At 36.8% G+C, this 72,089-nt stretch overlaps 2 protein-coding genes across 3 annotated transcripts; both read right to left on the bottom strand.

Moving 5' to 3' along the window:
* Nucleotides 1-24,793: 24,793 nt before the first annotated feature.
* On the bottom strand, nucleotides 24,794-34,165 carry LOC107828897 (ureide permease 1-like). Of its 2 annotated transcripts, XM_016656285.2 has the most exons (9): nucleotides 33,909-34,165; nucleotides 33,681-33,813; nucleotides 33,300-33,593; nucleotides 32,171-32,309; nucleotides 31,879-32,053; nucleotides 31,143-31,186; nucleotides 30,938-31,038; nucleotides 25,295-25,669; nucleotides 24,794-25,173 (listed from the first exon to the last, which is right to left on the bottom strand). In XM_016656285.2, the coding sequence occupies exons 2-9, from the start codon at nucleotides 33,687-33,689 to the stop codon at nucleotides 25,021-25,023; spliced, it is 1,290 nt and encodes a 429-aa protein (XP_016511771.1). In that variant the 5' UTR covers nucleotides 33,690-33,813; nucleotides 33,909-34,165; the 3' UTR covers nucleotides 24,794-25,020. The 2 variants fall into 2 exon arrangements, with proteins under 2 accessions (XP_016511771.1, XP_075089399.1); XM_075233298.1 differs by having other exon boundaries at nucleotides 33,681-34,165.
* An 8,852-nt stretch (nucleotides 34,166-43,017) lies between these two features.
* LOC107828896 (PLASMODESMATA CALLOSE-BINDING PROTEIN 2-like) lies at nucleotides 43,018-45,192 on the bottom strand. The gene is made up of 4 exons (XM_016656284.2): nucleotides 44,996-45,192; nucleotides 44,597-44,839; nucleotides 44,444-44,480; nucleotides 43,018-43,653 (listed from the first exon to the last, which is right to left on the bottom strand). Exons 1-4 carry the CDS (start codon nucleotides 45,048-45,050, stop codon nucleotides 43,329-43,331), a joined length of 660 nt encoding a protein of 219 aa, XP_016511770.1. The 5' UTR covers nucleotides 45,051-45,192; the 3' UTR covers nucleotides 43,018-43,328.
* Nucleotides 45,193-72,089: the final 26,897 nt, after the last annotated feature.

Genomic DNA, 72,089 nt, shown 5'->3' with positions numbered 1-72,089 from the left:
AATACTGAAAATTGAAAGAAATAAAAATAAAAACTTGAGTACTAAATCATATTTCTAAAAATTTAAACAATTTAACATTAACTAACTTTGTTTTAATTCATCATGTCCTAATACTTGTTCGCAGACTAATTCATGTTATAACTGAAATTGACTACATGATTCGGATTAACTTATCGTTGACGAAAAACCTTATGAATAAGGAACTTAGTTAATTTTTGCCAAACTGATTCAATAACGCCATTTTTACGTTATTTCTTCTATTTTTTTTGTTAAACAGTTTTAACTAATAATCAGGCTTAAATATATTTCCTAATAATCTGGTAAAGGCGTTATTTAATATGTCGCTATAATATGCCTAGTTATGCCGATGACAGTGATTTACAGAATAATAATACATGAATAACCTAAATACAATACAAAAATTAAATTAAACTAAATTAAAAATTTAACACTCCATTCTTCATTTCAGCTTACAAAATGCCAAAATTACAGTTGTGTACCTGATATTGTCAATATAAGAAGAAGAAAGTCAGCAACGTAATACGTAACACAGCAACAGCAACAATAACCAGCAATAACCAGTCAACGAAAATCCCAGTGACAGCTTTGAAAAATTCAAAATAAAATCCAGGAATGCCGAAAATAACGGACAGAAACCAAGGGAAATTTTCAGATTTTTGAAAGGCTAGTTAATCTTCAACCCTTAATTTCTACACCTGTATACCAGAATATTTATCAGGTGTGTACTACTTTCTCTTCTAATTTTCAATTTTTTTTTCTTTGTATGTTTTTCTTTTCTTGAAAGTTTCAATGTTTTTTTTTTCGGAATAAATGTTCAGCTTGCTTTTCAATCTCTCTTTTTTTTTCTGTCTGTCTTTCCTCTCTTCTATCGTTTTTCAAACCTCTATATATAATCCTCACCCTTTAATCAATTAAAATCAATCCCTTTCTCTACCAAACCCATTATCTTCCCACTCATCCCCATTACATTAAATAAACATATCACACCACCCCATTATATTTTGTCTCCCATGCTTTATTTAAAATAATGCAAGATTCCCCTTTAATTTAAATCTTGTCCCCCCTTTATATTAAATAATAATATCACAACCCACCCCATTTCATTTTGTCCCCCATGCTTCAAATAAACAATTACAAATTGTACAATCCCTAAACTACCCCTTCCGACCTTACTGAAATTACCAAACTACCCCTGAACGTATTACAAATTTACCAAACTACCCATCAGCTATAACACATCAATTAATCAAACTTAACCAAAATATAGACAATATGATCAATTTCTAACAATGTTCAAACAACAATATGAACACGGATGAACATCATAACAACAATATCACATGAACACAAATTGAACAACCAAGAACAACTAAAATTTGATTGAACAATATTTTTAGCAACAAACAATCCTATTTTCAGATTCAACAAACAACAACAAACAAAATATGAAGATTTCTAAATTCAATTATATTGAACTTAAAAATCAACTCTAACAACATTACAACAAACAATTCTTATATTAAACTTAAAACAAGATTATGAGAACAATTCAAGCAATAATCATAAATGGTAAACAAGAAATCAAACTATACAAAATTCGGATTCAAGATCATCCAAACAAAGTATGAACATGAATGAATCTATTTTAAGACAACAAACATGACGGATTAAACGATTAAAACAATATATTCCTTTAATACAACTAAATTCTTTAAACAAATAACAAGATCGACGAAGAAACAATTATGAACTTAAACTTGAACTTAACAATATTAACAATTTCTAACAATACATAAACACATGAAAAAAATTGAAGAAATATTTAATTAAATTTCAATTTGAATCTAACAAACATCAAACTAACAAATATTCACTTAAACAATAATACAAACATGAAATGAATATGAAAACAATTAATTAAACTTCTATTTTGAAATCTGAAAATTAATTTTAACAAAGCACATGAACATGAACAAACTAGAAAAATAATTTTAACGATGAACAACGAACAAAACAAGAATTGAATTCTTTAACGATTTTGGATCTGGAAAATACCAACCAAAATATGGACGATAAATGAGATTCAAAAATCAACTAACCGGAAATGAAACGACGAACAACGATTGTAAACAAATCCGTCCGGGCTTCGACTCAACGAAAAACCCTCGACCTTTGACAAATCGAAGAAGACGAAGCAACAACGAAACAATAGCAACTGCTGCGACGAGCAGCAGTCCGTCGAGAAGCAGCAGAAGCAGACGCCCTGGCAGCAGCGCGACGGAGGAAGAAGAAACTGCATGAAGCAGTAGCAGCTGGGAGCCGAACGCAGCAGTAATGACGAGGATGCAGCAACGACGGGCAACTCGACGAGACCGGCAGAACAGCCGCGATAGCAGTGTCGACGAAGCTTGGAAGAAACAGTCGCAACAGCAGCATGGTGGAGAAGCAGGCAGCCATGGCAATCTTAGCTCAAACTTGAGCTCGACGAGCTTCATTAATGGCGAATAGGGCTGGGGTCGTTTAGTCGAGCCGGGGTCGTGAGGGTGATGTGCGTGTGTGTGTGAGTGTGACGGGGTGTTCATGGTGGAGGGTGGTCGATGTTGGTGAGGGCAGCCATGGTTGTGCTTTGGAGTTTTGAGGAAGAAGAAGGAGAAATGGGGGGGGGGGGCGGATGCTTAGGTCATTTTTAGGGTTTTTTCTTCCTTTTTTTTTGTTTTGTTTTGTGTCTTTGAAATGCAAGATAGGGGTATTGGGTCTTTTGGGTTATGGACTGGGTCGACCCAGTTCGAAATGGACTGGGTCGTAGGGAAAATTGGGCCATTTTTTGGGCCTGTGGCTTGAAGTTGAAGAAGGGGCCTAATTCCGACTTTCTTTATATTTTCGCTCTCTTTTCTTCTTTTATTTTTTTAAAACTAAATTATAAAAATACTTAAACTATTATTAAGAACTAAATTAAGTTATAAAAGCGCAAATTAATTCCCAATAACAATTAACGCACAATTAAGTATTAATTAAGCATAAAATTGTATATTTGGACATTAAATGCTAAAAATGCAAATGATGCCTATTTTTTGTAATTTTTAATTTTTGTAAAACAAATTTAATTACTAACAATTGTAGAATTAAATCCTATATGTAAAATGCGACATATTTTTGTATTTTTTATTAATTTAGCAAATAAACATGCACAGATAAATACAAATAATTATTCAAAATATCACAAAACATCACAAAATTGCACACCAAGAAAAATTACTTTATTTATTTGAATTTTTTGGGAGTAATTCTCATATAGGGCAAAAATCACGTGCTTACAATTACAGGTATATTTAGTCTGTCACAGAGATGCCTTTGTATTATTTGATCCCGGTTCCACCTTTTCCTATGTGTCATCATACTTTGCTCGTTATTTGGGTACGCCCCGTGAGTTTCTTACTTTACTTGTTCATGTATCTACCTCGGTCATGTGTGGTGACTATTGAGGGTCTGGAGACCCGAATGGATCTATTGCTATTGAGCATGGTGGATTTTGATGTCATTTTGGGCATGGATTGGTTATCTCCGTGTCGTGCTATTCTAGATTGTCATGCTAAGGCAATCACATTGGCTATGCCGGGTGTGCCACGGATTGAATGGCGAGGTGTGACTGATTATGTTACCAGTAGAGTGATCTCATTCTTGAAAGCCCAGCGTATGGTTGGGAAGGGTTGTCTTTCATATCTAGCATTTGTGAGGGATGTCGGAGCTGAGGCTCCCAGTATTGATTATGTCCCAGTTGTGAGGGATTTTCCCGATGTGTTTCCTACAGACCTGCGGGCATGCCCTCGGATAGGGATATTGATTTTGGTATTGACTTGGTGCCGGGCACTCAGCCCATTTCTATTCCGTCGTATCGTATGGCACCAGCAGAGTTGAAGGAATTAAAAGAACAGCTTCAGTAACTCATTGATAAAGGGTTCATTCGGCCTAGTGTGTCACATTTGGGTGCGCAGGTTCTGTTTGTGAAGAAGAAGGATGGCACTATGAGGATGTGTATTTATTATAGGCAATTGAACAAGGTAACAATTAAGAACAAGTATCCTTTGCCTCGTATTGATGATTTGTTCGACCAACTTCAGGGAGCGAGAGTGTTCTCCAAGATTGATCTCCGTTCAGGTTATCACCAATTGAAGATCAGGGACTCGGATATTCTTAAGACAACTTTCAGGACCCGATATGGTCATTATGAGTTCTTGGTGATGTCATTTGGGTTGACCAATGCCCCAGCAACGTTCATGCATTTGGTGAACAGCGTGTTCCGGCCTTATCTCGATTCGTTTGTCATAGTCTTCATTGATGATATTCTGGTGTATTCTCGCAGTCAGGAGGAGCACGCAGAGCATTTGAGAATTGTGTTGCAGAGATTGAGGGATGAGAAGCTTTATGCAAAATTCTCCAAGTGTGAGGTTTGACTCAGTTCTGTGGCTTTCTTGGGGCATGTGGTGTCCAGCGAGGGTATTCAAGTTGATCCGAAGAAGATAGAGGCGGTTCAGAGTTGGCCTAGACAGTCCTCAGCCATAGAGATTCGCAACTTTCTTGGTTTGGTAGGCTATTATCGTCGGTTTGTTCAGGGATTCTCATCTATCGCATCGCCCTTGACTAAGTTAACTCAGAAGGGTGCTCCATTTGTATGGTTGGACGAGTGTGAGGAGAGCTTTCAGAAGCTCAAGACAGCTTTGACCACAACTCCAGTGTTAGTCTTGCCATCAGCTTCAGGTTCATATACCGTGTATTGTGATGCTTTGAGAATTGGGATTGGTTGTGTGTTGATGCAGGAGGGTAGAGTTATTGCTTATGCTTCTCATCAGTTGAAGCCCCATGAGAAGAACTACCTCGTTCATGATTTAGAGTTGGCTGCCATAGTTCAAGCATTGAAAATTTGGAGGCATTACTTGTATGGCGTATCTTGTGAGGTGTTCACTGATCATCGTAGTCTTCAGCATTTGTTCAAGCAAAAGGATCTTAATTTGAGGCAGCGGAGATGGTTGGAGTTGTTTAAGGATTATGATATCGCTATATTGTACCATCCGGGAAAGGCCAATGTGGTGGCCGATGCTTTGAGCCGAAAGGTAGTGAGTGTGGGGAGTTTGGCATATATTCCAGGTGGGGAGAGACCTCTTGCAGTTGATGTTTAGGCCTTGTCCAACCGATTCTTGAGGTTGGATATTTCGGAGCCCAGTCGGGTATTGGCTTGTGTAGTTTCTCGGTCTTCCTTATATGAGCGCATCAGAGAGCGTCAGTATGATGATCTGCATTTACTGGTCCTTAAGGACAGAGTTCAGCATGATGATGCTAGAGATTTGACCATTGGTGATGATGGGGTGTTGAGGATGCAGGGTCGGATTTGCGTGCCCAATGTAGATGGGCTTCGGGAGTTAATTTTGGAGGAGGCCCATAGCTCGCGGTATTCTATTCATCCGGGTACCACAAAGATGTATCAGAATTTGAGGCAACACTATTGGTGGAGAAGAATGAATAAAGATATTATGGGATTTGTAGCTCGGTGTCTCAATTGCCAGTAGGTGAAATATGAGCATCAGAGACCGGATGGTTTGCTACAGCAAATGGATATTCCTGAGTGGAAATGGGAGAAGATCACTATGGACTTTGTTGTTGGACTTCCAAGGACTTTGAGAAAGTTTGATGCTATTTGGGTGATTGTGGATCGGCTGACCAAGTCCGCGCACTTCATTTCTGTGTGTACAACCTATTCTTCAGAGCGGTTGGCAGAGATCTATATCCGGGAGATTGTTCGTTTGCATGGTGTCCCAGTTTCCATCATTTCAGATAGAGGCACTCAGTTTACATTGCAGTTTTGAAGGTCTGTGCAGTGAGAGTTGGGTACTCAGGTTGAGTTGAGCACAATTTTTCACCATCATATGGACGGGCAGCCCGAGTGCACTATTCAGATATTGGAGGACATGTTGCGTACTTGTGTCATTGATTTCGGAGGGTCATGAGATCAGTTTCTACTGCTTGCAGAGTTTGTTTATAACAACAACTACCAGTCTAGTATTCAGATGGCTCCATATGAGGCTTTGTATGAGAGGCGATGTAGATCTCCAGTTGGTTGGTTCGAGACCAGTGAAGCTAGGCTATTGGGGACAGACTTGGTGCAGGATGCTTTGGAGAAGGTAAAAGTGATTCAGGAGAGGCTTTGTACAGCGCAGTCGAGACAAAAGAGTTATGCGGACAAGAAGGTTCGAGATGTGTCCTACATGATTGGCGAGAAAGTTCTGTTGAAGGTTTCACTCATGAAGGGTGTTATGAGATTTGGGAAGAAAGGGAAATTGAGTCCTCGGTTCATTGGGCCTTTTGAGGTGCTCCGGAAGATTGGAGAGGTGGCTTATGAGCTTGCTTTGCCACCCAGCTTGTCGAGTGTGCATCCGATGTTTCATGTTTCCTTGCTCCGAAAGTATATTGGGGATCTGTCTCATGTTTTGGATTTCAGCACGATTCAGTTGGATGATGATTTGACCTACGATGTGGAGCCAATAGCTATTTCGGGTCGTCAGGTTTGAAAGTTGAGGTCAAAGGATATAGCTTCAGTGAAAGGGCAGTGGAGAGGTTGGCCCGTGAAGGAGGCTACCTGGGAGACCGAGCGGGAGATGCAGAGCAGATATCCTCACATGTTTGAGGCTTCAGGTATGTTTCTTGATTCGTTCGCAAATGAACGTTTGTTTAATTTGGGAGGATGTGACGACCCGTCCAGTCGTCTCATGAGTTACCGCTTCATTTTTCCCATTTCTGCTTCTTTATGCTTCGTTATCCGTGTTTTATGGTATCGGATTGGTCGGATCGAATCCGGAATGATTTTGGTAAGGTTTGAGACACTTAGTCTCTTTTAAGGGAGTTTTAGTTGGAAAAGTCAACCTGATGTTGACTTATGTGTTAGAGGGCTCGGATGCGAGTTCCGATGGTTCGGTTAGCTTCGGGAGGTGATTTATGGCTTAGAAGTGTGATCGGAATGGGTTTTGGAGGTTCGAAGTAGGCTTGAATTGGCGAAGTTGATATTTTGGCGATTTCCGGTTGATAGGCGAAATTTTGATATAGGGGTCAGAATGGAATTCTGAGAGTTGCAGTAGCTTCGTTGTGTCATTTGGGATATGTGTGTAAAATTTCAGGTCATTTGGACGTGGTTTGGTTGGATTCTTGATCAAAAGCGTATTCGGATGATTTTTAGAAACTTAGGCTTGAATGTGATTTGGTAGATTTGATGTTGTTTGAGGCGTTTTGATGATTGGAACAATGTGAATAAGGTATTTGGTTATGTTTTTGCTTTTGGTTGAGGTCCCGGGGGCCTCGGGGTGATTTCGGATGGTTGACGGAGAAGTTGGATGTTTGTGGAAGCTGTAGATTTTTTGCTTCTGGTAGTTCCGCACCTGCGGATTGGGGACCGCAGGTGCGATGCCGCAGGTGAGAGGGAGAAGGACGCAGATGCGAAATGGGACTGGCGAGCAGATACCGCAGAAGCAGTCAAGATGGCCGCATCTGCGAAGCCGCAGATGTGGAAGTCTTATTGCAGGTTTGATTTTGGGTTTTAAGTAAAGGAAAGCAGAAGCGGTGGTTTGGCCGCATATGCGGTACCGCAAAAGTGGGCATTGTACCGCAGATGCGGAAAGGCCTGGGCAGATGAATTAAAAGAGCCCTTCGCGAATTTTGGGTTATTTCACCATTTTTGACTTCGGCTTGAGAGCTTTTGGACGATTTGGAAGAGGGATTTCAAGGGAACTTCATTAAGGTAAGAATTTTGGACCTAAAACACATTTCTATGGTAGAATTTCATGGATTAAGGCTGTAATTAAAGATATTAAAAGGTTAAAATTGGGGAAACTAGGGCTTGAGAACTTAGGCCTTTAATTGTGGATTTGAAGGACCATTTGGGGTCGGATTTGAAAACTTTTGATAAGTATGTACTCATGGGGAGATAAGGAATCTATTGATGTGAAAATTTTTGATTTTCGAGATGTGGGCCCGGTGCTCGGGTTTTGCTAATTTCGTGATTTGTGCCCTTTATTGATTGTTTTCTCTTGGGTTTGTTCCCTTAGCATATTTTGACGTCCTCGTTCTGATTTTGGATAGATTTGACGTGCGTGGAGGCCGATTCGAGGGGCAAAGGCATAGCAAGCTAGAGATTTAGCCGGTTCGAGGTGAGTAATGATTGTAAATGATGTTCTGAGGGTTTGAAACCCTGAATTTGCACATCGTAGTGCTATATTGAGGTGAGACACACGCTTGATGACGAGCGTGGGGTCGTGTACTATTGGGGATTATGACTTGGTCCGTCCCGGTTAATAATTTTACTGCATATTTGACTGAATCTTATTTGCTATCACCATGATTTGGGCTGAATGCCATATTTTGGGCTTCCTGCCAACTATTTGAACCTTTCGGAGATTTTTATTACTATTTCCGCACTGTTTTGACTATATACTTGAACTCATTCTTGTTATTTTCCACTGTTTTCATACTCAACCATGTTTACTCAGTTTTAAGACTTAAATGATGTTAGGGCTGAGAAACACTATTTACTATTTCCCGAGGGGCTTGTGAGTATTTTTGACTGAGTATGGCCGAGGGCCTAGTTGTGAGGAAACAGTGATACTGATTTGAGGCCGAGGACTTGAGATATATATGCCACTAGGTGGCTTGATTGATCTGAGGTCGAGGGCCTAGTTAATGCCATGAGATGGCTTGATATTGCGCTTGGGCCGTAAGCGGCCCCTCTAGGAGTCTGCACACCCCCAGTGAGCACGGGTACCCATTGTGATGTGAGATTGAGCCCGAAGGGCTGGTATTGTTCTGAGATATTGCCCGAGGGGCGAATTTGTTGACATTGTGCCCGAGAGGCAAACTTCTATTTGTTTACTTTACCTTAATTACCTGTCAATTACTTGTTTACTTGTTGAAAGAGGATTTTTACTTGACTTTCCACTGTTTTACTGCTTTTAAATGGTTTTACCGCTTCGTTATATAATGCCTTGTGCCTTATGTGTTTTCTTACTTTCAGTCATTATTTACCTTTGTTACTCACTAAGTTGGAGTACTCACTTTACTCCCTGCACCCCTGTGTGCAGATTCAGGCGTTGCTGGTTCCGCTCCGGAGTGTTGATTTCCTCCAGTTCCAGGTGGGCCTTTCGGAGATTACGAGGTAGCTGTTGACGTCCGCAACCCTATGTCTCTACTCCTCTAGCACTTTTGTTCCTTTTTAAACATTTGTAGTAGTTTATGACTTTAGCAGACTTGTATTATGGCTCATAGATGATCGTGACTTGTGACACCCCAGTTTAGGCTGTGTTGGGTTGTACTTCTGCACTTTGTTGGCATTATTCGCTACTTAGTATTGCTATATCATGTTTTAGATTGCTTTTATGTTATTTAACTATTTAAAAAGTGAATTGGGTTTAATTGGCTGGCCTTGTCATCACGAGAGGCGCCATCACCGGGATCGGGTTTAGGGTCGTGACACCTGACAGGGTGTATGTTTGATCAATTGTTGTTCTCATTAGCGACAATGATGATGAGAAGGCAATGGCAAATGTTTCAAACAGTGATGGTGTAGGTAGGAATTTAACATTTCCTAAGCAGATAAAAGAAGAGGTTATAGATGAATTCTCTACTTCATTTTTCAAGAGGAAAAGAAGTTTAATTGAGAGTGACAAGGTTGATGGCAATGGAAAGTTGTCCGTTGCTCATGGCAATTCACATAAAACGGGGATCATAAGACTTTGTGATGACAAAGATGAAAGGAAGTTTTATTCTCAACTTTTTTCCAAGTCTGATCCATACAAGCTTGATGGGATTGGTGATATTTCTTCGGATTCAGACAATGATTTGAGTGACGAAAGTATGGAAATGCTAATCAAAAGAATTAAAGGTAAAACGTTTTTCTTGGAAGAGAAGGATGTTGAACTCTGCATGAACGTGATATGTGCACTTTATAGGCAGCAGATTTCTCCAAACTTCTCTTCTTTAGAGAAGCGTTTTACCTTTAATTCTTTTGATTAGTATTTCCATACTTTTGTCACTCAAATCATTGTCTGAATCCGAAGAAATATCATCAATTCCATTAAGCTTTTACAGATCAGACTTGGAAGAAAGTTGAGAATAAAACTTCCTTTCGTCTTTGTCATCACAAAGTCTTATGATCCCCGTTTTATTGGAACTGCCATGAGCAACGGACAACTTTCCATTACCATCAACCTTGTCACTCTCAATTAAACTTCTTTTCCTCTTGGAAAATAAAGTAGAGAATTCCTCTATAACCTCTTCTTTTATCTGCTTAGGAAATGTTAAATTCCTATCTACACCATCACTGTTTGAAACACATGACATTGCCTTCTCATCATCATTGTCGCTAATGAGAACAACAATTAAAGACCCACTCTGCCAGGTACTGTATCTAAGTTATTCTTGGTGGAAGTTCCATTGCATGCCTAATAAAGTCATCAACCCCTTCTACAAAATCCTCCCGCAATCCTAAATTTCAATTCATACCCACAAATTTTCAATTCATATCCTAAAAGTTCAATTCATACACAAAAATTTCAATTCATATCCTAAATGTTCAATTCATATCCTAAAAGTTCAATTCATACACAAAAATTTCAATTTATAAACTAAAATTCTAATACATAAATTAAAAGTCCAATTCATATCCTAAAGGTTCAATTCATATCCTAAAGGTTCAACTCATATCCACAAAAGTTCAATTCATATCCTAAAATTTTAATTTATAAACTAAAATTCCAATACATAAACTAAAAGTCCAATTCATATCCTAAAGGCTCAATTCATATCCTAAAAGTTTAATTCATACACAAAAATTTCAATTCATATCTTAAAGGTTCAATTCATATCCTAAAGGTTCAACTCATGTCCACAAAAGTTCAATTCATATCCTAAAATTTCAATTTATAAACTAAAATTCCAATACATAAACTAAAAGTTCAATTCATATCCTAAAAGTTCAATTCATACACAAAAATTTCAATTCATATCCTAAAGGTTCAACTCATATCCACAAAAGTTCAATTCATATCCTAAAATTTTAATTTATAAACTAAAATTCCAATACATAAACTAAAAGTCCAATTCATATCCTAAAGGTTCAATTCATATCCTAAAGGTTCAATTCATATCCTAAAGATTCAACTCATATCCACAAAAGTTCAATTCATACACAAAAATTGCAATTCATATCCTAAAGGTTCCATTCATATCCTAAAGGTTCAACTCATATCCACAAAAGTTCAATTCATATACTAAAATTTCAATTTATAAACTAAAATTCCAATACATAAACTTAAAGTCTAATTCATAAATTAAAAGTCCAATTCATATCCTAAAGGTTCAATTCATATCCTAAAGGTTCAACTCATATCCACAAAAGTTCAATTCATACACAAAAATTTCAATTCATATCCTAAAGGTTCAATTCATATCCTAAAGGTTCAACTCATATCCACAAAAGTTCAATTCATATCCTAAAATTTTAATTTATAAACTAAAATTCCAATACATAAACTAAAAGTCCAATTCATAAACTAAAAGTCTAATTCATATCCTAAAGGTTCAATTCATATTCTAAAGGTTCAACTCATATCCACAAAAGTTCAATTCATACACAAAAATTTCAATTCATATCATAAAAGTTCAATTCATATCCTAAAGGTTCAACTCATATCCACAAAAGTTCAATTCATACACAAAAATTTCAATTCATATCCTAAAGGTTCAATTCATAGCCTAAAGGTTCAACTCATATCCACAAAAGTTCAATTCATATCCTAAAATTTCAATTTATAAACTAAAATTCCAATACATAAACTAAAAGTCCAATTCATATCCTAAAGGTTCAACTCATATCTCAAAAGTTCAATTCATACACAAAAATTTCAATTCATATCCTAAATGTTCAATTCATATCCTAAAAGTTCAATTCATATACAAAAATTTCAATTTATAAACTAAAATTTCAATTTTAAACTAAAATTCCAATACATAAACTAAACCCTAGATTCTAACTAAACTATCAAGACAATACAAAGTATAATTCAAATCTAACTAAACTAAATTCAACACTAATTAAACTAATTAGTTAATAAAATTAATTAACAAAGCTAACTAAAACAAGACATAAACCATAATCCTCAATAAAATACAATGTTCAAAGAATTTAAATACTAATTCATATCCTTAAACTACAATATTGAAATAATTGAAATAAAAACTAGAAATAACAAAGATTCAAGGTTATGATTCAAACCTAGTTTTTTTTAGGTGGAGAAGGAGAGAAAGGGGCAGCGGCAGCGGCGGCTCCGACGGTCACAGTGGTGGCGCGGGGTGGGGGGATTGATTTGTGTGAGGGAAATATAGAAGGGGAGGGGAATGTGTTGAGAGAGAATTTGGGGAAATTTTGGGAAGAAAATAAGAGAATGGGAGGGGGAAACCCGTTTTGAGTCTGGATTTACAAAAAAGCGACCAACATTAGTCACTATTTTGGTAGCTAATTAAGTTTTGACTATTTGACCAAAATAGCAACCAACGTTGGTCGCTATTTTTGACTGTTTGACCAAAATAGCGACCAAAGTTGGTCGCTATTTCTAAAAAAAAATTAAATAACTTTTTTTTTCTATTTTGGTTTTTTTAAATATATATATATATATATACATCTTATATACTATATATATTCGATATTAAATATTGAATATTAAAATTTAGATCATAATTCTATAATAAAATTTACAAAGCATTATAAAGCTATATTCGATATAATATTAGCTAATGCACTAATACTTAGTGTAATGTCAATCTATAAGTTAATTACAACATATATATATATATATATATATATATATATATATATATGTATACATATATATATATATATACTAAGTGCATAGTATACAAGCTATATTCGATATATATTGTATAGTATAGTATATAGTATATAAGCTATATATATATATATATATATAGTGTATTATATATACTAAGTGCATAGTATACAAGCTATATTCGATATATATTGTATAGTATAGTATATAGTATATAAGCTATATATATATATATATAGATATATATAGTATATAGTATATAAGCTATATATATATATATATATATATATATATATATATATGTATACATATATATATATATATACTAAGTGCATAGTATACAAGCTATATTCGATATATATTGTATAGTATAGTATATAGTATATAAGCTATATATATAGTATATATAGTATAGTGTATTATATATACTAAGTGCATAGTATACAAGCTATATTCGATATATATTGTATAGTATAGTATATAGTATATAAGCTATATATATAGTATAGTATAGCATATAGTATATAAGCTATATTATATATATATATATATATATATATATATATATATATATATACACACATTTATTATTCGATATATATAGTATAGTATAGTATATAGTATATAAGCTATATATATGTATATATATATATATAGAGAGAGAGAGTATTGGTTAGAAACAAAACGTCTCGACTTATATCAATTAATATGTTATAATTGATTCATCGATTTATAAACTAGTGATGAATGAATGTAATTCATTAACTCTGTTACAATACAAATAATGAATACAATATCATGTACTATAACATGATATATATGTAGTTAAAGTAGCACGAAGTGTGTGTATTATATATATACACACACTAACATATACTATAACAAGTTTATATATATATATATATATAAAACTTGTTATAGTATATGTTAGTGTGTGTGTATATATATATATATAGACACACGCACACATACACACACAGAGACACTTCATTGTAATACTATAACGTATATATAACTTGTTATAGTATATGTTAGTGTGTGTATATATATAACCCACACACTTCGTGCTACTATATATATATATATATATATATATATATATATATATATATATATATATATATATATATATATATATATATATATATATATATATATATATATATATATATATATATATATATATATATATATATATATATATATATATATATATATATATATATATATATATATATATATATATATATATATATATATATATATATATATATATATATATATATATATATATATATATATATATATATATATATATATATATATATATATATATATATATATATATATATATATATATATATATATATATATATATATATATATATATATATATATATATAGTTGTACTACTTTAACTACATATATAGCATGTTAGCGTATATTTTAGTGTATTTATTCCTTGTATTACAAAAGTGTTAACAGATTACATTTATATTATTTAGATAGTAAATACAAAAGTGTTTTTTAATCTTGACCAATGTTGACCTGAAAAGAGACCAACTTTGGTCGCTAATTATCCAGAATTTCAAATTAGCGACCAAAGTTGGTCGCCAATTATCCAAAAAATTAAAATTAGTGACCAAAGTTGCTCGCTAAATTTAGATCAGATTTATTTATATTTTTATATAATATTTAAAATAATAATATATTTGTTAAACGTTAGAACTGGGTCCCAGATTAGCGACCAAAGTTGGTCTCTATCTGCTTCTCCTTTAGTAAGCGACCAACTTTGGTCGCTAACTTTGAATTATATTTATTTATATTTTATATTTTTTTAAAATAATAATATAATTAATAAAATTTTATAACTGGGTCCCAGATTAGCGACCAAAGTTGGTCTCTATCTGCTTCCCCTTTCGTAAGCGACCAACTTTGGTTGCTAATTTTAAATTATATTTATTTATATTTTATAATTTTTTAAATAATAATATAATTATTAAAATTTTATAAGTGGGTCCCACTTTAGCGACCAAAGTTGGTCGTTAATTTCAGTATTTCTTTGACCAAGCAAGTCTGACCAGTCCGGTCAACATTTTGACCAAATTATCGACCAAAAAGCGACTAACCTTGGTCACTAATGTATTTAGAATAATTATTTAATTATTTTCTCCAATTTAGCGACCAACGTTGGTCGCTTTTCTTGACAGATCAATTTTGGTCGCCAAATTTTGGTCGCTTTTTTCCGGATTTCTAGTAGTATGTACAGGTGTTGGATGGGTCTACGTACTCTGTTGTAATTATAACTCTTGCTTCTCTAAAATGTAATTGTATGGAATCTTGGAACTTAACTACGGCTTAACGTTGTGATATAAAATGAACTAACAACGTTGAATGTATTATCTTTCCTCGTCTAAATAATTGAAAGCATGGTTTCCTTATTCATGTCGAGTTGGGTAGGAAGTATTTGATAAGACTTGCTCAGTTGGGTTCACTCGATTGAGCGCCGGTCGCGCCTCCCGAGGTTGGGGCATGACAACAATCATTTTTCTTTTTTATTGTCCGGATATTCAGGACTACACTAATTTCATTAGGTAAACTTATAAAATAATATAAGTACGAAATAAATATATATCTATAATTTGGTGTGATTTGAAATGATTCATTTCAGTGTATGTCAAATTACACAGGAAATTGTAATTGTCTTGCTTGCGTAACCTAGGTTTATACTCACCTAAATGTAGCTGCATTTAGCTAGAAAATATATCTATGAAATCCCGAGATATGAGAACTTTGCTGTGTCGGGAATAAACCCTCACATATATACTATTCACGGTAATAACAACCGAATAATAATGTAGTACTGAGATACAGTAATCAACAAGAATAAAAAGAACAACAAGACACAAAGATTTTAACGTGAAAAATCCTTCTGAATAAGAGTAAAAAATCAGAGGCCCGAGAGGAGTAAAGTAATTCACTATAACAAGGAATTTTACACTCGGTAGTCCCAAGTAAATACTCTAGGAACCACTATACACTCAAAATAAATAATCCTCTATTAAGATTCCTACCTCACTACAATACCTCCACTACTAGAAAATGGCAGATTTTCGACGGCCAAAACGGTCGGAATTCTGTCGGAAATCACGTATTTCCGACTACTTTCCGACCGAAATTGGTCGGTCGGAAAACAATTTCCGACAGAATCTGTCGGTGATTTCCGACCAAAGTGATTGCAAATTTCAAATAGGTCAGACAACCAAATAATTCACGTTTCCGACTAAAGTGGTCGGAATTTACCGACTGAATCGGTCGTAATAATACAAGTAAAATTAATAATTAAAAATTCCGACGAAATCCGTCGAAAACTATTGAATATTATTTTTTTCAAAATTTTCGACCGAATCAGTCGGAAATTAATAATTAAAAATTAAATTTTATTTAATTTCCGACGGCGTCGAAAATTTTTGAATATTATTTTTTTAAAAAAAATTCCGACCGAATCAGTCAAAAATCTGAGAATTTATGATTTAATCTGGGGAGCTGTCCGACCGTTTCCGTCGAAATTTTGTATAAAACTGGGCAGAATTCTGCCCAATTTCGAGCTACACCACCTGTCAAACTATCACAAACAAAAAAAAATACCAACCAATAATACATTAACAATAATCTAAACCAATGATACATTAATACAATAGTACGAACTAACAATACATTGACACAATCTAAATTAATAATACATTAACAAAATCTAAACCAACAATGCCAACCATTAACACAACTTAAACCAACAATACCAACCTTTAAACCTAACAATTTTGGGCATAAAAACATCCAAATAGTAGCCTACATTCAAGTTTAAAAGCAATACATAAAGTTGTCTCTCACAATCAAGTTTACCAATCAACCAAAACATCACAACTAAACTACTACACATCAGATTCAGTTTGTTCATCCTCATCATCAGATAAATCATGCCCATGTTTACGCATGAACTTCTGCATCTTAACAAATATTTCGTATTGGGAGTCCAATTGTTGCTTCAATTCACGAATTTCGTTTCTTATATCTTTCATCTGTTCTTGATTTTGAGGAGAAGAAGAATTGGCTAAGAGTGGGTTTGGATGACCTGTAGGTCGATGTACTCCTGGTTCGTAGACTCTGCCTTTGTTTGCTCCACCCGCTGCCTTTGTCCACAATGAAGCCATATCATCAGGTGTTGGTTGAGTTGAAGGAGACTGAGTTTGTTGCCATTCTTTCAACCTTTTATGATAATCTTCCTGAAATGAAAAACATAACTATTATGTAAACAAACTAATATTAATAAACCATAAATAATTATGAAGTTAGAATTTTACATATGTGTCTGACGCACGCGTCTCCACCCAATGTTATCTTGTACCATCCGACTACTTTTTTCCCTCGGAAATTTCAGTCGAAAATTGGCCCTTTTTAGTAGTGCGCTCACACTCTCCACTTTTTCCCACAGACTATTTCTTATCTCGCACTTTCTATGAGATTTCTTCTTCTGTATGTTCGAATGAGAAACCAAAGGCTCCTATTTGTATGAGTTTCTGCTGCTAACTTCAACCAATCAAAATTGATTTACCTACAATTTGCAATTGCAAATTGCATCTGCCAACTTGCTCTACAAAGGCAAGTTGTCACAACCCAAAACAAGATTTGGCCAAAACAAGTTCTGGTGTCTGATTTCTCTTTTTTTTTCTTTCTATTTCTTTTTTTGGGGGGGGCTGGACCCATCAATCTCCCCCTCCAGACTCATTCACTGGAAGGAGGTAGCACCAGAGTTCTAATTTGAGTGCATGCCGACAAGTTCTTTGCACAACTCGGACTAGTCTCTTGGTACTACTACCTTGGTCAGCATATATGTAGGATTCTCACTTGTGGAAATCTTCAGGACTTGTAGAGATTCACTCTCTACCTTTTCTCGAATCCAGTGATATCTTACATCGATGTGTTTGGTCCTTGCATGGTACATTGAGTTCTTACTCGATTCTATTGCACTTTAACTGTCGCAATAGACAATATACTCCTTCTAATGCATGCCAAGCTCTTGAAGGAATCATTTCAGCCATATCATCTCCTTACCAGCTTAAGTAGTGGCAATGTACTCTGCTTCAGTTGTAGAGAACGCGACACACTTCTACAATCTCGGCTGCCATGATATAGTTCTCCCTGAAAATGTAAACAAATATCCAGTAGTGGATTTTCTATTATCAATGTCACTTACCATATTAGCATCTGTATAGCCCTTCAAGATTGGCTCAGATTCTCCAAAACACAAACAATCCCTGAGGTACCTCTCAGGTACTTGAGTATCCACTTTAATGCTTCCTAGTGTTCTTTTTCAGGATTTTTAAGAAACCTGTTGTCAACACCAACTGCATGAGCAATATCTAGTCTGGTGCCTACCATTGCATATATCAGGCTTCTAACTATTGAAGAATAAGGAACTCTGGTCATGCTCTCTTTCTTCTCTTATGTTATAGGACACATCTTCTTGCTTAACTTCATATGACTAGCCAGAGGTGTGATAATCGCCTTAGCACTCTTCATGATGAAGCGTTCTAGTACACGTTTAATGTATTTCTCTAGAGATAGACACAACTTTTTGCTTGTTCTATCTCGAACAATCTGCATCCCCAGAATTTGTTGTGCTGGGACCAAGTCTTTTATATCAAATGACTTGGACAGAACTTTCTTCATCTTTGCAATCAGCTCCTTATCTTTTTTCCTACAATTAACATGTGATCCACATACAATAATAAAATAATATAGTTATTATCAGAAAACCTTTTGAAGTATTCACATGGATCAGAATATGTCTTTATATAAGTTTGACTTTTGATAAATGAGTCAAACTTCTTGTACCACTACCTTGGTGTTTGCTTCAACATATAAAGACCCTTATTCAATTTATACACCGTGTGTTTTTTTCCAGCTACTTCAAATCCTTCTGGCTGCTCCATATAAATCTCCTCTTTCAAATCTCCATGAATAAATGTAGTTTTCACGTCCAACTGCTCTACTTCAAGATCTAGGCTAGCTGCTAAGCTCAAAATTATTCGAATAGAAGTCATTTTTGAAAATAGGTGAGAAAATTTCATCAAAATCAATACCTTTCTTTTGTTCGAAGCCTTTTACCACTAATCGAGCTTTGTATCTGACCAGCTTGTCATTTCCATCTTTTTTGAGTTTAAAGACCCATTTGCATTTGAGTGGTATTTTATCCTTTAGAAGTTCAACCAGCTTGTACGTGCCATTTTCCTATAGAGATTCCACTCTTCTTGCATGGATTTCATCCGCCGGTTCTTTTCTGGATGGGACAATACCTCCTTAAGATTTTATGGCTCCCCCTCATTACTGATATGGACATACTCTGTGTAAAGATAGCCACATGACTTTACCCTTGGCTTTTCTGATCTCCTCAGAGGTTGAGGTTGTTCTTCTCCCTGACTTGGGTACTCTACTTGTTCGACATCATCATCAAGTTGCTCCCCCTGCTCAATAACCTCATCAGGTTTCTTCCCCCCGCTTGGCAACTCGTTGGTCCTACTTTTTGCACTTGTGAGATTGTTAGAAGTAGAAGGAATGGTAACAAGGTTAGGGATTATACCATTCTTGGCCTTCTCTGACTGATCATATGCAGTTCCAACTTCACTTTCTCGGAAGATTATATCTCTACTTCTGATGACCTTCTTCTTCACAGGATCCCATAATCTGTACCCGAACTCTTTATCTTCATATCCGATGAATATGCATGGAACAAATTTATTTGTTCTTTGCTCCTCTGATAAATGTGCAAAATTTGTGCAACCGTGCACCTTTAGATATGAGTAGGAAAACTCCTTATTGGTCCAAACTCTCTTTGAGATATCACTCCAATGAAACTGATAGACTCCTATTGATCAAGTAACAGACTATCTGAACTACTTCACCGCATAATGACTTAGGCAGTTTACCTATTCTGAGCATGCTTCTCACCTTCTCCACAATGGTGTGGTTCATTTTCTCAGCTACACCCTTGTGTTGTGGGGTTCTAGGAACTATCTTTTCATGTCTAATCCCATAGCTCGAACAATACTCTTCAAACTCTTTAGAAGTGTACTTGCCTTCATTGTCATTTCCAAGACGCTTTAGCTCTCGACCCGTCTCCCTTTCCACCAGAGCATGAAAGTTCTGGAAAATTTGAAACACCTGATCTTTTTCAAGATATAAACCCTAACTTTTCGTGAAGCATCATTAATAAAAGTAATAAAATATTTATTATCACCCATCGATTCTACTTCTATTGGACCACAAACATCAGAATATACCAAATATATACTCAATTTTCTTTCACATGATGTCTGAAATGAGACTCTATGCTTCTTACCAAATAAATAGTAGTCACAAGGTTTTACCATTGTACCTTTTGGCAAAAGAGATGAGCGATTTCTTGGCAAGAATCTGCAATCTCTTCTCGCTCATATGACCAAACTTTTTGTGCCACAAATATGAAGAAATCTCATATTGTGTCGCGTTCAATTCACCTCGGCATATTTCTGCATTTGTCCTGTACAATGTGCCACAAGCAATTCCTTTTGCAATCAGCAATGATCTCTTGGTGAGTCTCCACTTTTGATTTGCAAAATAGTTCTCGCATCTATCTTGATCCAATATTATTCCCGAAATTAAGTTCATTCGTAAATCAGGTGCATGTCGCATGTCCTTTAGAATAAATATGCATCCGACATTTGTTTTGATACAAATGTCACCAATCCCCACAATCTTTGAGTAACTCGTGTTACCCATTCTCATGATGCCGAAATCACCTGCTACATATTTGCAAAAATTTTCTCTTACGGTGTGGCATGATAAGATGTTGTTGTGTTAACCACCCATTCTGACTCTGGACTTGCTAAGTGTATGCATTTCTCTTCCTCGTTTATAAAGAGAACAACATTATCATTGTTTTGCACCATGGTTGTTTTGTTCTAGTCATTCTTCTGGCCACTGCTTTCATCTTTGCCCTTATTTAGATTTGGGCAATCTCTTTTGAAGTGATCTGGTTGAACGCAATTGTAGTAATTTCTGGCTTTTAATTTGGATCGGTTCTTGGACTTCCCATAACCTCCGGATCTACCATAGTTGCTCGAACTCCTTTGATAACTCCTGCTTCTACCTTCTGTGATGAGAACATGTCCTTGATTTGCAGGCTTCTTTCTCATCTTCTCATTGAGTAGAAGAGCCGATGTGACGTCTCTTAACTCAATAGTGGTTTTACCGTGTAGGATAGTTGTTGCAAAATTATCGTACGAAAATGGCAATGAGTTCAAGAGCAAGATGGTTTTATCCTCTTACTCGATCTTTACTCCGAGGTTGGCAAGCTGCGCGATTAGTCGTTAAACACATTTAAATGTGATAAAAAATTTGTACCTTTACTCATATGTAGGGCGTATAACTGCTTCTTCAGGTACAATTTATTTGTTAGCATTTGGGACATGTATAGGCTTTCCAGACTTGTCCAAATGCTACATGCAGTATCTTCATCAATGATGTTATTTACCACATCATCTGATAATTGTAACCTGATTGCACTAGCAGCTTTTTCATCTAAGTCAACCTAATCCTCAGCTTTCATGTTATCAGGTTTATTGGCATCACTGTGTAATACCTTGTGTAATCCTTGTTGGATGAGTGGATCCCTCATATTTCTTTTCCATATTGACAAACTACTATCCCCGTTGAATTTTATTACTTTGTACTTTAATCCGGATATTTTATTTTTTACCGAGTACAGTACTACTGATCGTGAAGAGTATTTATATGAACGAGCAGAACATATGCTCTGATACTAGTTGTTGGGAATAAACCCCATAGAATAATATTCACAGTAATAACAACGGAATAATAATCTAGTACCGAAGTACGATAATCAACAAGAATAAAAAGAACAACAAAAACACAAAGATTTTAACGTGATAAACTCTTCTCAATAAGGGTAAAAAAATCAAGGGCACGAGAGGAGTAAAGTAATCCACTATAATGAGGAATTTTACACCATGTAGTCTTGAATAAATACTCAAGGAACCACTACACTCTCTATTGAGATTACCACCTCACTACAATATTACTCACACTCTCTGCTTTTTCTCCATAAACTATTTCCTATCTCACACTTTATATGAGATTTCTTCTTATGTGTGTTCAAATGAGAAACTAAAGGCTTCTATTTATAGGAGTGTCTGATGCCAACTTCAACCAATAAGAATTGATTTACCTACAATTTGCAATTGTAAATTGCATCTGCCAACTTGCTCTACAAAGGCAAGTTGTCACCATACAAAACAAGATTTGGCCAAAATAAGTTTTGGTGTCTGATTTCTCTTTTTGTTTTCTTTTTCTATTTCTTTTATTTTTGGGGCTGGACCCATCATGCTGATACATAAAAACAAATCTCCATGATTATGCTGCAATAAAAGAGCGGTAAATCATTGTAGAGATGGGGTTCATGTATCTGATATGTAAGATTTAAGAAAAAATTTGATGATAGAGCTCCACGAATGAAAAAAAGTTAAAAGGAAAAGCACTCTCTCAAGAGTATGCCACAAGATAGATTCACACCCAGCGAGAAAATAGGAAATTACGATGTAGGACCAGCTAACTTCCCAGTTCTTTGTTCATTTTGAGGTTGTTATAGTTCTTGGAGTCAAATGTGGAACTACCTAGCAGAGTGCAGATGCGGCTTAACACCCAAGCAACCACTTCAGGCCTCACAAAATTAGAGGCCTCAAAAGCTACTCTACTCATATTTTGAATAATTATTGTACTTATTATCCCCTCCGTTCCGGTTTATGTGAACCTATTTCCTTTTTGGTTTGCTCCAAAAAAGAATGACCCCTTTCTAAATTTGGAAACAATTTAGCTTAAACTTACAATTTTACCCTTTATAAGAAGCTTTTATAACCACACGAATACTCTGGCCCCTTTTTGACTTGTTTAGGACCACAAATTCCAAAAGTCTTCATTTTTTCTTAAACTCCGTGCCCAGTCAAACAGATTCACATAAATTGGAACGGAGGGAGTATTAAATTGCTATTATTAATATTGTCTTTTTATGGAGTTGGTTCAAATAATTATGAAAGTGAAAGGCAATTAAATCTGTCGTTTCTTCCTATTTATTGTCACTCCAACTTGAATAATTTTTTTTTACAATTCTAACTTTGTATGATATTTTCTTTCAAGGTATCTGTAGGTATGCTTCAAGCTAACTAGATTGTAAAAAGACATATCTGATTTGTTTAGCATAGGGCTGTGCACGGATCAGATCGGATCAGATTTAGCATATTTCGGATTGGAATTTCGGATTTCGGATTCTAGAAAATGCAATCCGAATCCGATCCGAATTATATCGGATCGGATCGGATTTTAAAGTTTGGATCGGATATCGGATCGTATTATTATGCCTCAAAGTTAAACTAATATGTATATTTTCTTTGTAAAAGAGGTAATGCATTAAGAAAAATTCATGTTTATGCAATTATGAGAGTATTATGGTGCCAATATAGCTAAATCTAGCAATTGTAAAGGTAATAACTTGGAGGTTGATGTAAATTAAAGTGTAGTATTTATACATGTCCTAATAATTTTGGATTTCGGATTGGATTGGATTAAAATATACCAATCCAAAATCCGATCCGAAATCCGAAATTTTAATAAACATAATCCGAAATTCGATCCAATTCGAAATCCGAAATTCAAAATTGAATGGATCGGTTCGGATTTCGGATATCCGATCCGAATGAACAGCCCTAGTTTAGCATCTTTGTAAAACACAAATTCCCACATGATTGTTACTTTGGAAGGCAATGATATATGAGTGAGTTATATTGACGGTCATATGAAATAAGTTTCTCAAAATTAAAATTAAGAAAATCTTACCAAAGGTCAAGAGTGCTTCAACAAAGATTAAATGGATCGGTAATATTGTAAAAAAAACATCAAAAAATTAATTATTGAGTGTGAAAAAGTGAAAAGAATAAGCTTCAAACAAAACTATCTAAGAAATTTATTAAATAAGCTTGAGGTCTCTTATTAAAAGGCAAGCCGAGTATGATATGTATGATTCCTTTCGTGATATATCTAATATCTTCCATGCTTCAGATAAAAAATAGAGAAATCTATGATATTGGAAGAAGAAGAGCTATTGAGATTACTTAATTTAGGTAGCATCCGGCAGAAGTAAAAGTTTATTGTTATAGTCGATTCTGCAATCTATGTTTTCAAGTCGTGTACCGTGGGAGATAAAAAGTGAATGGCAGAGTAAAAGTTTAATCTGTTTCTTGAGATGTTCCTGAATCTACTCACGGCTTAATACAGAGGATTATAGTTACTAGGACAATGATGGAAAACCATCCCCGAGAGCCTGAAAAATGGCCACAACCACTTGGGGTGGTTCTCAAAGGAAGTCATTGCTTCCTATGTGACTCCGGCTCCGCTCAGCACCATAAAAAGCTGCTCGGCTCAACTTGACTCGATACCCTGTCCTAGCTGTACGTAAGAAGCAGAAACCAAACTTCTCAATTAAATGGGACTTGAGTTGGTTAGCTGGTGTTGGATGTGTAAAAAAGAGGGCAGTACGTCAATCATCTCTATTGCGCTGTGTTGGAACTATGGGCGTTGATATATGCAATTTTCAATGTAATAGTCAGAAGTTCACCTCAAATGTGTGTTTTCTTTCTGCTATGCTCCTCCGTAGATGTTGAGATAATAGAACGCCACTAATTTCCAAATTAAGAAAGCCATCAATATTGCAATGTACGTAGAAAAATGATCATACAAAATGCAAGCAACTAAAAATTTCAGACTTATTATCCATTGCTGAATGCTTTCAACAGGTACATTACATATATATAAAAGGTTTCCTTTCCCTTCTTCCAAGAGTTCACTTGGATGGTTTTCTTCAGTTTCTTTCTTTAGTAAACAGAAACTGAAATAAGCTAAGAAGATTCTAACTGACTCTAACGAATGTTCTTTGACCGGAATTGCTTCTATTCACAAGAAGCGGTAAGGTGATATGTACAGAAACATTAAACTATTCGATTTGTCCCCCGTTCTATTTGCGATGTCCTGCTGATGCCATGAGGATTGCAACTGCTGCTATAAACATGAGCAACATTCCCCCAAGAAGTGTATACGTTCTTCCTGATGATCTTCGGTACTCTCCAAACAATATTACTCCCCAAAATGTGCTCACAAGAGGCAGTGCCTGAAATTAAACACCACATTTCAATCTGACAATTGATAAAATAGTAGGCTGCAAGCCTGTGTATGATTCTTTTCGTAACGAAATGCTATAATGAACTTATTGTGCAGATAAATGTACTAACCTGAACAGCATCTGCAGCTGCATATCCAGCTGCTTGACCTCCCATAAATTGGAGACCATTTCCAAATCCACTCAAAAGTCCCGCCAAAAGTGCCCAACCTCTACCATCCCAATCGTTCACATAAGACTTCAGCGACGATTTGGGTGCATTTAGTACAGGGCGGTACAAGAAGACGAAGTTCAGAATCGTGGCAATCAAAGAGCTAGAAACCGAGAAGTAGAAAAATGCTGTATAGACACTCAAGTGTGGAACCCCGTGTTTTAGAACATGCCACTGATCATTTGTTGCTAGGTTGAATGCTGGCGAAAAGAGAGAAAGACAAGCTCCAGCAAAGAAGGTAATGGCCAGACCAATGTAAGTACTCTTCCCAAAAACCTGCAAAGCAAATATGATATTGTAATAGATTAGGTGTGTCCCTACAGATCAATCAGTTATATGCATTCTCTCCGTTCATTCCGCTCTATTCAGGTCCATTTCATTGGATTACCATAAAAAGACGAGTTGGAGGCTCCTAATACCAGAAAGCAAGTTAATTCCTATAAGAAATCTGTTGCGGAAGCCAAATGTATATAATGTGAATAAGTCATAACTACTATACCAAAAATTATGACAGCCACCAAATAATAAATAAGACAATAAAGCAACAATAAAGGGAACACCAGAATTTACGAGGTTCAGCTAATTTTGCCTACTCCTCGGACACAACCAATATTTTATTTCACTCCAAAAATACAAGTGAAATAATACTAAAGAGAGAAGATACAAATGCCTTAAACAGATGAGAAGGCAAATGAGAGGTGTGTCTCAATCCTAAACATTAGGCCTTCTTTTATAGGGGAAAAATCCCCTCCAAACTTAACTCCCAACCAATGTGGGACTTTGGCATTTTGCCAAACTTCAACAAATCTCCACCTTGGCAAAATTCCACATTTTCAATTCTCTCTCAATAACAAATTTTGGTTGTGTCTTCATCTTCAATCTTCAGTGTTCAACAATGTTGATCAAATCCAAACAATGTTGAAACTTGACCGCAGTCACCACCTTTGTCAGCATATCAGCAGGATTCTCTGTAGTATGAATTTTCTTCACCGTGACTCCACCTTTTTCTATGACTTCTCGTACGAAATGATACCGAACATCAATGTGCTTCGTCCTTGCATGATAAACTTGGTTCTTCGCTAATTGAATAGCACTTTGACTATCACAAAAAATTGTGATACCTTTTTGTTCAACACCAAGCTCCTTTAGCAATCCTTGAAGCCAAATTGCCTCTTTCACAGCATCTGTAATAGCCATGTACTCTGCCTCTGTTGTAGACAAAGCAACTGTTGACTGCAAAGTAGACTTCCAACTAACTGGTGCCTTTGCAAAAGTAAACACATAACCAGTAGTTGATCTTCGTTTGTCCATATCACCCGCAAAATCTGAGTCACAATATCCAACTACAGACTGATTGTCTTCCTGCTCAAAAACTAACCCGACATCTACAGTATTATGAATATACCGTAGAATCCACTTCACAGCTTGCCAATGCTCCTTCCCTGGATTGTGCATATATCTGCTAATAACTCCAACAGCTTGTGAAATGTCAGGCCTTGTGCAAACCATTGCATACATCAAGCTACCAACAACATTTGTGTATGGTACCTTTGACATATACTCTCGTTCAGCTTCATCCATTGGCGACATAGTAGTACTTAGCTTAAAATGGGAAGCAAGTGGAGTACTAACTGGCTTAGTCTTGTCATCTATGCCAAAACGTTGAAGTACTCTCTTCAAATATTCCTTTTGAGATAAACAGAGTTTCTTTGAACGTCTATCTCTAATTATCTCCATGCCAAGAATTTTCTTTGCCTCACCCAAATCCTTCATCTCGAACTCCTTCTTCAGTTGAATCTTCAACTTATCAATTTCTTCCAAATTCTTGGAAGCTATCAACATATCATCAACATATAGGAGAAGATATACAAAGGAACCATCTTTAAGCTTGTGCAAATACACACAATGATCGTATTTGCTTCTCTTGTACCCTTGCCGCAACATAAACTCGTCAAATCGCTTGTACCATTGTCTAGAAGATTGTTTCAATCCGTACAACGATTTTTCAAGTTTGCACACCATATTTTCTTTTCCAGCAACTTTGAATCCTTTTGGCTGAGTCATGTAGATTTCCTCCTCCAAGTTTCCATGTAAAAACGCAGTTTTTACATCCATTTGAACTAGTTCCAAATCCAATTGTGCTACCAAAGCCAACATAATTCTAATGGAGGAATGTTTTACAACTGGAGAAAACACTTCATTGTAATCAATTCCCTCCTTTTGAGCATATCCTTTGGCCACCAAACTTGCTTTGTAGCGAACATCTAATTGGTTAGGAAATCCTTCTTTCTTTGCAAATACCCATTTGCACCCAATTGCTTTCTTTCCCTTCGGGAGATTGGCCAATCTCCATGTATGATTCTGATGAAGGGACTGTATTTCATCATTCATGGCAATCCTCCACTTATCTTCTTCTGAACTTTGGACATCGTCTTTGTAAGTAGTAGGAACATCATCAGCTACAATTGAGGTTGCACAAGCAACCGTCTCTATGAGACGAACAAGTTTCGTTATTGTTCTTTTTGGCCTGTTGGTTGCTATTGATTCAAGTTGTTGTTGAGATTCCTGAGTTGGAATCTCCTCTACTGGCTCTCCTTCCAGAGGGTAATCTTCATTTGTTTCCTCCTCTGCTTCTTGTGTAGGAAAAATAAATTTTCCCTCAAACTCCACCTGCTTAGAAGCACCTTCATTTTGTTTGGTATCTTTTGTTACCTTATTTACCATAGCAAATTCATCAAAGGTAACATCTCTGCTGAACATTACTTTCTTTGTCATAGGACACCATAAGCGATATCCTTTGACTCCAGAAGTAATTCCCATAAAAATAGCCTTCTTTGCCCTTGGATCCAATTTTGACTCCGTCACATGATAATATGTAGTTGAGCCAAACACGTGCAAAGAGTTATAATCTACAGCAGGTTTTCCGTACCATTTTTCAAATGGTGTTTTGCCATCAATAGCAGCAGATGGTAGACGATTAATGAGGTGGCATGCATATGTAATTGCCTCAGCCCAAAATTCTTTGCCCAAGCCAGCATTGGACAACATACACCGTACCTTCTCCAGCAAGGTCCGGTTCATACGTTCTGCCACTCCATTCTGTTGTGGTGTATGTCTAACAGTGAAGTGTCGGATGATGCCATCATTTTCACAGACCTTATTGAAATGATCATTTTTGTATTCACCTCCATTGTCTGTGCGAATACACTTGATTCTCCTGCCTGTCTGATTCTCCACCATCATCTTCCATTTGAGAAAAATTCCCAACACTTCATCTTTGCTCTTCATTGTATACACCCATACTCTTCGGGAAAAATCATCAACAAAGGTTACAAAATAGTGCTTCCCACCCAATGAAGGTGTTTTGGAAGGACCCCAAACATCAGAGTGTACATAATCCAAAATGCCTTTAGTATTATGGATCGCTGTACCAAATTTAACCCTTGTCTGTTTCCCTTTAACACAATGCTCACAAAACTCCAAGTTGCAAGCCTTTACTCCTTTTAACAATCCTTGATCTGATAGAGTTTTCAAGGATTTTCCTCCAGCATGTCCCAAGCGCATGTGCCATAGCTTGGTTGCTTCTGCCTCTTTGTCGTCACTGGATGTTACTGTCGCTGTCCCAATAACTGTACTACCACGATAGCGGTACATATTATTATTCTTCCGATTAGCCTTCATTACCACTAGTGCACCGGAGCATACTCTCATCACTCCATTTTCTGCAATGATTTTGAACCCTTTTGATTCTAGGGCTCCCACAGAGATGAGATTCTTCTTCAAATCCGGTACATATCGAACATCTATCAATGTTCTGATCATTCCATCATGGTTCCTTAATCGTATTGAACCAATGCCATATGAGGTAAGAGGGCTGTTATCCGCTGTATGGATGACTCCATATTCTCCTTCTTGAAATTCCACGAACCAGTCCCTGTTGGGACACATATGATAGCTACAAGCCGAGTCCATCAACCATATGTCTGATGATGTTGATGACTCTGTTGTAACTAATGAGAAGTCTGAATCATCACAATCAGCTACATTTGAATCCATAATAGCCTTTCCATTGTTATGTTTGGCCTTATTCTTCAACTTCGGACAGTCTTTCTTCCAGTGCCCTTTTTCTCGACAAAAGGCACATTCATCTTTGCTGGGTCTGGATCTTGACTTGGATCTTCCCTTCTTTGTCCTCGTTTGATTTTGAGGAGGACCCCTCACAAACAGTGCTTCTCCTTCTCCGCCCTTCTGTTTTTCTCGCTTTCTTTGTTCATAGCTGTACAAAGCTGAACAAACTTCTCTGAGAGAAATTTCGTCATTTCCATGGAGTAGAGTAGTTTCAAGGTGCTCGTACTCATCAGGAAGTGACGCCAACAACATTAAGGCCAAGTCACCATCATCATAAGTTGTATCCATATTTTGCAAATCTGTGACCAACTTATTGAAACTGGTGATATGTTCATTCATCGTGGTACCAGGAACATAGGTGAAGTGAAACAGTCTCTTCTTCATGTACAATTTATTTTGACTGTTTTTCTTCAAAAATTTATCCTCCAGTGCTTTCCATAATTTACTTGCAGAAGTTTCCTTTGTGTATGGATATTTCTGCTCTCTAGCAAGGTAGGATCGAATGGTACCGCAAGCAACACGGTTGATAATTCTCCAATCTTCTTCTCCAATAACATCTGGTTTCTTTTCTTCAATGGCCAGATCTAGCCCTTGTTGAAAAAGGACATCTAGAACCTCGCCTTGCCACATCCCAAAATGTCCGGACCCGTCAAATATTTCGACCGCAAATTTCGCATTTGACACAATTCTTGTCATAAGCGAAGATGCCAATGATGGCGTATTGTTGACACTTGATGTAGATTCTTCTTGTTTATTGTCCCCCATATTTGACACAAATATTATTTAATAGCTGACGACACAAATCAAGATTATTTCCTTTCTGATGTAGAAGATCAGACTAAGCTGCAACTACAGAGCATACTCAGACAGAACCTTGACTCAGTTACCAAGATAAATCTTTTCTGATGTGGAAGATCAGACTATGCTGCAACCATAGAGCATACTAAGACAGTACCTTGGCTCTGATACCAATTGTTGCGGAAGCCAAATGTATATAGTGTGAATAAGTCACAACTACTATACCAAAAATTATGACAGCCACCAAATAATAAATAAGACAATAAAGCAACAATAAAGGGAACACCAGAATTTACGAGGTTCAGCTAATTTTGCCTACTCCTCGGACACAACCAATATTTTATTTCACTCCAAAAATACAAGTGAAATAATACTAAAGAGAGAAGATACAAATGCCTTAAACAGATGAGAAGGCAAATGAGAGGTGTGTCTCAATCCTAAACATTAGGCCTTCTTTTATAGGGGAAAAATCCCCTCCAAACTTAACTCCCAACCAATGTGGGACTTTGGCATTTTGCCAAACTTCAACAAAATCCATCTTTATAAACTCTCTCCATGCCACGTTAAGTTAATCTTGAAGAGGCAATTAGAGGTGTAATTCGAGTAAGGATTTCTAACCTTCATTGCCCTTTTGTTCTCAACTTCTATAAGGAAAAGCGCGGTCCCAGCTTTTGCCTTCTCCTCAGAAGCAACTCCATTCTCCAAGTCATTCATATCAGCTGCACAAGTCTATACATTAACTAGAAAGGTAAATAAGAAATCCACCAATCTAATAAGAAAAATGGAGAAGACATGAACTTCAAATGCTCCTGCTAAAAATTACCTGTGTTTGTATTTGTTTGTTTAACGTCAGCAACAGCTTTTATCCTGCCAAAGATTCAACAAAACTTAAATCAAGCTGCCGCAATCAATAGTGGAGACTTACATAGATATGTTCCGCATATCCTGCACTCAAAGAGAGACCACAAGGGAGTCGGGAAAACCTTAAGAGGGGAAATATTGTAATCCCTCCGTTTCATATTAAATGAGCTACTTTCCTTTTTAGTCTGTTCCAAAACAAATGACACATTTTTAAATTTGGAAATAATTCAACTTTAAACTCTTTCATTTTACCTATTTACCCTTAATGAGAAGCTTTTATAGTCACACAAATGTCATGGCCCCACAAACTTTTTACCCCTTAAGCTTTTAAGACCACAAATTTCAAAAGTTTTTTTTTTTCTTAAACTCTGTGCCGAGTCAAACTACCTCATATAATATGAAACGGATGGAGTACAAGAGATGCTATCATGTGGATGTTGACTAATGCTGCCAAAGTATTGCTGGTTTAGCTCATGACATGCCAGAACTATAACGATAGACGTATACATCAACATTGTCATAACATGAACCTAGGAAACAACACAAAGTCCTACGGAATATGTTTGTAATTTCGTTTTTTACAACTTACAAAAATGAAGCAATATGTCTTAATAATTTGTTCCCCATATGGAGAAGCTATGATCATGATGCCCTAAGAAATGTTCATAAGTGCAATATGTTGTTGAGATGATGCATACCCAACCCCATTCTTAGAGTCATTTTCAAAATAATCAAGTTTTGCTTTGTTATCAGCTGCATTGGATGCATGAACAGCAGAGCCTAGACAAACAGCAATCAAGAAGCATCCAACGCCAGGAAAAAGAATCTCAGCTTTGTTAATTTTGTCATCAAGGTAGTAATTCAAGGTCGTTCCTGCCATAACCAAAGCAAGAACGCACGTCAAACTCCAACCTAATATCATCGGAATTCCTTGCCATAGGTTATCAGTAGACAGAGTTGCTTCAGTAAAATGTAAAGTTAAAATGATACCTATAACAACCGTAATGCTTGCAGTGATAACCTCAGTGACTGACAAACCAACATAAGCCCAAGCATATTGTGTTGAAAGGTTCCCTAGACTGAGGACCACTCCCCCAGCAATTGCAAACAGAACACTCGGCCAATTCTCCTGCAATAAACGCGTTCAAAACCCAAAAGAAATTACCAGTTCCAAAATATTTGCAATCGTGCAAATTCAACAGGTAAAAACAGTACGCGCAATCTATGTTAGTGAGCATGACTTCATTAAATTAAAAGGACAAAGAAGGTATGTTAGTGAGTATGACTGCTAACTCTCCAATTACTCTATCAGAACACATCTTTGGTAACACAAGCACATGATCTTTACTGTTTCAATACAAATACTAATCAGACACCATGCTAAGTAGAACAACTCATCAGACAAACCAATGAAAGAACATATTAATATATTGATGTAGAATCTAATCTAAAATGCTCTAGTCAAAGTTCATGCATTGCTTCTTGAATATGAGGCACATTCCCCTGTCTTAAATGAACATATGAAGCTACTGAGTTGTACAACAGAACATTATGTTAAGATCGAAAATAATCTAGTGTAATGTGGAAGCTAACAAGACACACCTTAAACGATGACAAATCAGACAACAAAAGAGAAGCATACCAAAATAAGACATAAATATTTGACGTGAATCAGTCAATTGACCTACCTCCACAAGGGAGATGAACAATCCACTATAAATGTTTATATGACCCTTAGTGGACTAAGCTTATAGTGGATTATTCCTCATCCCTAAGGGGCCTAATATCTTGCATATAAGCTTAGTCCTGTAGAGATATAATATATTTAAGTAAAAGTTTACTCTATCTAACATCTTAAACTTTTAAATGAGATAATCACACACTTCAATATGATATTAGAGTAACCAGAGGTCCTTCGTTCACATCTTACCACCACCCCAAAAACAAAAGAAAAATTCAATGTTTGGCCCGTGAAAGAGAATCAGGCCAACAAGTAAAGACACAGTATAATTAAGTAACTAAATTATGCTCTTTAACAATTTAAGCTTTTAAATAAGGTGATCACACACTTCAACATTCCTCCACGACTTCCCATAAAGTTGTTGTGTAAGCCACAAACCTGAGAAAGCTGAGTGAAAAAATTTGGCTTGTCCATTGTGCTCCTTCCAATCTCACCAACAGTAAAAGCAATGAAAGTAGCAGCCAAAAGATTTGTGATAGTATAATCAAGATAAGTATGTTGAGGAAGACGACCTCGTCGTTCAAGCAAAGTAAGCAGAGCAGGCCATGTTCCCAAGAATAACAGAGAAAATAGCATACAAGCTATTGCCCCTGCTTTGCTCTCCACCAAATACATCTTCAAAAATACCCTTTCAGGTGAAAATTCATTCAACTTAATAATGCTCCAAAAATCCTAACCAAAGTAAACAATATTCAAGATTCAGCTTTGGTTATTGAAAAAGATTATATAATTTGGTATATGACACTATATTAATGTTACCTGGTCCATATCTTTTTTGTGTCTGCGTCACCTCCAAGATTTCCAATCCCGTAAATGTGACGAGTTCATGAATAAGATATCAGCTTTGCCTCTGATGAAAAGCTAAAAGAGACAAAGGAAAATCTGCAAGGCGCTGTTTACAAACAGAAAACATGATAGGAGTAATATATATACCAATAAAGTTCAGAAAGGATCAAATTAAACTATATGAACATGGACTTTACTAACCAGTTTTTATGCAAAAAATTACTAGATGTTTGGTATTTCAATATGAAATGAACCAGTCAGTCGAAAGACAAAAAGGGTATGAAAATTCAGTAATGGATAGGTGGCGATCGACAAAATTTGATTACTTGAAACATAGATTTAAAATATAGTATCTACGTTTTCTTTAATCTGAGACTCCACGAATGACTTTCGACAAAGATATTCTGAGACACCACGAAAACCATCACACAGTGTCAGCAAAAGGCAAGCGACAAAATTGACTAAAAATAGCATTAATTTTTATGTCCCTTCAGTTTCATATAAGATAGTTTATCACGTGTAAGGCCTATGTGGAACACTTGTAATTATATTGGCCGATGCAGAACACACTTGTAATTATATAGGAAGGACTTTTAAAAATTTAGAATAAAATAATCACTAACATATTAACAAGATGAAGTGATTTAAGTATGAATTCTAAAAGGTAAATATTAGTTTTCTTTGTAACTTAAATATTTTTGTATGACTTGTTAATTAGGTATTACTTCAAGATACGTGAATGAATGAAATACCTGAATCATATAGTCTCGTGCCATTTTTTGTGAGTCTTCTTCGTTCTCTATCCACGTGGAGAGTTATGACCACACTTGGACGTCATTTAAGAAGATATTTTTGTAAAGGTCTTCGAGATTCATTAATTCGACTAATTTTAATTTGCACGAGTAGGTGTAATTAAGAGTTTCTTAATTTCCAAATTTAAATGTTGAATTTTTATTAAAGGTGAAAGAATTATGGACATTCCACTACATTTTTAATCGTACAAGTAACATATAGTTATAAGTAGCACAGAGTTTACATTTAGCCATATAATTAGTACAATTTAGAGCTAAAGGAGCATAGATTCAAATAACATAGGATTCTCCAATCACAACTATGTACTATGGTTCAATGGCACAAGAGCCTCTAGAAAAGAGTACTACAGTACTCTCTTCGATTCTTTTTATATGTTACGCTAACGGGAAAAAAATTAATATAAACTATTTGTCATTTTAATAAATTTAAAAAGTAGTAGTTTTTCTTTTCAATTGTATATTTATTATTCCAAGAAAGTATATAGTAATTAATTACCCGTTTAAGGAAAAAGATAAGGCTCATTTAGTTAATTACTCTTCAAAATACAACAATTATATCCCAAACGGGTTAGAAGACAACTACATAAATCCTCACATACCATGCAGCTCTATTTAAACTCTCTACTCCTTTGAATTAACACTAGTATAAAGTAATTCTCTAGAGTTACTTTAGAATAAGAGTTGGGGAAATTGAGTTTAAAATGACTTTTCAAGTTTGTGTAAGGATTTGGGACACATTTTTTGGTTAACAAAAGACATGTTACTAGGGGGTGATTAAGGGTGGTCGAGGTCCATTGTGCAACTTAAAACTTGGGGGTAAAATTTTAAAAACTAAAAAATTAACTTGGTGTTTCTGTATCTTTTTGTCCTTGTGTAGTTTTTGTGCTAATATTCTAGAGTTCCTATGTAGTTGATGTTGTTGGCCGAATGTAACGATCTGACCAGTTGTTTTGTATATTTGAGCCTCATTTCCCCTATTTGATGCTTACAGTATACTTCTTTATTGTTTCGTAACTTGCGGGATTAATTAGTTTGATTTTGGAAAAGTTTTAGAGTGAATTGTAACAATGAATTTCAAGGTTGGTGCTTAAGTTATAAGAGTTGATCAGGGTTTGACTTTTATGAAAGCGACCTCAAACTAGTTTTTTGATAGTTCCAATAGGTTCGTATGGTAATTTTTGACTTACGCATAGGATTTGAATTTGGAGGTTCATAGGCTGATTTGGCTCTATTTGATGAAAGCTGAAAACTTAAAAGTTTGGAAGGTTCATAGGGTTAATCGGAAGTTGACTTTAACGATATTGAATTTGGGGTTTGTGTGCAAAATTTGAGGTTATTTTAAATTGGTCAGATGTGGTTCAACATGAGTTTTGAAAGTTTGAAAGTGGATTAGTTCATTAAGCTTGAATTAAAGTGTAATTTATAGTTTTGATGTTATTTTGGATGATTTGAAACCTCAAGTAGGTACGTATTATGCTTTGGGATATGTTGATATGATTGGACAGCTTCACGAGGGGGCATGTGAGTTTCGGATGGGTTTCAGACCATTTGAGGTTGAATTGGCATTTCTGATTTGGTGTTTTTGCACCTGCGTGATTTGGTCCACAGGTGCGAGCCTGCAGATGCAGAAAAAGAATCACAAGTTTTTGGAAGGTGCGCAGGTACGGAGCTTTTGTGCACATCTGCGAACAGTGCCTTTGGTCATAAAAGTGAAGTTTGGCAGTTAGGCTTGGGGGATTCTTCGCAGAAGCGGGGTTTTGGTCGCACTTGCGGGACCACAGAAGCGAAGTGGGACTCCGCAGGTGTGAGAAGTCGAGGGCATAAGTGACCTCGCAGAAGCGAGGTCTGGACTGCAGAAATGGCATCGCAAAAGCGACCTTTGAGCCGCAAAAGAGATAACTGCTGGGCAGTGTTGTATTAATCAAGGGTTTGACTTATTTTATCATATTTTGAGATTGGGAGCTCGGATTGAAGCGATTTTTGAGGCAGTTTTTACTCACTTAGATTGGGTAAGTATTTTTATCTCAGATTTATTTGTTATTCATGATTTTATCCTTAATTTTGGCTTTTGATTGATGAAATCTAAATAAGAAAATTGGTTTTCATAAGAAACTTTCGTAAAGAGAATAATTGATATTTAAACTCCAATTTGGAGTCTGTTTTGGATAAAGCTTGTGTATTTGGACTCGTATGGAATGATTATTTGGGATTTATGAGATTTATTGGATTCCGGGAGGCAAGTCCGGGTTAATTGTTTGGTTGACTTTATACATTCGATTAAATATTCGATCTTTACCATTTGGATTCGATTTCTATGGCTTTGTTTGACGTCATTGAATTGTATTTGGCAAGATTTGCCTTGTTCGGAGGTTGATTTGAGAGGAAAGGCTATTTAGAAGACTAAAGACTACCGGGTGGAGGTAAGTCTCTTGGCTAACCTTGTTAAGAAGAAAATCCCTAGGATTTGACTTTATTGCCATGTATTTAAGGTATAGGGGTAGTGTATATATGTGGTGTCAAGTGATAAGTGGAGATTTTGACTACTTATTAGCACCTTTTAGCTTTTGTTTTAGTCTAAAGGCGTTTAATTGTGTCTCCGAAACTGATGAAATGTGCAAAATTGCAGGAATGTTGAAAGTTGGACTCCCGAGATGAAATCTGACTAAAAATGAGTAATCAAAACACAAGGCAACAAAAGACACACGAACTTGCAAAGTACGAACCACAAAATTCCATTTGTGACCGCAAACAATGAAGAAAAACCCAACAGGCTTCCTAGCAAAATGCGGTTCGCAAAGGAATTGTGTGGACGCAATTGAAGAATTGAAAATCAACTTCAGAGGGTGTGCGATTTTTCAAAGTCCAAGTACCTCAAGATTGTGGACCACACATGAATTGTGCGGCCGCAGAAGAAGTGCCTTGTGGCCGCAGAAAAAATATATTGTGGCCGCAGTGATAAATTTGCGGACCGCAGAAACATTGCCTTGTGGCCGCAGCGGAGAATTATGCGGCCGCAGAATCCCAGCTCCTGCAAGATGAACACTTATGCGGACCACACATAGAATTATACCGCCGTAGAACCTCTCGAAGGGGATTTTGTCTGAAATTTCCAGTGCTGTATAAATAGACGAGTTTCACAAAATTAGGTCAACTTTTGACATCAACAACTACAGTAGTCGTTTCTGTTTGCTTCTTTTAGTAGTTTTTCATATTTTGGGATATTTTAACATAGATTTTATCATTTTGATTTTACAATATGAGTTTAATTAGCATTTCTTCTTCTATGTCTTCAATTTCAAGCATGAGTAGCTAGATTTTTACTAGGGTTGTGACCTAACCCTAATGTGTAAACCTTACGGGTGTTTAATTTAATGTTTGTTTATGGTTGAATGTTTATTATTTAGCCTTGTTCATGCTTTAATTTGTAGAATTAATGGTTGCAAACATTAGTTCATGCCTATTTGACTTAGTCTTTACTTGACAAAGAGATAGTTTAGAAAAACTTGGTTAACAAGAAATTGGGTCAATCGAGAGATTGATAATCCCATTTAAAGGGGTCAACCTAAAGATAGTAATAATCCGACTTGAGCTTTTATCAAACATTTTGTGCAATACCCTTTTGGACCTAGAGGTATTGAGTGAGTAATTGAAGGTTGATAGCTATAATACACCCCCATCAATAAAACAAGAATTAAGGTTTATATCACATTAGGCAAACACCTAGGTGATGGTCATAGCCCTAGGCTTTTTGTAAAACTTGAAAAGCAACAAAAACAATTTCTTAGTTTCATTTCTTAACTTTACAATCGTAGTTTAAAATAGACATAGAAACAACCCCAATTTGTGGAAGTGTAGATTGAGGTAGTTCAAAGTCACGTACTACAATATATACTCATAACTCTCATATATAGCTCACTATAGAAATCGACCCCGACTTTTTTTTGCGTACTACTATTGCAATCGACCGTTTTATATTCTTGATTTGAGGTGTGAATGGACGAGATCAATTTTTGGCGTCGTTGCCGGGAAGCTAAAAAAGGTGTTAACTATATATTTGGGTTTGTGTGTAGAATATCTTCTTTTCCTTCTGTGTAACTAATTTGTGTGAATCAATTGTAGGTATGATAATGGCAAACAACAATGATCAACTCGGAAATATGCCTCTAGGGGATGTGGATGTTGAGAATGACCAAGTTGAAGAGGTTCCTCTTGAACCTCAAGCAAATAGAAGAGGTCGGACGCCTCAAGAAAACGTCCCACTTCCACCCCCACCTCCACCAAGAACGGCTCCATACCGGGTGTTGCCGAAGGAAGGGTATGCAAGTGTCATAGTCCCGCCCTATATTAGGGCAGGCAACATTCAAATCACAAATATAATGCTCTACAGTCCCAACTGGTGGAATAAATGTAGATCAATAGCCTGCACAACATGTAAAATATTAATTACAGAGTGCTATATCACAGTTATAAGTAAGAATACCAAATAACATACCAGTGCCTCATGCCTCTCGGCATATGGTTTGTACTGATCGCCAGCTTGATGATTGGGATTCCTGACAAAAAGTCGGGTAACGTGGCGGTACTAGGACGTATAGAGCTGAATAGTCGTCGTCTGGATCTGTGAAAGTAGGGGCGGAATCAGGTCTTCTCGTTGGTCCCAAGTATAGACCTACGCCTCTAGCCATGCTACAAATGCGTCGTCCGCCCTGGAACGATCATCCCGCTGATAATGTGTAGCCTCCCATGTAGGCCTCCTCGGTATATACTGCGGACGGCCAAACTGGCGAAGTACCCGCTCTATGGCATGATTCTCCATAATATCGAGGCACATCAGCGGGACGGAAGTGCTCCAAATCAGTCGGTCGGCCGAGCAATAATCGGGCAGGCCACCTATCAAGTCGCCGATGTATGGCGTCCAAATGAACTATCAAATAAGTACATAAAAGCGCAACACAAGTGAATTTATACCAAGTAAGTTTAGGTTCACATTTACCTGTGCGCCCTCCAACATATCCAACATATCCCTGCAAAGGGGGAGATTATGATGAGCAACATAATCTCGTACATATCCACGTCGAAGAACCCACCTCCTAGCTAGAGGGAGAAACGGAGGTGGTACATCCGGAGGTAATGGTGGCAGAGGTGGCTGCAACGGCAGAAATCGCTCCCAGGCCCAAACCTAATATACAAAGTTGACGTAAAGTTTAAGATAAATTTTGACTAGATAGAATTAGAAGTAATGAACAGAGTATTCGAATATGTTGTCACCTGTAGAAGCGGTAGAAAACCACATACGTCACTCTGGGTGCCCATGCTCGCTCGGCACAGATGCATGTACATGTAAGCGAGAACAACAGCACCCCAGCTGTACTGGGGTAAAGCATCTAGCTGCTGAAGATGATGTAGAAATCACAAACTCACTAGATTTTTCGAAGTGTTCGGGAACAAGACCCCCCCAAAACGAAGGAGCAGCACGAACCTCGTATACCGGTGAATATGTAGATTATCTATCTCGCGGTGATGTCGGGGTGCAATATCTCCGAATGCTGTCTAATAGCTGTCAAACTTGTGTGACTGGCCCCTGAATATACAGTCTCATCATGTGGCCTGAAACCAGTGAGTTGTTGCAGCAAGTCCAAATACGGCACACGCTCCATATATCTCATACCCTGAGGCAGTGCAACGAGCAGTCCACCAACAGGCATCCCATACAAAACCTCCATGTCCTGCAGCATGATGGTGGCCTCGCCAATGGGGCAGGTGGAAAGTATGCGTCTCTGGTCGCCACCGCTCTATCAAGGCCGTGATTAGAGACCAGTCGAGCTGCAGCCGCCCAATCTCAAAAATCCTGTAGAAGCCCGTATCCCGCAGGCGCTGGACTACACGAGGATGGAAATCTCTGCCCCTCATAAAGTCCCACGAGTTGTCCACTCTCCTGGCGCAGAGAGGCTGTACCAGTAGCTCTCCCTCCCATATGTAGGCAGACCTATAATCGCCCCGTAACACTAATAACTCATCGGAGAAAGGTCCAAAATGCACAGGCGGCACGTCCATATCGTCTACTGTAAATAAAACAATATTAATTGTGTGTCTGTTTTATAAATTAAATAATTAATTTTTGTGAATTGTAATTAGACAGAGTATATATCTATGGATTCCAGGCTCGATATTTGAGGCCCAGTAGCACCAAGCTATCCTGAATTCTTATGTGTGTCAATTTCAATACTTTTCATAATTTTGTGTGTTTGTTTTATAAATTAAATAATTTTTGTAAATTGTAAATGGACAGAATATATACTTATGGGTTCCAAGCTCGATATTTGAGGTCTAGTAGCACCAAGCTATCCTGCATTCTTATGTGTGTCAATTTCAATACTTTTCATAATTTTGTGTGTTTGTTTTATAAATTAAATAATTAATTTTTATAAATTGTAACTGGATAGAGTATATACTGATGGGTTCTAGGCTCGATATTTGAGGCCCAGTAGCACCAAGCTATCCTGAATTCTAATGTGTGTCAATTTCAATATTTTCATAATTTTGTATTTTTGTTTTATAAATTAAATAATTATTTTTTGTAAATTGTAATTGGACAGAGTATATACCGATGGGTTCCAAGCTCGATATTTGAGGCCCAGTAGCACCAAGCTATCCTGAATTCTTATGTGTGTCAATTTTAATATTTTCATAATTTTGTGTTTTGTTTATAAATTAAATAATTAATTTTTGTAAATTGTAATTGGACAGAGTATATACCGATGGGTTCCAGGCTCAATATTTGAGGCCCAGCAGCACCAAGCTATCTTGAATTCTTATGTGTGTCAGTTTTAATATTTTGATAATTTTGTGTTTTAATTTTATAAATTAAATAATTAATTTTTGTAAATTGTAATTGGACAGAGTATATACCGATGGATTCCAGGCCCAATATTTGAGGCCCAGTAGTACCAAGCTATCCTGAATTCTTATGTGTGTCAATTTTAATATTTTCATAATTTTGTGTTTTAATTTTATAAATTAAATAATTAATTTTTGTAAATTGTAATTGGATAGAGTATATACCGATGGATTCCAGGCTCAATATTTGAGGTCCAGTAGCACCAAGCTATCCTAAAATCTTATGTGAGTCAATTTTAATATTTTCATAATTTTGTGTTTTTTGTTTTATAAATTAAATAACTAATTTTTATAAATTATAATTGGATAGAGTTTGTGTTTGATTTATCAATATAATAGATACTTAAACTACAAGGATTCTACATTAAAAGGCTCTACAATTTACTACGCTAAAAGGCTCTATATTTTACTACGCTAAAAGGGCACTAGTCTTTAAGCAAATAAGTAATCTAAACTAGATAAAAACAAAAAATATATTTTAATAACATAACATTCACGAAATTACATATAAAATAGTAAAAGAAATTTATGAACATTTTATTAACAAAAAAATGATTTCTCAATTTTTAAATATATTTTTAAAACACTAATATCTTAATCCGGATAAAAAAAACATACTAATTTAATCGCAAACAAAATACAAAACAACATGAAAACACCTTCAAGACAACTAATATGCATTATTATATGAGTTTCAACATAAACTAAATCGGAATACCTCGATTTATGTTTTTCGAAAAGTCGATAAATTAAAATTTTGAGCCCGAAACGAGGAAACCATAACAATAGAAGGCTTGGGTAGGATATGGGACCTACAATCTTATCTTTTTGTGTGACGGGTGGGGTCCACTGGAATTGTTTTTGGATAAAAATGGGGTGGGGGGACCGCAGTTTGTTTTTTTAAAAATGGGGGAAGAAGGGTCTGTGGATTGCGGGTGGGGAAGGAGAAGGGGCCGTATTTATCTATGTATAGCGCAGTATATAAATGCGCTAAACTCAGTATAGTGCAGTTATATAATGCGCTATACATATCCGTCACATCATGTCAGCATAGCGTTATTTATTCATGCGCTATACATATATAGCGCAGTTTTACACCGCGCTATACTTTAACGGCCAAAACACCGTTAAAGTATAGCGCGGTGTTAAACCACGTTATATATAAAAATGTAATTTCTTTTTTTTTTAGCATTAAAAATGTATTTTGAGTCAAAATACACAACATTTAGGTGTCGGACTTTATTCTCAACTTCAGACCCAAAGGATAAGAGTTGAAAGTTAAGATCTAAAGGCCGAAGCTTTAATTCCCAAGTGACTAAAATTTAAATCTTTTGTTAATTACAACTGTCATAAATAACGGTCCTTCAAGCGGCTATTTGTGCAAGCTTGAACTTAATCTAAAGGGTCGTTTGTTTACCAGGACAAGATAGGCAAGGATATCTCATAAAAATTTGGATATCCCATGAGATTAGCTATTCCACGGATAATTAAAGTACAAAATGATTCCCAAAACTAATTAATACCCATAACCAAACGAATGATAATGATAAAATAATGTCGCCTAGAATTATCTCTTATCCCAACGACCCCTGCAACTTAAATTCGACTTGAAAATCTTAATCCTTTACTCTATATAATAGTAGATATACAACAAAGGGGACAGGGATCCTATTGCTAAAGCTACTATCCTATATAAGCAGCAACTAGGCCTCCACTTAAAAGGGAATCCAATTCCAATTTTTCCACGCAACCATAATACTAATAAGATAGAAAGACCAGAAAAAGAAAGAAGAAAAAAAAACAAAAAGGAAGGATAGATTCCCACAAGGCTAAATTCACTGTTTCAGCAATCAAACTTGGCCTAACAACCAAACTCTCGTGGCAGAATATCAACCTTTCATCTTCTTTCACTTTAGGCCCTTAAGCATATTATTAAGCTTATAGCCAAAAGTGCTATTGTTAAAATGACACTGTTTTTAAAATGTCCAGCTGCATTACCGTCTGTGTTGCTAATGCCACTTCCACTTGGTCCAAGCCCAAATACTGGATTGTTTGTCCCTGGCGTGGTCGCTATGCCCGTGCCAATTCCTGGAGTTGTGGTGCCTGGTGGTGCAGTTGTTGGAATTGTGGTTCCCGGTGGCGCGAGAGTAGGAGTTGTGGTTCCTGGTGGCGCGATTGGTGGAGTTGTGCTTCCTGGTGGTGCAATTGTTGGAGTTGTGGTACCTCCACCAGTGTTGCTGGTACAAAGTGGATAAAATAACATCAAGAAACAGGAAACTAGCCACACAATATAACGAGGCATAGTTTGAAAATTTAAATTTAAATTATTTCTAAATAATATAATGTGTAGAGGCAACAAAATCAGTAGTAAGATCTGTCTGTGGCTGCAAAGAAAGTAGGAACTAACTTGATTACCAATTCAAGGAACCTACTTTTCCATCATGGCAAAGAAGAAATGTACAAAATACCATATTGACATACGGAACATCATATCATTATCAAGACTGCTAGAATGTGCATATATAATGATGAATCACAAAACCATTCACCATCATTTCAAGGAAAATTACTGTAACATAGCCAGGACAGGAGTGCCTATTGTGGTAAGGGAAAGAAAAATTGGCACCAATAATCTTATTTCGAAAAAAGAAACCAATTTGACTGGCAACCACTTAGAAAAGATGTGCACCAATTTGGATGGCAACCAATTAAGTCATACATCAAGTTCGGATTCGGATCTTAATCAAGATACCAATAATTGCAACTATTTTTAGTAGAAATTTAACTTTCATATATCACAAACTCTTTACCTTCTAAAGTCTACCGACACCAGGAGAAACAAAAAATGTTACAGAATAAGCTTCCTTCAGAACAACTTTGTTGTTCAAGATAATCCAAAAGACCCCTTTTTTGGGAAGGTGCTAGCAATATTTTAATATTTTTTAAAGAGATGCTTCATTTAAAATTGGCAACAAAAATGCAAGATCTAAGTCCCCATACGACAAGTATAGAGAACAGAGAACATACCCAGGAGTGGACTGATAAACACACCCAGAACCTGTGGCTGTTGATTATAAAAAAGAATAATAAAATCAGTAAATCAAATAAATTGCCTAAAATTTTAAAAATACTATGTGGTGAGTCAAAAAAAATTGTGAGTGAAAAAAGACAATAACTTACTAGTTGGTGGATTTGGGCTCGTAGTTGCAGTTCCACTAAAGTCACAACTAGCACCAGCTGCGCCCTTTCTTTGATAATAGCTATTTACAGCATAATTACAGTGATCTTTAATAGTATTAGGATTAAAGCAAGCACCATTTTGAAGTATAGGAGTACAATCAGCTCCAGCTCCACAAGCATAATCTATGTTTTTTTGAAGTTGTTGATCACTTACCCCATCTTTACAAATACAGAACATAGCACCTGCAGTTGCACAAGATAGCCACGAATAATTAAAGAATCAACTCAAAAAGCAAAATTCTTGAAGTATTGATCAAGAAAAAAGAACCCTTTACTGAATAATATTATATGATCAGCATTTGAAGCTCAAATTCAATAGGATTACAAAGAAAAGCTTACTTGAATGACCAGTGATGGCCAAGAAAAGTACTGAAAACAGTACAAAAGTGGCCATGATAGTGGTGGCAAGATCGTGGAAAAGAATTATGTTACGTCCCAAAACTTTTTGAAGAAGAAGAAAGAGGTAGAGAGCAAAAGAGCAAGAGAGAAGTGAAAAGGTGGAAAAGGGGGTGTGGGGGAATGGAGTTGTGTAGACAACACAACAAGAATGACGGTGGAGATTAGATGACGGTGTGAGGTGGGGGGGCTAGATGTTATTTTGGTGCCATGCCATTTTATATCACCAATTCTTGTACTAAGGGTTGGTTTAGCAGGGTATACAAGAATAATGATGAATATGATATATTAGTAATGTAAGGATTAGTAAAGTATGAGTTAGTAATATAATTATTTTTATTTTATAATTAAAAAACTTTTTATTACTACTTGCAATAGTTACATGTATAATCAGAAGCAAAACTCCAAGTTTGGACATATGGCCCCAAACTTAGTACATTATTTCTAAACATCTATCTTCAACTAAGCTATGGATAAAAATTTCTTTGTTGTAGCTCGTTCTTCAATCTGCTATGTATACTTCCTCCACAATGGACTTCACGTATAATCTGCCTTGTGATATCCCCACTGCCTCTCTTTACTCGTTGAAAAATTCTGCAGTTCCTTTCAATCCATACATGATATATTGTACCAGTCATGCTCCACCTATATAGTTCTGCTTTAGCTTCCTTCCCAGTTACATTTCTTGTAGCCCATTCAACTTCATCTTCCTAGCTATACACTTGTCTTGTTATTCCCAGCCATGTCAGTATCTTGCTCCATATCTCTGTCGAGTACTTGCAGGAGAAGAAGAGATGTTGATGACTCTCCATCTCTTGCTCACACAATGGACAGGTTTGCTCCACTTGTATCCCCCATTTGCTCATTCTATCTTTTGGTAGATAGTCCCTCCTGTAGTGACTTTGCTCCACTTGTATACATAATGAAGATCCATTTTGGGCACCCTTTATTGTTACAAATCAATCTTTTCCGGCGTTCATTTGTAAAGTCTCCTCGTAGTTGATTATACATGCTGCTAATAGAATATGTTTCAGCCATCAAAATCTTCTCTATCTCTAATCCTGCTTCAGTTATATACTTTGCTGCATGTAAAATCTTCTTCATTATCCATGATGCTTGTTTTGCTTCCACTGTCCAAGACTCTCTCCCTTTGGTATAGTACACATGAACCCATTTAACCCACAATTTGTCCTTCTTCTTGCATATATTCCATAAATGCTTCAGCAAAGCAGCCTTGTTCCATGTAGTCATGTCAATGATATTTAGACCCCTTTTTGATTTTGGTTTGCACAGCTTGTTCCATGCCACCAAAGGTTTTTTACTTGCATTTGCATCACCTGTCTACGGAAACTTTCTGCATATAGTCTCCACTTCTCGAATGATCTTCTTTGGCAAAGGAAAGATCTGAGACCAAAAGGATTGTATGGCAATCAACACACTTCTAACCAACTGCAATCTTCCTGCATAACTTAAGAATTTCACAGTCCATTGCTTTACTCTTCCCAACATTTTATCCAAAAGAGGTTGACATGGGTTTATTGATTGTCTCTTGGAGCTCAATGGCACTCCCAGATATCTAAACGGGAGTTCTACTACTGTGAATCCAATTTTCTACAGTATCTCCTGTTTCCAACTTCTGTTACTCCCCCAAACTATACACAACTTTTACTTTGGTTTGCAATTAAACCTGATGCTTTGGAAAAGCTTTGAAAGCATTCATATAGCATCTGCACAGAAACCACTTCTCCTCTACAAAACAAAAGCAAATCATCTGCAAAATTGAGTTGGATAATCTGTAACTTTTCACACCTAGGATGAAAATTAAAATTTGGCTGCTCCCTCAAGTTTTTCAGTATCCTTGTTAGATATTCCATGGCTAACACAAAGAGTAGTGGGGATATTGGTTCTCCTTGTCTCACTCCTTTCTTAGCTGCAAATGGAGCAGTGGGACTCCCATTGATAGTTATTGAATAAGATACTGTCTTTATGCACTCCATCATCCACTCCACAAATTGCTTAGGAAAGCATAGTCCTGTGAGTACTTGTTCCAGAATTATTAGTTATGCAGAGATTATTTTTTATACAATGTTTAGTGTGGTATATTAAAAACTAAAATGCATTGCATAATTTTTTTAAAAATTAGTTATTTACAAAAATGACCTTTATATTTTTTAACTTTAAGGGACTTTAAGGACAATTTTATCTTTAATCATGTTAATGCATGTATTAATACCTTGGTATTACTAATACCATGATTTGCTATGCATTAGCTATACATAGGATAGTACCAAATAGGATGTATAACTAATGCTTGTATTAATTATACATAGGTTGAAAAAGTGTACCAAACAAGATATTACTAATACACAAAATTAATGCAAGTATTATTTTCTCTAATGCATTCTACCAAACGACCTCTAATAGTGTATATGATTATTTATGTGTAAAAAGAAAAAAATAACAGTCACACTGGAAAAAATATACACGCTTTGTTTTTTAATTTACTTCAAAAGAATGATATCTTTTTGAGAATCTTTTATTCTCATTATATTTTTACTGAATTGTTTTTATTCAGACTCATATAAGAGTTTATTATTTTATAAGAAAAGATAAAGATAAAAAGACATGTGAAATCACTATATTCCCCCATTCAAAAAAAAAAGAAATTGACATTTTACATATATTTAATTTGCATATCAATTTTTTTTTTAAAATTTGTATACAAACGAATATCTTTACTAACTTGGGAAAAAATTAAAATACATTGAAAAGCCTATAAATATATGTTTCTTCATTTCATTTAATGCGATACCATAATTGATAATTGTTATATTCTAAATTGATAATTGTTATATTCTAAATTATGTAATCTAAACTCCTCATCTATCTTTAGTTTCTAAATTAACATGAAATGTTTGAAGAGAGATTTTTTTATACATTAATACCCTTTTAACATGTTACTAAAATTTTAGTTTGTACAATTCTCTCTTCTTCATTTTTTCCCTTAATGATGGAGTATATAATACGAATGTGTATTGGTAAAGTATAATAATATGTGAGTTAAGAATAGGAGACTGTGATGTAGGAAAGTGAGCAGCAAAGCCGAAACTTTTGTCATTTATTTGACTGAACTCGTACAATATTCATGTGTGGCTTTCCCTTCACACAGTACCATGGTTACAATTTAAACACACATTTGGTTAAACCTACTCCAAAGTTCCAACTAGGGTTTGTTTTCTAGAAGAAAAAAGGTGTGTTATTACTTATTCAGCTTCAATTTGTGTGATATTTTTTTTATTAATCAATTCTACAAAGAATAAATATTTTTATATTTAAAAATAATATAATTTAAATTTTCTATTATATTCATTTTATCTTTAATGAGAAATTTTTATAACCATATAAATCTTATTAAATGTTTAAGACTACAAGTTTCAAATGTCTTATGTTAGCTGCCATGGATTTGAAAGTTGAGCTTGAGGAAGAAGACATGCAAGGAGAAGGCAACACTCAGAGAATGAGAGAAAACAAAATCTGTTATTGAGAAGAAAATGATACAACCATCTATCTCTACATGAGTGTACTGTGTATTTATAAAAGCTGCAGTATAACTACCTTCTAACACTGTACTAACTAACTTACTTCTAACTACAATCTACAGTTATATTTCTAACTATAGTTAACTTATCGGCTTGCATTATTAACTCCAGTCAACACTCCCTTCAAGCTGATGGTTAATATGCATTCTTCACTCCTAGCTTGTTCAGTAAATGATCATGCTGAAACTTCCCCAAGCTCTTTGTCAGTAAATCTGCTAGCTGATCTTTAGTATGTACGTACTCTGTCTTCAGCAGTCCTTGGTATATTTTCTCCCTAACAAAGTGACAATCAATGTCAATATGTTTGGTCGTTTCATGGAAGATAGGATTAGAAGTTATTTGTATAGCAGCCTTGCTATCGTATATCAGACTTATAGGCTGCTGAATTCTAGCTCCAAGTTCCTTGAACAACCCGACCATCCAAGTGATTTCTGTTGCACATGAAGCCATACTTCTAAACTCCGCCTCAGCTGAACTTTTGGACACGGTCATTTGTTTCTTAGACTTCCAAGAGACCAGTGCATTTCCAAATTTGACCAAGTACCCAGTAACTGATCTTCTTGACTTTATATATGATCCCCAATCAGAATCACAGTAGGCAATCAGCTTGTGTGTACTTTCTGCAGGCATAAGTAACCCCAAGCCTGGTGCTTCTTTGATATATCTCACTACTCTAAGAGCAGCTTCCATGTGTAACACCTTGGAACATTGCATATACTGACTTAAGACCTCAACTACATAGGCAATATCAGGTCTTGTCATGGTGAGATACATCAGCATTCCCACAAGTCTCTGGCAGCAACTAGGATTCATGAGTTCCTGATCACCTTCTTGTTTGCAGTTCTGACTATATTTGTCATTCTCTACAAATGTGAGTTTTTATTCAACTCTAATGGTGTACCAGAAGGCTTTGCTCCACCTAAGCCTGCTTCAGATATCAACTCCAGTGCATACTTTCTTTGACAGATAAAAATTCCTTTCTTTGATCTGGCAAATTCAATCCCTAGATAGAATTTCAATTCCCCTAAGTCTTTCATCTTGAACTTCTTCTGCAACTCTATTCTGGTGTCACAAAGTAACTTGTCATTGTTCCCTATGATTAACAGATCATCCACATACACAAGGATGATGACTGTTCACCATTGGTTCCTCTAATGAACAATGAATAATTATAGTGACTCTGTTTAAATCCCATCTGCAGAAGTACCTCTATTAACTTCATATTTCACTACCTTGGTGCTTGTTTAATACCACATAAGAATTCTTTTCTTTGATCTGACAAATTCAATCCCCAGAAAAAATTTCAATTCCCCTAAGTCTTTCATCTTGAACTTCTTCTGGAACTCTATTCTGGCATCACAAAGTAACTTGTCATTGGTCCCTGTGGTCAACAGATCATCCACATACACAAGGATGACGACTGTGTCACCATTGGTTCCTCTAATGAACAATGAATAATCATAGTGACTCTGTTTAAATCGCATCTGCAGAACTACCTCTGTTAACTTTATATTCCACTATCTTGGTGCTTGTTTAAGTCCATATAAGGACTTATGGAGTTTGCAGACCTTCTTAGTCTCCCCTTGTCTGGCAAACCCCTGTGGAATATGCATATACACCTCTTCAACCAATTCACCATTAAGGAATGCATTATGAACATCCATTTGATAAATCATCAAGTGTTGAGAGGCAGCAAGAGCTACGATGGACCTAACTATTACTATTTTAGTTAGAGGAGAGTGTGTCAATGTAGTCCAGCCCTTCCTTTTGACTGTAGCCTTTGGTTACAAGTCTGGCCTTGTATCTTTCAACCTCTCCTAAGGTCATGTACTTGATTTTAAAGATCCACCTGCACCCTATTAGTGTTTTGCCATGGGGCAGATCAACTATGCTCCAGGTTTTGTTTTCTTTTAAGGTTGCAATCTCCAACTTCATAGCTTCCACCGACTGAGGATTAGTGGCTGCCTCACTGAAGGATGTCGCACCTCCTTTTTACCGCGCCCGCGGGGGGTGCGTGGGAGTTTTCTCCAATTAAAGGACAGTCGAAATGGAATTTGTTTATTTGTTTCAGAGTCGCCACTTGGGAATTTTAAGGCGTCCCAAGTCACCGGTTTTAATCCCTGAATCGAGGAGAATATGACTCTGTTTGTTATTCTGCGAACCAGAAATCCTGAGTAAGGAATTCTGTTAATTCGGGAGAAGGTGTTAGGCATTCCCGAATTCCGTGGTTTTAGCACGGTCGCTTAACCATTTTTATATTTGGCTTAATTATCTTGATTTGTTAAATACATTTTTTATTTGTTGCCCAATTTTATTACCGCTTTTATTTAGATTGTTTACAATTATGTAAACTAATCACGCGTACGTATATTCGTATTATATTCCCTTTGTAAAAAATTGTGCCACGCATACGTGTACACAGAAAGGTTAATAATATTATTTCTTGTTTATTTTTATTATAAAAAAAATAAACTTATGTTCGAAATTGCGCTTAAAATTAAGAACGTTCGTCGCTCTTGTATGATTAAATAGTGGACTGCATATCTCGGGTTATGTGAAATTAATATTGATATTCTCCGAAGAACCCCCTTTTTATTAAATGTTCGCTCGAAGTTGCGCGAACGCATAATCCGAATTGCTTTTAGAAATATAATCAGGTTACGCGAACGCATCCCTAATCACGCAAATATTCTTAATAGTAGTATAGATTTTCCATAAATTGTTTATTACGTCCATGCATTTTTATGTGAAAGTCATGAGAAATCAATATTTTTTTTAGTCTCTAAATTCCTCGTTAATCGCAAATTATATTTTTTTTCCGCGTATAAATTATATTCCTCCGAGCCATTCTAATTTAAAGAATAAAATAAACAACGTGTGATTAATACTACCATTTTTCTCGTAAATACAGTATATGTATACTCAAATGCGAATGTATATGAAACTAAAAAAATCTTACTCATGACAGGGAATGCTATTTTTGAAGAATTTTCATTATTCTATTTGTAACGAATGCTGTTTTTGCACTCTTAAAATTGTTACACATTATAAATCTAATCTACTCTTACATCATTTGTTCTTAATCTAATAGGCAAAATTATTTTGATTAATTCTGCTTATGATTGAGTTTGGGATATATATATATATATAATCAAGCCAATTTGATTCTCAATCTATGTGAACTATTGCTAAACACTAACTTTCGCATTGTATAAATTCCTAGGCCATTTGTTATTAAGAAAGAGAACAAATCTACCTGTTGACTTAATAAGATGATATTACATATAACATTATTCACCCTATTTCAACATTATGAACATAACGGCGGATTGTACTAATGCATCTTTCAACTATTGATTATAAACATGACCATTATTAGGCCATGTATGAACAAAATAAAACTAACATCATTTGATCTACAACTAAATCGGATGGTTGACAAAATAGGCTAGCGATATAGTTTTTGCCATTTCCATACTATTCTTTACTTAACTAACAATGCCACAAGACTTAATCAATGACCAACTTTATGCCATATTTCCTATTTCTTGATAATTCAATCACAACTATACATAATGAAATTCTGAAATATATAACACTATTACAACACTTATGCGTACTCCAAATGGGAATGATTAACTATAGTCGTTATGTCAAGCATACTACCCTGTTAAATAACTAAAACAAAACTGAAATTTAAACTAATAGATTTAAACGAGTAAAAGACATAATTATAATCCCAAACTTCATTTTTCTTCCAATGTTCTTTTACAACATGAATCTTAAAAATATGTACCTGGAAATAAGGGTAGAAGAAGTAAATTTCAGCAGTGACAGCAGCAACAAAACAACAAAATATACCAGTGTTTCCACAGATTTGAGCAACAAAACAGGATCCGAGGAACCCATATGCACAGGAGCAAAGCTTCTTAAAGAATTTCAGATTTTAAAACCAAGCAGTATCAACATCAGACCCGGACAGATTCCAGAAAACAATGTTTTAGATTTTCTTTTTCCTTTTCTATTATCTGTTTCAGACTCTATGTGTATATGAGTGCTCTATTTTCTGTTTCTTTTTCTATTTTTCTTCTTTCTTTTTAGATTTCTGTTTCTACTTCTGTGTGTTTTTCCTCTCTTAATTTCTGTCCAGATTTTCTCTCTGTCTCTCTCTGTGTATATGTATTTCTGTGTGTGTTCATCTATATCTCTCTCTTCTTCTTTCCTTAATGTGTGTCACTGTATTTATACAGGTCTTCCCCTTTCCTTTCAGTGCTGCTTGGACCCCTTCTCTTTTAAAAAAACAGAACATCCCATTCAAAACCTGCTTTTAACTACTTTAAATCCCATTACAAATTCTTTTTCCTGATTTTCAGCACTCCCATTACCCTTTGTTTCCCATTATTACATTAAATAAGAGCCATTAACACTCTACTATCAGCACACAACTATTATCATATTACCCTCACTGTTTCATTCCAGAAATACCCCTGAAAATCCTTTAGTATTACTGTTATTACTGCCCTAGACCAAAACTGCCTAAACCTTAACAAAATTATCTGAATTAAACTGTTTAGCAGTTAATAACCAATTCCTAAATCAAACAAACATTCTGTCCTTTCACTGATAGCTAATTGATCTAACAAACCCAATGTCTAATAGCTACTGGACAAAAGCTAAATTCAGATTGAACACTGAACTTGCATATAAACATATTAACACTATACAGAACTCAACAGAACATTTCAACTGAAATTCAAAACTGAACAAAGAGCAACAAATGCAGGAGCATTGTCAGTATTGACACTGCCTGAAACTTAATATTCGGAAATCAATATACATCATTCATCTGACAGACTCATTGAAATATAAACAAGGATGATTTAATTGACGAGTGTTAGTCAACTGACTATCTATAACATTTGCCAACAATCAATTTATAAACAGATTATTTCAATCAGCATTTTCAGAAACAGAATTTTATAAAATAACTAATCGACGAACTTAATCGAGTCGATTACACACATTGTAAACAAACATAACCAGCAGAAACAATTCACATTTTGATCAAGTAAGCGGGTATGAGACAGAATCATCAGAATTAAACAAACAAAAATATGAAAAATTACACAGACAACTAAAATAGGCAACAATATATGTAGGAAACAAAAGAAATAGGAAAAATACCTCTGAATCTTTAATTTTACCCGGACTTAGACTCAACTTGGATTCGGACCCTTTTGAGGCTGAACAGACTTTATTCGAAGTATTCTCAATTGAGAATACCTCGATTAAAGTCTCTTAGACCTCAATCCTTCACTTGAATTGGAAAAATTCCACGATTGGAGATTTTTTAGGGTTTCAGATTCTTTGATTTAGGGTTCGACCAAATTCTGGGCAGATTCGAAGGGAACCAAAGATGACACAAGGGTGAGGGAGGCCTAGGGGTCATTTGGTGTTAGTTTGGAACGAATCTGAGTGAGTTCATGTTTGGCTCGAACCTTCAAAAGAAGATTCGAAGAACTCTGAGGTGATTCGAGCCAAACAAACACCAGATCCATAACGAGGCAGGTTAGGAGGTGCTATGGTGTTAATTAGGAAGTCATTGGAGAAGGTTGGGTTTTTAGACCAACCTTCAATCGAAGATTCGAGACTATGTGGTCTGATTCGAGGGAAACTAACCCCGGATCCGTAAAGAGGGGGTTGTGAGGAGTCGAGGGTGTTCAGGTGGTGACCGGCGGCGTTGTTGCCGCCGGGTTTCAGGCAATGGGGAATTAGGGCTAGGCTAGGGTTAGGGGTGTGTTTCGGAGATGACGATGAACAAGAGAGGAGGGGGGTGTTTAGTTAGGGGGCCGGGGTAGGGATTTTGATTTATATAGGGATGGGGTGGATTGATAATGACCGTCGGATTAGCCGAGATCAAAGGCCTGGATTAATTCACTTAACCAAACGATGTCGTTTGGTTTAAGTTGGGGGGACGGGTTGAACCGGGCCATGGGTCGGGTAGGGGGTTATGGGTAAGGGTATGGAATATTAGCCGTTGGATTGATTTAATCCAACGGCCTTGATGAAAGATGGCCAAACGACGTCGTTTGATTTGGTCGAATTGGACCGGACAGGGGTATTTGGATTGGGCTGTGGGGAAATTAGTTTTGTTTGGGCCTGGATTTCAGTCCAGGTCCGATTTTTACTTTTATAAATTATTTTATATTTCCTAATTTTAATCCTAATTATAAAAATCCTAATTAAAATTATAAAAACAAAATTAACCTTACAAAAATATTAATTACTTTTTTAACAACTATTTAACACATAGACAAAACGTTAATCACACAGTGAAACATTAAAACTAGAACAAATGCATATTTTTGTGATTTTATTTTTTTAATCAATTATTAAATGCATAATTAAAACCTAGATATGCATGAAACATGTATTTTTATTTTATTTTTCATTTTAACTACAACAAAGTTACCATTTACGGACATAATACAAATAATTAATAAACGCCACATAAATTCTAAAAATTGCACACTAAAAAAAATTTGTTTTATATTATTGATTTATTTTGGAGTAGTTTCGTGAGGCAAAAATCACGTGCTCACAGCTGCCCCTCTTTGTGCGGAAACTCGAAGAGTTTTCGTGCAAAGATAAAGTGAGAGGATACGAGCGATTTTTGCCCGTTCAAATACTCCGTGGGAAGCATTTTTTGAAAGATATGACCGAACCTCTGCTTCAAAGGTTTCCTACATATCCTTGACTATAAAGGAATCAGGTCAATGTAGTTCGGGAAGTTTTGGGTAGCTGGGACTACCGTGGGACTGTGATGTTACTGCTGTTTTGTGCTGCTTTTACTGCTTGCTGACCTCCTTATTACACCTTGCTTCAAAGGTAAAACAAAAGCTAAACTAGACTATGGTATATGAATTACAGAATCTTATCTAGATCATGCCCTTGCGTTTCTTGTTGTCTTGATGTCTTGGTGACTTTTGGGCATCTTTTGCTTCTGACTTGTTCCGCATTTCCTTTCATTGTGCCTCGTATTTCCTTTATTTGTTTGGGACTCTTGTTGTTTCTTGCTGGGGATTTGGTTGGACTCCTCTGCTTTATTGACTTTACGTGTGCTCCTTTCTCACATGGGCGGGCTTTTGACTTCAACCCGTAATGTCAAACTACATTGTCATTCTGTTCTTCAGGTGGGCGCCTGACTGCTGATCCTTCAATTGTATTCCCTTATTCTCCAGGTGGACGCCTGATTGCCTCTTCGATTCTTCATCCTCATTCTCCAGGTGGACGCCTGATTTCTTCTTCAATTCTTCATCCTCATTCTTCAGGTGGACGCCTGATTTCTTCTTCAATTCTTCATCCTTATTCTCCAGGTGGACGCCTGATTTCTTCTTCAATTCTTCATCCTCATTCTCTAGGTGGACGCCTGATTTCTTCTTCAATTTTTCATCCTTATTCTCCAGGTGGACGCCTGACTTCTTCTTAAATTTTTCATCCTCATTCTCCAGGTGGACGCCTGATTTCTTCTTTAATTCTTCATCCTCATTCTCCAGGTGGACGCCTGACTTCTTCTTAAATTTTTCATCCTCATTCTCCAGGTGGACGCCTGATTTCTTCTTTAATTCTTCATCCTCATTCTCCAGGTGGACGCCTGACTTCTTCTTAAATTTTTCATCCTCATTCTCCAGGTGGACGCCTGATTTCTTCTTTAATTCTTCATCCTCATTCTCCAGGTGGACGCCTGACTTCTTCTTAAATTCTTCATCCTCATTCTCCAGGTGGACGCCTGATTTCTTCTTCAATTCTTCATCCTCATTCTCCAGGTGGACGCCTGATTTCTTCTTCAATTCTTCATCCTCATTCTCCAGGTGGACGCCTGACTTCTTCTTTACTTCTTCATCCTCATTCTCCAGGTGGACACCTGATTTCTTCTTTAATTCTTCATCCTCATTCTCCAGGTGGACGCCTGATTTCTTCTTTAATTATTCATCCTCATTCTCCAGGTGGACGCCTGACTTCTTCTTAAATTCTTCATCCTCATTCTCCAGGTGGACGCCTGATTTCTTCTTTACTTCTTCATCCTTATTCTCCAGGTGGACGCCTGACTTCTTCTTAAATTTTTCACCCTCATTCTCCAGGTGGACGCCTGATTTCTTCTTTAATTCTTCATCCTCATTCTACAGGTGGACGCCTGATTTCTTCTTCAATTCTTCATCCTCATTCTCCAGGTGGACGCCTGACTTCTTCTTTACTTCTTCATCCTCATTCTCCAGGTGGACGCCTGATTTCTCCTTTAATTCTTCATCCTCATTCTCCAGGTGGACGCCTGATTTCTTCTTTAATTCTTCATCCTCATTCTCCAGGTGGACGCCTGACTTCTTCTTAAATTCTTCATCCTCATTCTCCAGGTGGACGCCTGATTTCTTCTTTACTTCTTCATCCTTATTCTCCAGGTGGACGCCTGACTTCTTCTTAAATTTTTCATCCTCATTCTCCAGGTGGACGCCTGATTTCTTCTTTAATTCTTCATCCTCATTCTACAGGTGGACGCCTGATTTCTTCTTCAATTCTTCATCCTCATTCTCCAGGTGGACGCCTGACTTCTTCTTTACTTCTTCATCCTCATTCTCCAGGTGGACGCCTGATTTCTCCTTTAATTCTTCATCCTCATTCTCCAGGTGGACGCCTGATTTCTTCTTTAATTCTTCATCCTCATTCTCCAGGTGGACGCCTGATTTCTTCTTTAATTCTTCACCGGGTGTTTTCTGACACAAATGTTGTTTTTGCCCCTGTTTCAAATCAAAGAAAACTTCGTTAGTTTAAAGCAGGGTGGTTAACTGGGGCATTCTTGCCGACGATGGGGCTTCTCTTTGTCTTGTTTTATTGCCTTGGAATGGTTGAAAAGACTGTTTTGTCCTTGTAATTGATCCTTAACTATAGGATCACCAACTGTTGTTTTCACTTTAAACCATTTCAACTGTAATCATATGTTTCTCCTGACATTGCTGAACCACATTTGATTCCACTTTTCTTACACCCATATCTTATTTTTTATCCTATTACCTCCTGCCCATCATGGCCGTATTTTGTCCTATGCAATCTTGAATCTTGGTATTATACCTTGACATTCCTCCTTATTTGTTTGGAACAAAGCTCATCTCAAAAGCTTTAGAAGAGTAAGATTATTAGTGACGAAAACATGACGATTTCGACAATCTAAAATGAAAAGAAAAATCCAAATTTGGATGACTGTTGGAGAAAGAATAAAGGACTTATCTGATTGGAGTCACTGGCACCAATGATCATGGTATGCATTTTGGATTAATCGACCCAGTCTTTTAATCAATCTCCTTTCAATTGTTTCATTTTGTTTTCCCAAAATTTCCATAACCCAATTTTCTTTAAACCTTATTTGGGTTGCTGTATCTAAAAGAGTTTTCACCGGCAAACCTTCCTCATTTATTTATTTCTTCATCCCTTTTCGCTTTATGGTGCCCACGAAGGTTTTTACCAATAAAACTCTCTCATTTTACTTTCTCTCAACTTACGTCGTCTTATGGTGCCCGTGTGGGTTTTCACCTATAAGACTCTCTCATTTTTACTTTCTTTTCTCGTTTGGACGAGAGTGTTAGGAACCATCTTTATTTGCTCGATTCGGCATTTTTCTAAGATTGATCGAAAGGTCTTTTTGGTATGTGGTTGGAATGGAAAGGTATCAAAAGTTAAACAATTTTGATATGAGTTTAAAATTACAACTCTTGGAATCTTTTTCTTATTACCAATACAATTCCTGCCCCAGTTTCTTGATTGGGGTCTCTTGATGTTTCTTTTTGTGCACATTATGCATATCGTGCACCCTATGACCGAGCCGTGAGGCGCCTACGTATCCTTCTTTGAGGAATCAGGTCAGACGTAGTTCACTACAATAATAGTGATTTTCTATTTTTTTTTTTATATATATATATTTTTTATTTGACTTTCATTGATTCCAAGAGAGGGTAAGAAAGAAAGAATATGGTTCAAAGGGGAAAACAAAGGGTACAGTGTTTGGATAGCAGAATAAATTGCCTTTGTCATTCCAATCTTCGAAATAATGCCGAATACAAACATTTAATAACTATACCAAAAAAATCATGCATAATATCTCTTTACCGCATCAGAATTGATAGCCATGTCTATGCATTTTCCTTCAATATCTGTTAAACATAATGCACCATTGGATAATACTTTGGTCACGATGAATGGTCCTTGCCAATTCGGGGCAAATTTGCCTTTTGCCTCAACCTGATGTGGAAGAATACGTTTCAGCACATGTTGACCCACTTCAAACTTCCGGGGACGCACCTTTTTGTTGTATGCTCTTGCTATTCTTCTTTGATACAATTGGCCATGACATACTGCGGCCAATCATTTTTCATCAATCAAGTTTAACTGTTCCACACGGGTTTTGACCCATTCATCATCATCAATCTTAGCTTCGGCGATGATCCGAAGGGAAGGAATTTCAACTTCTGCAGGAATTACTGCCTCAGTACCATATACCAACAAATAAGGAGTTGCTCCTACTGAAGTGCGAACAGTAGTGCGATATCCCAATAACGCAAATGGTAAGTTTTCGTGCCATTGTCTTGATCCTTCTACCATTTTTCGAAGTATCTTCTTTATGTTTTTGTTGGCTGTCTCGACTGCTCCATTCGCCTTGGGCCGATATGGGGTAGAGTTGCGATGTGTAATCTTAAACTGTTGACATACTTCCTTCATTATGTTACTGTTAAGATTAGCACCGTTATCTGTGATAATCATCTTTGGGATTCCGAATCGACATGTGATATTTGAGTGGACAAAATCGACCACAGCTTTCTTGGTCACTGATTTGAATGTTTTGGCCTCAACCCATTTGGTAAAATAATCAATGGCTACCAGAATGAACCTGTGCCCATTGGATGTTGCCGGCTCAATTGGTCCAATCACATCCATGCCCCAGGCGACGAAGGGACATGGTGTCGACATTGTGTGCAACTCGGATGGTGGAGAATGAATTAAATCCCCCATGTGGGGTCCGCAAACTCCCGCATGCACTTCAGACATGACGGCCGTAGCTTGTCTAGCATCTATGCATCTTAACAATCCAAGGTCTGGTGTTCTTTTATACAAAACTCCTCCGCTCAAGAAGAATCCATTTGTCAATCGCCTAATGGTTCTCTTTTGATCCCCTGTGGCTTGTGCTGGATATATCCCCATTCTGATATATTCCTTGATGTCGTGGAACCATGGTTCACTGTCAAATTCCTCCTCAACCCTATTGCAGTAGGCATGCTGATCGTGGACTTGAATATTCACTGGATCCACATAAGCTTTGTCTGGATGGTGTAACATTGATGCCAGGGTAGCCAATGCATCGGCAACCTCATTATGGATCCTTGGAATATGTCGGAACTCCACTGATTGAAACCGCTGACAAAGATCATGTAGACATTGTCGGTATGGTATGAGATTCAAGTCTCGGGTTTCCCATTCTCCTTGAATTTGATGTACCAGAAGATCCGAATCTCCCATGACTAAGATTTCCTGGATACCCATGTCTGCGGCTAGCCTTAACCCCAAAATACAAGCTTCATATTCAGCCATATTATTGGTGCAATAAAATCGTAGTTGAGCCGTAACAGGATAGTGATGCCCTGTTTCAGAAATGATTACAGCTCTTATCCCGACTCCTTTCATGTTAGCGGCCCCATCAAAGAAAAGTTTCCAGCCAGGTTTTTCAATTTGCTCCATCTCATCGATATGCATTATTTCTTCATCGGGAAAATAGGTTTTCAATGGCTCGTACTCCTCATCGACCGGGTTTTCGGCTAAATGATCGGCCAGTGCTTGGGCTTTCATTGCAGTTCGAGTCATATAGATGATGTCAAATTCTGTGAGCAATATCTGCCACTTTGCAAGTCTTCCCGTTGGCATAGGCTTTTGAAAAATATATTTCAACGGATCCAAACGCGAAATGAGGTAAGTAGTGTAGGACGACAAATAGTGTTTCAACTTCTGAGCTACCCACGTTAGGGCGCAACATGTCTTCTCCAGATGAGTATACTTAACCTCATAAGCTGTGAATTTCTTGCTAAGGTAGTAGATGGCCTGTTCTTTTCTGCCGGTGAGGTCATGTTGCCCCAATACACAACCAAATGAATTTTCCAAGACCGTTAAGTAAAGAATCAGAGGTCTTCCTGGCTCCGGCGGGACCAGTACGGGTGGGTTCGACAGGTATCCTTTTATCTTATCAAATGCCTCTTGACACTCATCGGTCCATTTGACTGCAGCATCCTTTTTCAACAATTTGAAAATAGGCTCACAGGTTGACGTAAGCTGAGCAATAAACCTGCTGATGTAATTCAACCTCCCCAACAAACTCATTACTTCAGTTTTGTTCCTTGGAGGTGGCAATTCTTGGATGGCTTTGATTTTTTATGGGTCTAACTCGATGCCTCGCCGACTGACTATGAATCCCAACAACTTTCCAGATGGAACTCCAAATGCGCATTTGGCAGGGTTAAGCTTGAGGTTGTACCTGCGAAGTCTTAAGAAGAATTTCCTCAAATCCCCAATGTGGTCGGCCTAATGCTTTGATTTTATGATCACATCGTCCACGTATACCTCAATCTCCTTGTGTATCATATCATGAAACACTGTGGTCATTGCTCTCATGTAAGTTGCCCCGGCGTTCTTTAAACCGAATGGCATTACCCGGTAGCAATAAGTTCCCCATGGTGTGATGAATGCCGTCTTTTCTGCATCTTCTTCATCCATTAGAATTTGATGATACCCGGCATAACAATCCACGAAAGATCCTATCTCATGCTTGGCGCAATTATCGATCAAAATATGGATATTGGGTAATGGGAAATTATCCTTTGGACTTGCTTTGTTGAGATTGCGGTAGTCGACGCATACTCTAATTTTGCCGTCTTTCTTTGGTACAGGAACGATATTAGCTAACCAAACAGGATATCGAGTGACTCGAATGACCTTTACTTCCAACTGTTTGGTGATTTCTTTCTTAATTCTCACACTCATATCAGGCTTGAATTTTCTCAGCCTCTGCTTGACAGGAGGCACCATTGGATCGGTGGGCAATTTGTGAACCACTAAATTAGTGCTCAAGCCCGGCATGTCATCATATGACCATGCAAAAACATCTTTGAATTCTATGAGTGCTTTAATTAACTCTTCTCGGATCCTTGGTTCGAGATGGACACTTATTTTAGTTTCCCGGATATTATTTGTGTCCCCTATGTTGATGTCTTCGGTATCACTTAGGTTAGGTTTGGTTTTTTCCTCAAAGTGAATTAACTCTTTACTAATCTCTTCAAAAGCCTCATCTTCATCATATTCTGATTCATAATCACAATATATTTCTTGATTATTATTTTGGAACCAGATTGATTTTTAAGACTGGGTTGAGGATTCCTCATGCATGCCATATCACTAGAGCCAGCGTAAAAAGAACTGTACAGAAAAAGAAGAAAAGGAAAAGAAAACTATCAGGAATGATAATGAAAAAGGAAAATGTATTTTATTGGATGATGAGAGATAACAAGGTTTGCACACTTCAAACAAACTGTAAGATAAGCATTGGGATTACAACCCTTAGGTGACCCAAACAAACTGAAGGAAAATCAAAATAAACTACCAAGACTCCTTTCGAATGGGGAGAGAAGTGGCTTTCCAATTATTAAGCTTTGTTTCTGGTCCAACGAATTGAACTTCTACGTTGCTACAACCTTCCTCGCTTTCTACCATATTCACATCGTCAAACAATTTCTCGAATCTTTCAATTAATTCCTCCTCAGGATTGACCAGTGATTTAGGAATTGTTGTTATCGGGCGATTTTTAGCACCGGTCTTGACAAAAGACTTTGATAGATGTGGGACTGGTTTTGGAAGAACCTATGCCTTTTGTTTCAGCTTTCTGGCCTTTCTCACGTCGGTGAAAGTGGGTATGAATCCCAAACCAAATGTTCCCCAGTTCTCGGGGAGAGATACTGGTTGTATAATTCCTTGCAAAGATGAGCCCAGACCTTTGCCGGGTATAAAACCATTTTTTAACATTTCATAGGCTACCATGACTGATGCAGAGGTTATCTTTGGATTCGGAAGGTACTTCCCCTCTAGAATTTTCTCTACCGACACTGTATCGGACACTTGGTATACCCATGGTCCCTGGTCATTTTCTATTCCCTCGACCGGTACAATGGCACTGCTGTGAGCATTTAAACTTTCTTCCCCATGCACAACTATTTCTTGATGATCCCATTCAAACTTGACCGCCTGGTGTAGTGTTGACGGGACTGCTTTAGCAGCATGGATCCATGGTCGACCCAACAACAAATTATAAGAAACAGTTATGTCCAGTACTTGAAACTCCATCGTGAATTCAACTGGCCCTATTGTCAGTTCCAGCACTATGTCACCAAATGAATCTCTGCTTCCACCGTCAAACCCCCATACGCAAATACTATTCTTCTGGATCCTCTCCTCTTTGATTTTCAATTTGCTTAAAGTGGAGAGAGGGCAGATGTTTGCACTTGACCCGTTGTCAACCAATACCCGGGTTACTACGGAGTTTTCACATTTCATGGTGAGGTAAAGAGCTCTGTTGTGCTCAGTCCCTTCCACAGGAAATTCATCATCAGAAAATATAATTCTGTTCACCTCAAAGATTCTGTTGGCTATTCTTCCCAAATGATTTACAGAGATTTTATCGGGAACGTGAGCCTCATTCAGGATTTTCATCAAAGCCAGACGGTGCTCCTCTGAATGGATCAGTAATGACAATAATGAAATTTGAGCGGGCGTCTTCTTCAGTTGATCCACAATAGAATAGTCATGGAGCTTCATTTTTCTTAAAAACTCTTCCGCTTCTTCTTCCGTCACAACTCTCTTTATTGGTGTTGGATTATTTTTAGTCTTTCTTAACTCTTCGGGAGTAAAACATCTTCCCGAACGAGTCAAGCCTTGCACCTCACAGACTTCTTCCTTGACTTCTTTTCCCTTGTACATTACAGTCACCCGTTCATAGTTCCATGGAATGGCCTTGTTGTTGATCACTGGTAGCTGGGTTACAGGTTTGATAATAACCCGATCTATACGGGCTCCTTCCACGAATACAATGGGTTTGCTGGCAACCCCTGGTACTATCACTTTCGGCCTTTCTTGCTTTGTGGCTACTTTGCTCGAAGATCCCTTCTCGACTACCACAGATGGTTCATCACCATTTCTGTTCTGCTTAGGTACCGACTTCTCCTCTTTTAACTGTTTATCTGGCTTGGCTTCATGAGACCTGATCATCATGACAGTTTGTGACGGCTTCTTTGTCTCCCCATCAACCTGTACTATTTCTATCATATTAGCCTCCTGATGGTCTGGCATTGGATTTCTGTTGATATTGGGAGCTTCGGGGGTTTGAACCTCGATTTTATTAGTATCAATCAGTTCTTGTATTGCATTTTTTAAATGCCAGCATTTTTTCCGTATCATGGCCTGGTGTACCGGAACAATACTCATAGCTAATGGTGTAGTCCAGATTCTTTGGAAGAGGATTGGGTAGCTTGGATTGTATTGGTCTTTGCATGTCCAGCTGTCTCAGCCTGTGGAACAGACTAGTGTAGGACTCTCCCAATGGAGTGTAGGTTTTCTTTTTCTGCCCCCTTTCACCCCTGAATACTGGACTAGGTCTGAAACCTGGTCCGGAGTGGGCTCGCGGATAAGGGTAGGTACTTGGTATGACAGGAGCACGCCAATTAGCGTGAGCAGGTGGATGATTGTATGCTTGTGCATGGTTGATGGAAAAATGAGGTTCCGAAGGGTGATAGTAGTGTTGAGGTGAATTGTGGTGGTGAGTTGATTGGTGAGGTCGATGTTGATTATAGTAAGGAGGTGAACCTCTGGATCCCGACCAAGTTCCTGAATCAATTACCGCTGCTTCCTCTCTTTTCTTTCTTCCGATTCCTCCTACCCCACCTTGAATAGCTTGTTTAGTTGCCTTAATAGCCGAATAGCTCATGATTTTATTTGTCTTGAGGCCTTCTTCCACCATACCTCCCATCTTCACTACTTCGTTGAATGATTTTCCTACCGCTGAAACCAAATGGGCATAGTAAGTTGGTTCCAAGGCTTGAAGGAAGTAGTCTACCATTTCACTCTCTTTCATAGGAGGATCCACTCTTGCTGCCTGTTCTCTCCACCGGAAGCCATACTCTCTGAAACTTTCATTGTGTTTTTTCTCAAATTTTGTCAAAGATAGTCGATCTGGGATGATTTCCAGATTGTATTGGAAATGGTATGCAAATGCCTGTGCCAGGTCATCCCAGGTGTACCATCTCCCATGGTCCTGGCGTGTATACCACTCCAAAGCTGATCCGCTTAAACTTTGACTGAAGTAAGCCATCAATAATTCGTCCTTTCCCCCAGCTCCTCGCATCTTGCTGCAGAAACCCCTTAAGTGGGCTACTGGGTCGCCGTGCCCATTGTATAGGTCAAATTTAGGCATCTTGAAGCCAACTGGTAATTGTACATTTGGGAACAAGCACAAATCCTTGTATGCTACACTGACTTGCCCACCTAACCCTCGCATGTCTCGGAACGATTGTTCTAGGCGTTTGACCTTCCTGAACATCTCTTCTTGTTCAGCATTTTTGGCTGGCCTGTCAATTTCGGTTGGGAGGTCAAAACGAGGAGTAGTTGAATGGATTTCGGAGGCTTTGAGGGTGGGCTCCGGGGGTAATATTGGTTGTCCTGGGCCTGGAATGTAGGCTCACTAGGAGATTTGTGGAGTGTAGCTGTGGGAGGTGTCACAAAGACAGGAGTTGCTGGTGGAGGAAAGTATGGAACTGGTTTAGGAAGGGGAGACTGCGGTGTCTGAGAGGTGGTGCCTCGGTAGTGTTGGTAGATGGGGAAATTTGGGGATAATTCAGTGGTAAGATTATCCTGAGTTTGGGCCATTGATGGAGCAGGGTTAGTTGGGTAAGATGAGGGTGACTGCCCTGTAGACCAGGCCTGGTACATCTCAGCCATTTGTTGCTTGAGTTTAAACATCTCTTCTTTCATTTTCCCGACATCCATCTCCTCTAGCTCAATACCTGTGTCAACATCTGGGATAGACATACTTTCGGGTATTGGTCCTTTTGATCTTGTATGATAATGATAATATGCCAGTATACTCTTTAGAGAAACTAATTGCTTGAATTCTGGAAATGAGCAAACTTGTTAGTTTTGAGAGTTTAACACATATATAATTACACGTTGAGATGCAATGCTCCTAGACAAATAACCCATTTCTATTATGCATTTGCTTGGCTGCTTGTGTCATCCCGGCTTTTCTTATTGTTGTTCACTCTTATTTTATTTTATTTTCTTATATATATTTTTTATTGTGGTCGAATCTTATAGAGATTGCCTACGTATCATGCCCCCGCATGAATCAGACCTTGCGTAGTTCGGACATAAGGCAAACACTTTTGTTTATTCTTGAAAATAATACAAAGATGGAACAGACATTACATTTGAAAACCTTATAAGAAAATGGTTTGAAACACACACACACAAATCAAAATAAAAGACACAATTCTCTCATCATGCTCCACTTTCCACTTTTGTTGTCAATCATTGGATTATCTGCTCAATGTGGGGCTTGACCTGGATGACCTCCCAGCGTACGATACATCCTTTCTAACTCCATTGCCAGATGACAGGAAAAAATAGGTGCATGCTCTGTAAACCTTTCATAATCCATTCCTTAGCAGTTTACATAACTTTGAGAGGTGTAGACCGCCAGGTCATGGATTTGTGCCCTGAAATCTTGGAGACGTTGATCTTGGTTTTGCAGTTGCTGTTGGCGAGTGGTGGCTATATCTCTGATACGGTCCTCACGATCTAAAGCTGACTCTAACTGAGCTCGGAGTCTAGCCAGATCGAGTCTTTCCTGTGCCCTTTCTCTGTCGATGTCCGCATGTTGATGTTCTTTGTTGTATCTTCTCGCCTCTTCCAGTTGTGTACGAAGTTGGTCTTCTAAACTAATCCAATGGTCTTTTTCCTTCTTGAATTGTGCCCTGTCTTCTTCGGATTGCCTTACTTGGCGTTCCTTATTAGATCTGGCTTTTTCGTTTAATTGTTGGATTCTTTCTTTAGCTTTGCTCAACGCCCTTTCGTTTTTTGCAAGAATGGAATCATAATCTTGCATTCTTTCAAAAAGATTGGCGATGGTTTTTTGATCCTTCCAACTCCTCATTGGTGTTTCAGAAGGTTTTTTCATTTTTTGAAATCGAGCGTGAAGATTTTCATTCTCACAAGCTAGACTCTTCTTCTCGCCTTCGGCTTCTTGTGCTTGCAAATCTTTCTCCAGACTGAGGCTCCTCAGATTTTCATTTAGGGCATGGATAGTTGCTTTGTACCCTTTTTCCTTTTCTCCCCAAATCAACCGCTCTTGGATTTTATCATTAAAGGTTTGAACATGGGGTCTTTTTGTTGGCCTTCTTAGCTCGGGTTCTGGTACATCATCCACGTGAGACCGTTTCTCAAACCACCTTGCATATCCTGGATTTATCTCGCCCCTTGTAGCGTCTGGGACTTGAGTATCACTTTTCAAGTATCGACATCCATTCCACATCTGCTGAATTAGAGCCTCGGGAATAGTGGCTTCAGGGTGTAATTCGATTACTTGCATACTCAAATCTTCATCATCAGGAACTACTTGGTATCTCCCTAGTTGTCTTAGAACTCTTAGTGGCGCATATGGCTGGATGCTTCTCAATCCCAATAGTAGCAAATAACTATTTGAGGTTGACATGTGTATCACTTCCCTCATCGGGAGCCATCCCAAAGTCCACTCAATTTGATTTGCCGTTAAAGCCCTTAGATGAGATACCCAGGCTTCTATCCCTTCTGGGGACTTATAATCTTTTATTCTTTCCTCATAACTCTCGATGGAATTATCATTGCTTGGCACATACTGTATGATCTTGGGCTGATGTTGGAGATGTTCAATCACCCACATTTGCAACAAAATTTTGCATCCTTCGAAGACTTTTGCCCCTGATTTACATAAAGTCAACGCCCGATAAATGTCTGAGAGAGTGATCGGGACAAGGGTGTGATTTTCCTTGGTGGTGAGGACCTGTACAACTTTCGATGTGCGAATATCAATTGTTCGCTATTTGTTTGGGAAGACCATGATTCCTAGAAAAGCCACCATGAAGGCGAAGCGACGGTGAATCTGCCAGGTGTCTTTGTTTTGCTTGTTAGTAAGGCCTTTCTCATGAATTTCAAATCCATATGGCTTTCCGAACCTTGAATACAAGAAGTTGAAAGAACAACATCCGTTGATGACATTGCTTTTCCTGATTTGATTACTGATGTTCAGAAGACCGAAGAATCGATGTACCGAGGGAGCCTTTGTGAATATCAGGTTTTGATTTCTTAGACTTCCGTCAAAACCAGCATATCCAGCTATCTCTTCTAATGTAGGAGTAAGCTCGAAATCAGAGAAACGAAAGACATTGTGAACAGGGTCCCAAAAAGTTACTAACGCCGCAATCAGATCATCACGTGGTTTAACTTTCATAATATCTGTGATATTTCCCAAATGCTTAATGACCCATTTTTGACCATCTTCGCCTAACTCATACCGCCACATTTGAAGCTGAAATAGAAACTCGTCTGTATTCGTGGACGGGGGGTTTTGTGTGGTGCTCATTTTTTATCTGAAATTTTATTTTAACGAAATATAGACTCATTTTGAAAATATACACTCAAAAAAATCATTTTTATTTATTTAACACTTTTTTTTTCAAGATTTAAAAATATTTTTTGGGAATTTTCTAAAACAACCCATTTTATTCCTCGGCTCTCACAATGATTTCAATTAAGCTGGTCAACAAGCAAATCCGAGGCAAATGAATGCACAGGTAGCAAGTAGGATGCATCAGGATAGTCTTTTCATCTTGGGTTCACCTGTCCTAGACAGACCCAACCCCTGTGTTGAGTCTCCAAGGCCAAATGTACATGATGCAAATAGACGTTCCTACTAGGGATCCGGTACATGGCTGAGTTATTCTAGGTGAAAAACCTGAGGCATATTGTTCTAAACCTGGCTCACCCAACGGACAGTTTGAGCCGAAGTGGGGGCAACGTACCGGGAGCACGAAAGTCTACCCGGCCTAGTTACTTGTCCCAACTTCGTCTTATTTGGTATGACTTTAACAGAAAGGTGGGCCACGCGCACGTGTGCACAATAAATTTAGAAGACTCAGAAAGAAGGGGGTTTCGTAGCAGTTGTATATATTCACAATTCAAATAATATTAAAGCGGTAAAAGCAACATTTAGCATATTAAGCATAAACGTGTGAAAATCATATAATAAATAAAGCCAACTATAACAGTTATTTTAAGCTCGAATTCTTTAAACCCTCAACCAGCGGTTCTGGGTTCGGTTCCCTAGCAGAGTCGCCAGAGCTGTCACACCTCCTTTTTACCGCGCCCGCGGGGGGCGCGTGGGAGTTTTCTCCAATTAAAGGACAGTCGAAACGAAATTTGTTTATTTGTTTCAGAGTCTCCACCTGGGAATTTTAAGGCGTCCCAAGTCACCGGTTTTAATCCCTGAATCGAGGAGAATATGACTCTGTTTGTTATTCTGCGAACCAGAAATCCTGAGTAAGGAATTCTGTTAATTCGGGAGAAGGTGTTAGGCATTCCCGAATTCCGTGGTTTTAGCACGGTCGCTTAACCATTTTTATATTTGGCTTAATTATCTTGATTTGTTAAATACATTTTTTATTTGTTGCCCAATTTTATTACCGCTTTTGTTTAGATTGTTTACAATTATGTAAACGAATCACGCGTACGTATATTCGTATTATATTCCCTTTGTAAAAAATCGTGCCACGCATACGTGTACACAGAAAGGTTAATAATATTATTTCTTGTTTATTTTTATTATAAAACATTAAACTTATGTTCGAAATTGCGCTTAAAATTAAGAACGTTCGTCGCTCTTGTATGATTAAATAGTGGACTGCATATCTCGGGTTATGTGAAATTAATATTGATATTCTCCGAAGAACCCCCTTTTTATTAAATGTTCGCTCGAAGTTGCGCGAACGCATAATCCGAATTGCTTTTAGAAATATAATCAGGTTACGCGAACGCATCCCTAATCACGCAAATATTCTTAATAGTAGTATAGATTTTCCATAAATTGTTTATTACGTCCATGCATTTTTATGTGAAAGTCATGATAAATCAATATTTGTTTTTAGTCTCTAAATTCCTCGTTAATCGCAAATTATATTATTTTTTCCGCGTATAAATTATATTCCTCCGAGCCATTCTAATTTAAAGAATAAAATAAACAACGTGTGATTAATACTACCATTTTTCTCGTAAATACAGTATATGTATACTCAAATGCGAATGTATATGAAACTAAAAAAATCTTACTCATGACAGGGAATGCTATTTTTGAAGAATTTTCATTATTCTATTTGTAACGAATGCTGTTTTTGCACTCTTAAAATTGTTACACATTATAAATCTAATCTACTCTTACATCGTTTGTTCTTAATCTAATAGGCGAAATTATTTTGATTAATTCTGCTTATGATTGAGTTTGGGATATATATATATAATCAAGCCAATTTGATTCTCAATCTATGTGAACTATTGCTAAACACTAACTTTCGCATTGTATAAATTCCTAGGCCATTTGTTATTAAGAAAGAGAACAAATCTACCTGTTGACTTAATAAGATGATATTACATATAACATTATTCACCCTATTTCAACATTATGAACATAACGGCGGATTGTACTAATGCATCTTTCAACTATTGATTATAAACATAACCATTATTAGGCCATGTATGAACAAAATAAAACTAACATCATTTGATCTACAACTAAATCGGATGGTTGACAAAATAGGCTAGCGATATAGGTTTTGCCATTTCCATACTATTCTTTACTTAACTAACAATGCCACAAGACTTAATTAATGGCCAACTTTATGCCATATTTCCTATTTCTTGATAATTCAATCACAACTATACATAATGAAATTCTGAAATATATAACACTATTACAACACATATGCGAACTTCCAATGGGAATGATTAACTATAGTCGTTATGTCAAGCATACTACCATGTTAAATAACTAAAACAAAACTGAAATTTAAACTAATAGATTTAAACGAGTAAAAGACATAATTATAATCCCAAACTTCATTTTTCTTCCAATGTTCTTTTCACAACATGAATCTTAAAAATATGTACCTGGAAATAAGGGTAGAAGAAGTAAATTTCAGCAGTGACAGCAGCAACAAAACAACAAAATATACCAGTGTTTCCATAGATTTGAGGAACAAAACAGGACCCGAGGAACCCAGATGTACAGGAGAAAAGCTTCTTAAAGAATTTCAGATTTTAAAACAAGCAGTATCAACAAACAGACCCGGACAGATTCCAAAAAACAATGTTTCAGATTTTCTTTTTCCTTTTCTATTATCTGTTTCAGACTCTATGTGTATATGAGTGCTCTATTTTCTGTTTCTTTTTCTATTTTTCTTCTTTCTTTTCAAATTTCTGTTTCTGCTTCTGTGTGTTTTTCCTCTCTTAATTTCTGTCCAGATTTTCTCTCTGTCTCTCTCTGTGTATATGTATTTCTGTGTGTGTTCATCTATATCTCTCTCTTCTTCTTTCCTTAATGTGTGTCCCTGTATTTATACAGGTCTGCCCCTTTCCTTTCAGTGCTGCTTGGACCCCTTCTCTTTTAAAAAAACAGAACATCCCATTCAAAACCTGCTTTTAACTACTTTAAATCCCATTACAAATTCTTTTTCCTGATTTTCAGCACTCCCATTACCCTTTGTTTCCCATTATTACATTAAATAAGAGCCATTAACACTCCACTATCAGCACACAACTATTATCATATTACCCTCACTGTTTCATTCCAGAAATACCCCTGAAAATCCTTTAGTATTACTGTTATTACTGCCCCAGACCAAAACTGCCTAAACCTTAACAAAATTATCTGAATTAAACTGTTTAGCAGTTAATAACCAATTCCTAAATCAAACAAACATTCTGTCCTTTCACTGATAGCTAATTGATCTAACAAACCCAATGTCTAATAGCTACTGGACAAAAGCTAAATTCAGATTGAACACTGAACTTGCATATAAACATATTAACACTATACAGAACTCAACAGAACATTTCAACTGAAATTCAAAACTGAACAAAGAGCAACAAATGCAGGAGCATTGTCAGTATTGACACTGCCTGAAACTTAATATTCGGAAATCAATATACATCATTCATCTGACAGACTCATTGAAATATAAACAAGGATGATTTAATTGACGAGTGTTAGTCAACTGACTATC

The sequence above is a fragment of the Nicotiana tabacum genome, chromosome 16, assembly GCF_000715075.1.
Source record: "Nicotiana tabacum cultivar K326 chromosome 16, ASM71507v2, whole genome shotgun sequence".
NCBI lineage: Eukaryota > Viridiplantae > Streptophyta > Magnoliopsida > Solanales > Solanaceae > Nicotiana > Nicotiana tabacum.
This window is presented reverse-complemented; position numbering and strand designations above follow the sequence as displayed.

Excerpts from the sequence above, each read along its gene's own strand:
- LOC107828897 (XM_075233298.1), bottom strand. Across the intron at positions 32,310-33,299 it reads TTTTCACTCAGCTTTCTCAG|GAGAATTGGCCGAGTGTTCT; the intron begins GTTTGTGGCTTA and ends CGTTTATTGCAG. Across the intron at positions 25,670-30,937 it reads AGAACAAAAGGGCAATGAAG|GTTTTTGGGAAGAGTACTTA; the intron begins GTTAGAAATCCT and ends TTTGCTTTGCAG.
- LOC107828896 (XM_016656284.2), bottom strand. The coding sequence starts at position 45,050 with ATGGCCACTTTTGTACTGTTTTCAGTACTTTTCTTGGCCATCACTGGT. Across the intron at positions 44,481-44,596 it reads GAGCCCAAATCCACCAACTA|CCACAGGTTCTGGGTGTGTT; the intron begins GTAAGTTATTGT and ends TATAATCAACAG. Across the intron at positions 43,654-44,443 it reads GTTTATCAGTCCACTCCTGG|CAACACTGGTGGAGGTACCA; the intron begins GTATGTTCTCTG and ends ACTTTGTACCAG.